Here is a 72089-nt window from a genome sequence, read left to right as displayed (position 1 = left end):
GTTGGGCCCAATAGATCTATCTTAGGATTCGCGTCAATTAGTAGACTAGTTTACTAATTCTTAGGTTACCAAGCAAAAAGGGGCATATTCGGCTTCAATCATTCAACCATAGAAAGTAGTTTCATGTACTTGTGTCTATTTTGTAAAACATTTATAAAGCTGCATGTATTCTCATCCCAAAAATATTAGATTTTAAAAGTGGGACTATAACTCATTTTCACAGATTTTTAATTTGTCGGGAAGTAAGGCTTGGCCACGGGTTGATTCACGAACCTATAACAAATATGTACATATGTATCAAAGTATGATCAAAATATAATTACAACATTTTTTATTACGTTTTAATGATTTGAGTTTGTTAAGTCAGCAGTCCTCGTTAGTAACCTACAACTAGTTGTCCACAATTAGATGTACAGAAATAAAGCAATATATATTATCTCGAATCAATCCACGACCTCGTGTATACAAGCCTCATGCTAGATCACAACTCAAATTATATATAATATTTTGGAATCAACCTCAACCCTGTATAGCTAACTCCAACATTACTGCATATAGAGTGTCTATGGTTGTTCCGAAATATATATATATAGATGGGTCGATATGATATGTCAAAACATTGTATTCGTGTCTATGGTATCCTAAGATTACATAATATATGTTATAATACATGTATAATACAATATAAGTTAGTTAAGTTAGGATTTGTATAGATTTGTTACAAATTTCACGTAGCTATAACAAGCAAAATTATCCAATCTTGTTTTACCCATAACTTCTTCGTTTTAAATCCGTTTTGAGTGATTCAAGTTGCTATGATTTCATATTGAACTTAAGTTTATGAATCTAGATAGAAAAAATATAAGTTTATAGTCAGAAATACAGATTACAAGTCGTTTTTGTAAAGGTAGTCATTTCAGTCGAAAGAACGACGTCTAGATGACCATTTTGGAAAACATACTTTCACTTTGAGTTTAACCATGATTTTTGGATATATTTTCATGTTCATAATAAAAATCATTTTCCCAGAAGAATAGCTTTTAAATTAAAGTTTATCATAGTTTTTAATTATCCAAACCAAAACAGCCCCCGATTTTACTACGACGGCGTATATCCGGTTTTACGGTGTTCTTCGTGTTTCCAGGTTTTAAATCATTAAGTTAGCATATCATATAGATATAGAACATGTGTTTAGTTGATTTTAAAAGTTAAGTTAGAAGGATTAACTTTGTTTGTGAACAATTTTAGAATATACTAAACTATGTTCTAGTGATTACAAGTTTAAATCTTCGAATAAGATAGTTATATATATGAATCGAATGATGTTATGAACATTATTACTACCTCAAGTTTAGTAGGTAAACTTACTAGAAGTGACAAGAAATAATCTAGCTTCAAAGGATCTTGGATGGCTTGAAAGTTCTTGAAGTAGGATCATGACACAAAAACAAGTTCAAGTAAGATTTTTACTAGAATTAAGATAGTTTATAGTTATAGAAATAGAATCAAAGTTTGAATATGAATATTACCTTGAATAAGAAATATAACCTACTATAAATAACAAAGGTTTCTTGATCTTAGATGATTACTTGGAATGGATTAGAAAGCTTTGAAGTAAACTAGTAAACTTGAAAGGATTTTTGAAGTGTTCTTGAAGTGTTCTTCCTATGATGATTAGTTACTGGAAAAATTCGTTAATAAGTGTGTGTAGGTGTTGAGAGAGAATTAGAAAGAGAATTGGAAGTGAAATGGAGTGGGTGGTGAGTGGTGAAGGGTGAGTGAGGTTAAAAGGAGTTCTTGTTTTGTTTCCTTGCTCATAAGTCATGCTAGTTATCAAATGATGGTTCCCACATGTTTTGGTGACTCACAAGGGCTGCTAAGAGCTGATCATTGGAGTGTATATACCAATAGTAAATATATCTAGAAGCTATGTATTGTACGAGTACGAATACGGGTGCATACGAGTAGAATTGTTGATGAAAACGAATGAGAGTGTAATTGTGACCAACTTTGATAAGTATGAGTGTTTTGATATGTGTCTTGAAGTCATCAAAAAGTGTATTAATACATCTTAATACACTACATGTATATACGTTTTAACTGAGTCGTTAAGTCATCGTTAGTCGTTACATGTAAGTGTTGTTTTTGAAACCTTTAAGATAACGATCTTATTTAATGTAGTTAACCCATTGTTTATTATATTTAGTGAGATGTTAATTTATCATATTATCATGATAACATGTTGTATGAATATATCTTAATACGATATATATATTAAAATGTCGTTACAACGATAATCGTTATATATATAAATCCATTTGAAATCCTTAAGTTAGTAGTCTTGTTTTACATATGTAGTTCATTGTTAACATACTTAATGATATAAATAATTATCATTTTATCATGTTAAATATAGTGTAACAATATCTTAATATGATACATATGTACTTGGTAAGACGTTGTCATAACGATAATCGTTATATATATCCTTTCGAGTTTCTTAATTCAATAGTCTCATTTTCTGTATATAACTCATTGTTAATATACCTAGTGACTTACCTATCATAAAATCATGTTAACTATATATATATGTCCATATATATATCAACATATAGTTTTTACAAGTTTTAACGTTCGTGAATCGCCGATCAACTTGGGTGGTCAATTGTCTACATGAAACTCATTTCAAATAATCAAGTCTTAACAAGTTTGATTGCCTAACATGTTGAAAACATTTAATCATGTAAATATACCAATTTCATTATATATATAAACATGGAAAAGTTCGGGTCACTACAGTTTTATTCCAGGAAGTTGAACTCTTATAATAGTTCCCCATCAGAATTCTATTCTCCATGCCTATCTATCTTTATCTTTTCAGTTAAATTATTGTATTATTATTTAATCTTATATTATCACCTCTTGTCACTAGGGTTAACTATATAGGCACTTTTGTCCCACATTACTGAGCAAACATACAAAAATACGAACCTGAGTTATATTTACCACTTACTCGTTAAAAGGAAGACAAGTAGGTGAGTTATAGCTAGGAAACCCCAGCTAAATATAAATGATAAAACCGTTACTCTCTTTTGGTAGCTAATTCTGACGTGTTGAGACCTAACAACATCGCCTAAATAAAACCGTCCGTTTTGGCCATATTAAGAGGGTAGTAAGTTTTTGGCGCCGTTGCCGGGGACTTATTTTCTGTCTGTAAAGGTAATCGTTGATTCTGTCAAAATATCTGAGACTCTTGAGTGGTGTCTAAGAAAGACAATTACACGGACTTGGTTGTTGGATTTTTCGAACAGTTTCCAATTATATTGGAACCAAAAGAATCCTGCCTCTCCGTTGTCAGCCTGGCCACTTGTTTCAAAGATAAATTGATAAGAACCACACATGCTTAACAAACAGGGAGTTTGTCGGTATAGGATTTAAATTCGCCATTATAGTAAACCTTTTTAAAATTATAAAAACAAAATATTAATTATGGTATTAATTTCTGTAGATTCTAGTTCAAACTTACCGACTACGAAGAAAGTGCGAAAGGCAGTTGCTCTCCCACTACTTCGGAAACTGGAGAAGTTTTCCTTTATAAAATCAAAACAAATCTAAACCCTGATGAATCTCATCAAGAATTAGTTCTTGATCCTTGTAGTCCAAGAAGCCGGATAATTTCATCTGACTTAGAGATTTCATTGCTTTTGGATAAGTTTTACTCAAATGAACCAGGATTCGACCCTCTTCAAGATCCAAAAAGGAGGCTCAGTCTTAACGAACTCCTGATTATGGAAGATGAAATACGAGAAGAATATCCAGCTATTTTCAATTATCCAGACTTGTTTGAATTTAATCCCAAAGAGAAACGACACATTGATAAAACAAAAGCTCCGTTTACTGGAAATCTGTTAAATCCTAGTAGAAGGTTAGACGTCTATAGAGAATTCATTAGGCACGTCTATTCCTTAGACTTCCCATTCTCAACATTTCAAATCAATCTGTTAAAAGAGCTGCGTTCTCAAGTTCGTTCTCTTCATAAACTGTTAAAAGAATGTGGGGATGATATTTTTGTCAAGTATCGGGATGCAGAAATTGATTTCAAATTCGATTTAGAGTCATTCATTAGTTTTCTCCCTCACTTCAGTGATAAAGAATTTTCTCCAATTCATATAAACCGTTGTGTCGCTGCAATGATTTCTGAATTAGAATTTTGGATTGAAAGCAGAAAACCTAACCCTATTTCAAAATATGGAAACCGAGATTTCTTTTACTTTGATCCAGCCTCATGTCTCATCAAAAGATTAATTGAAGTTTTTTCGAATTCAACCGAGGAAAGAATACATCAGAATTTCTTTGCAAAAAGAAAGGAAATATATTCTGAACTCGTACAAATCCTCACTATGTCAAAATTTCCATTTACAACTCCACAAAAAAAGATCATTCGGGAAATATCTGAAAACTTTAAATTTACTACAGGTAATCCTGACTGCACGAAAGATCTTTTATTTCAATACACAGTGTCAAAACTTCTTTTCAAACTTAATTATCGAGATACTGGACCTAGGGATGGAATTTCAAATAATAAAAAGGTTAGAAGGGCTTTGGTTAAACTTATGGACGATATCGGAGATTTACAAAAGCGCGAGCGCAAAATGTTAAGAGTGATTTTGAAATAATTTCAGTACACTCCGCTGATTTACTCTAGATGGTCAAAGAAGAATTAAACTTATCTTTCTTTCTGCGTCATTTCTGGAACTTAGTTGTGGAACCTGTGTAATTTGTGTTATAAAATATTTGAATTTTACTCCGTCCATTTGTCTTTTTCTTTTAAATTTTAGTTTAATCAATAAAAATAACCGGATTAAAATCCGAAGTAAAATATTATTCATCTTTTATTAATCTATTGAAAATTTTAAAATTTTAAAAATATAAAAATTCGCGAGTCGGGTCATGGAAATAAGACCTTGAGCCACACGGGCCCATCTTTTTCTTCTTCTTTTCTCCTCCTCCTCCTCTCCTTTTCCCTCTTTCTTTTTCTTTTCTCCTTCTTCTTCCTTTAAACCCTCGACCGACGGCTCTCCCTCACCACCACCAACCTCAAATCTTGATCAAATTTAACGATTCAAAGCTCAAATCCGACTCTCCCGTGCCTCCTAAACGCGTTTCCATCATCAATTTTGCGTAAAAGGTACTCTTTCACGGTTAAAATTCGAGTTTTTACTCGGAGTCAAATTTTTTACTTTTGAGAAAAATTGTGTTTTATGCCCAATTTTGAATTCCTTTATGCTTAGTTAGATAATGTGATTGATGTGTGTTAGTTTTTGATTGAAGCATTTTGGATATTTTTAGCTCTCGATTCGTTAGTTTAGGTTTTAGTCTAGAAATTGGTGAAATTTTTGGAAACTTGATGTTTTGCTAGCTTATTTAAGGTTAGTGAATCATTTAGAATGCTTAGAAACTAATTTTGGAACAATTTAGGCTTGTTTGCTTGAAAATTGATGTTTTGGTAAAAGTACACTTAATTAGGATTAGGGTTATTCCTATAGTTAAAACGTTTTTAAAACTTAGGATTGCCTTAAAAACTAGCCTAAATGAATATATCATTCACTTGCAAATGAAAATTTAGCCTAGTCTTTGACTTTTCTTATTTTGTACGTTTTAAGCGAAATGATTATTTTTCGGTAAAACAGGTCTTATGCCTTGACTTAGGAATGTTATAGCTAAAGTTTGATGATTAAAAATATTTAAGGTAATTAAATATGGTCATTAGAATCATTGTATGCTTAAAATCATCATATTTTAATCAAAATTGCTTATTACGACTAACTCGCTATAATTATTATTTTTAGCATTATTTGTTGCAATCACGGGTACGCTTTAAATTTTGCTTGAAAATAAGTTTGTAGTGAGATTAGATATTGTTTGCAGTAATTTTGGCTTTAATTGACTATAACAGGAATTTGGAAAATGTCATTTTTAAAGCCCTCATTTCAAAAAATTTTCAAAAAATATATGCATTTTTCAAATTCTAAGTGTTATTTTAAGTCTTATTATTTTGGAATATAACATATGTTACTTGACCTTTGCAGATGGCTAATTATTTATCGGAAGAGTATGAGTTGCCCCACTACCTCCTCGGGCCAGATAACCCAGCGAATAATGAACCGTTCATGAGGAATTGGATTAATCGACAAAAAGGGGCTAACAAATACATAAACTGGGTAATAATGGAACAATGTGGTTAGGCCGATGAGCTAAGACGAATTTTGAACTTTACAGCACATGGGAAAATCAACAGCGCATGGAAAAAGCTGTTTGAGATTCATGAAAAGGTGTATCAGGAGCCATACGTAGAATTCATGGCAACTTGGAGATTCGAGTCAAGTGTTAACCAGGATAGAGTACAACAGTCACGAGTGCATCCATTTCCGCCATCAGAATCAGATGTATCACCTAACTCTTGCGTAGTTCGCAAAGCATATAGAACTATACAAGAGGTCACACCTTAACCGGTCTGTATTCAAAAGGGGGTACACCACCCTGGACAACATAGATCATCAAGCTTTCTGGCGTAACTACACCTCCGATAATGAAGCATGGAGGTCAAGTAAAAAGGCTTCAAACTTCACCAATCCCGTTCACCACATTCTTCACCACCTCATCACCAAAACCCTTTACCCGAGAACCCAACATGGTGGTGTTGTCACCATTAATGATATGTGCTTAATGCACGCCATAATCCATAACCAAAATATGCAAGTTGCACACCTTCTAGCCCAGGCATTCACCAAGGAAAAGAAATGCCTCAAGAACAGTTGTGCCGGTTTTGGGAGCCGTTGTCACCAACCTCCTTCGGAGGATGCATGTTTTAGGGAGTGTTGAGAGATTTGGGTATATGAAAGGACCCGTTCATATACATTATAAACGATTCACAATAGTTGATTACATCGCGAGGTATTTGACCTATATATGATACATTTTACAAACATTGCATTCGTTTTTAAAAGACAAACTTTCTTTACAACGAAAGTTGACGGCATGCACACCATTTCATAATACATCCAACTATAATTGGCTTAATAATAATCTTGATGAACTCAATGACTCGAATGCAACGTCCTTCAAAATATGCCATGAATGACTCCAACTAATATCCTTAAAATGAGCTAATGCACAGCGGAAGATTTCGTTAATACCTGAGAATAAACATGCTTTAAAGTGTCAACCAAAAGGTTGGTGAGTTCATAGGTTTATCATAACAATCATTTCAATATATTAATAGACCACAAGATTTCCGTTTATAAATATATGTACACTCGCAAGTGTATAAAAGTATTCTATAAGTTGTAGGCACCCGGTAACAAGCCTTAACGTTCATGTTTTACCCTCTAAAGTACACCAGATCAGGTGTGTTTAAAATAACCTCGAAGTACTAAAGCATCCCATAGTCAGGATGGGGTTTGTCAGGCCCAATAGATCTATCTTTAGGATTCGCGCCTACTGTACATAGACAAGTAGTTTAATGTTACCAAGCTAAGGGTATATTTCTGGTTTAAACCCACATAGAATTAGTTTTTGTACTTGTGCCTATTTCGTAAAACATTTATAAAACAGCGCATGTATTCTCAGCCCAAAAATATATATAAAAAGGGAGTAATGAAACTCACAATACTGTATTTCGTAGTAAAAATACATATAACGTCATTTAACAAGTGCAAGGTTGGCCTCGGATTCACGAACGTATCAATATTGGGATTCAATATTGTAGGAAAGTACGTAGATGCAACGGAGATGATAAACACTAGATTGACCTCACGAGCATACCCATGAACCATACCCATCACCTCCATAGCTATAACCCATAATTTTCTTAGCTTCGACTCATTCAAAAAAACTATTTTGAAATCACTCGGACAGCACTCCGTCGTAATATTTTATGTATACTAATAATATCTTGAAATAATACAGAGCAAATATATATATATATATATATATATATATATATATATATATATATATATATATATATATATATATATATATATATATATATATAAATTGATTGAGAGAGTTTAGAGAAATATATTTTTAAGTTTCTATGAAATAATGAAACATATTGAATTCTATTTATAATAGATTTTTGAATTATTAAAGTGAATTATTAAAGTATGAATTATTAAAGTATGAATTATTAAAGTGAATTATTAAAGTATGAATTATTAAAGTGAATTATTAAAGTATGAATTATTAAAGTAAATTATTAAAGTATGAATTATTAAAGTGAATTATTAAAGTATGAATTATTAAAGTTAAAGTAAAGTAAAAGTAAAGTAAAGGTAAAGTTAAAGTATAGTAAAAGTATAAAAACTATGTATGTATAATACGCGTATAAATATATATAATATTAATTTAAATCGTTATATATATTTAATGAAATAAAATATAAATATCGTTATATTTATTATACTGGTTAAGTAATGAGTTGTCAAAAGTGATTCTAGATATTTATAAAAGTTATATACGTTTTAATAATAAAGTTCTTTTTAAACTGAAAACGTCTTTGTACGTTTGAAAATATATTAATAGAATATTATGGAAACCAATTCTCCACTAACTTTTGTCTAACTTTCGTAAATGACACTTTTTGTTTTTATTTATAAATAGCTTTACAAATTATTTTGAATATCGTTAAGAGGAATAGATTTTATCAAATCATAGTGGACCTATCAATAGAGACTTGTAATCATAATTCAATGTTTCTGATAATTCAATCATTTAATATATTATTTTTTTAAATTTCGTCGAAAATCATATTGAAACAAATACGTTCGTGTAAAGTATTATACGTTTAATACTTTATTAATATTCTCAAGTTATAATATATATATATATATATATATATATATATATATATATATATATATATATATATATATATATATATATATATATATACATATACATATCTATTTATATATAACGGTTCGTGAATCGTCGGAATTTGGTCGAGGTTATAATGAATGTATGAACACAGTTTAAAATTCTTGAGATTTAACTTAACAAACTTTGCTTATCGTGTCGGAATAATATAAAGATTAAAGTTTAAATTTGATCGGAAATTTTCAGGTCGTCACAGTACCTACCCGTTAAAGAAATTTCGTCCCCGAAATTTGATAGAGGTCGTTATGACTAACAATGAGAATATTATTATAACGATTATAGAGTTTTATCATGTTCAAGAAGAATGGATAAAATAATTCGATTACTCGAAGCGTGTGAGTGAAGTTATCGTAAATGAATGAAAAAAGATAATAGTGATTCGTCGTATCTTTTGACGTCATCACGATTGATCTCCGAAAAGAAAATCTTTGTAATCTATATTGGATTTGATTATTCGGCGATTAAGGAAATTATGATCCTCTTCGAATTAATGCGATAATCCATTTTGATTTCTCTGTCGGATATTTCACTATAAATCCACCTCATTTGTTTTCTTACAACTTACACCTTCTCAACTCATATTTTAAAGTATTTGTCAATATGCTTCATCCAGTGCTGATTCTTGATATACTCCTCACTTTCATATCTGTCGCTCTTCTTTTTCATCTGCCTCCGGAAGAATCTATTTACTTCTACTATACTCTTGGTTTTATAGTATTTTTAGTTCTCCCGTGTCTTTATATTGCTATATGCATTGATATATACGGTTTGTGATCTCTGGGTTGTTGTTGAGTTTTATATCTTCCCTTATATTTCAAAGTCCTTGCTTATTCTATAATCATTGTCATCCACAGTTAATGCTCTCTTCTATTTGCTATGATTTATACTCCCATTTCTAGTTCGGAGCTTTGTCCTTTCGTTTCTTCTTCTTGCGATTAACCACCGCTTGTAATGGTCCAGAATTCACAGATATAAATTTCGGAATGAACATTGTTAATGTTCTAGGAAGAAAATTATAATGATACGATCTTGACTTGTCAAATTACCAGAATACCTTGGAAAAGGCCGAATCATCAAGAAATATTTTCTTGATATTTAGAGATCAAAGAGAATACAAGAGTCGTGTAACATAGCACATGATGTCGTTATGATCTGTGAATCAGCATGTTCCATTTAGAAAATCAACATGAATTACTGTAATATAATCACGTTGATCAAGTGTCATTATATTATACTAACTCATGCTTCAGCTCCCAACACTTCTTCAAGAATATTCCTATTTTAAACTCGAATGTTTCAGAATTTAGAAACTAAAATAGTTTCTTTTATGATATAATACAGATAGCGCGAAGAGGTAAATGATTTCAGATAAGAATAATTATTAAAATATCTTCAGAAGTATGGATGATATTTATAATGAAAGATATGATGATATCTTAGAATGTCTAATATCAGAGGATGATGAAGGATATTATCCGCAGAGGTTTAGAGTCAGGAGCAAGGTATTTGTTAATGACTTCAGCAAGTACTGAATCATTTGGATTCTTTGAAGGCAGGTTCAACCTTTGTGATTTGTCCACAGCCTCCTTCATACTTTGCTCAATCCGTTTTCCAGTCCAAAGCTTCTCTTTTTCTGAGCTTTGCCAATATACTATCCTTTATCATCCAACTTTTTACTGTTAAGGTCGTTTACAGTTTTTGCTGCTTCATCAGCATTTTTCAAAATTTCGAGAACTGGTTCGCAGTTTAGGGTTTTTTTCAGAAATTTCCCATTCAAAGAATGTAAGTGTTGGAGGTAGACGTTGTGTGTATATGTAATTGTTGATGTAGACATGCTGCGAGGTTTCAAAATACTGATTGCTGATTCTCAATAATTGGTATGACAATTCTTGTTATAAGGTACGAATGAGTATATGATAGGGTTTCGATAATTATAATGATTTTTTTTTTTTGGAAAGTCAAAGATCAGTGAAGTTGTTGGTAAGTTTATTGCTAATGTGGTGAATATAAACGATTCCTCGGTAACGTTGGCGAAAGGGCAACGTATCTATCGAGGTTATAATAAGACTGTTTTGATTGAGAAGTCGAAGTTGACTTGCTGGAGCTGTGACAAACTGTCTATTTTGAAACGGAATTGAAAAGTTATTTTAGCTAGTAAATGCCAAAGGGTCTAACACGGATACGTGTCGAACTATGACTTGGGTTTTGAGAGTTTTTCAGGTGTATAACTGTGGGTAACATGTGGTTGGATCATCATCTCGATTGTTCCTTAGTTGAAGTGTCTTCAGGAATTTTGAAGGGTTTGAGCACATAATGTAATCGATAATACATATGATGTTCTAACACAGTTTTGAAGTCAAAGTATAGCTTTGAAAGATATAGGAATCTAAGAGTGATGATACTGGTTATATTTCGAATTGAATTATGCGATTTCAAAATCAGAATATGTAATTGAATTTGAATGAGTATGATTGTTTTGATTTATATGAAAGAATGGATATTGTTGTGAAAGTAGGGAGTATAGTTGATGATTGCTGAATCAGTTTCGAAAAATGTAATATATTAATTGTGAATTTATATATCTCTCGGGTATTACCTACCCGTTAAAAAAAACTTTCACAATTAATATTTTGTACAAAAGAAGTTTATTACAGTCTTTATGAAAATATATATGTATATTTTCTTTAGATGTAATATAGATTTAATGAGTTAATATTAAATTAAACTCATTTGTTTTATGGTTGGAACTAGAATTGAGTAATCCCTAAAACTTTATAAATTGCATAAGTATTTCTTCAATAATATTGAAATTATGAATCATTACTTTGTTATTTGTTGGTTTTCGTGAAATTCTTATGAACTTCGCAAGGTACGAATGATGTTATTTGAAAAGTTTCGAGTACATCGATGATGAAAGTGTAAATTCAAACATATATTCGAATAATACACTTGATTTATTATGAATTGGATTTTTATTGAATTGAGACAGAGATTGTAATAAACGATGGTTAAGTTGCGGATGAAGGACGTATATCATTGCATATTTGTAATATGAATTAACTGAGTAGTTAAGATTCACACATATTAGCTTAGTACGGAAAGATTTATTATGGTTTAAAAATTTATACATATAAAATATACATATAAATCTTTCGATTGGAAATGAGTTAATACTTCATAAATCATTGATACAATATATTTGTTGTTGATTCGTAATGATATCCACAATGATTCTTGAACTGACAGAGTTTGTGATGTTACAGGTGCTGTTGATTCTGACGATACTGACGGCACTGACTGTGTTGATGATGCTACGGTCCTGTTGATGCTGTTGGTAAAACAATTCTAGCTTGTAAATCGTACACCATTTTCGATCAAAGTTTCTACTCTACCATCTCTGTTCACTCATCCGATTTACGGTCAGAATTAAATAATCTCTAAGATTTTGGAGATTACATAACTGCCGCAGAGATATCTCTTCAATGAAGTTTATGAATTAATACTTCATCGTTTGTTGTTGTTGATATTCCTGGATATTTACAGGGCGTATGACGTTGATGTTTGAGATACAGATTGTGATGTTGCGGTGTGGGATGTAGATGTTGTTGTTGGTGGTGGTGATGGTACTGTTTATGCTGCTGGTGCTGCTGCTGGTGTTTGTAACCTTTGCACCATATTCTCCAAAGCCACTACCCGAGCGCGAAGCTCGTTGACTTCTTCTATTACACCGGGGTGATTGTCGGTACGGACGAGCGGATAAATAAAATCTAGAATTTGGTGTAGTATGTAATCATGACGAGATACTCTAGAAATAAGAGAGAAAATGGTGTTTCGGATAGGTTCGCCGGTAAGTGCTTCAGGTTCTTCGCCAAGAGGGCAATGTGGTGGATGGAAGGGATCACCTTCTTCTTGTCTCCAATGATTAAGGAGGCTACGAACCCATCCCCAATTCATCCAGAATAGATGATGACTAATTGGTTGATCCATTCCGGTCACACTGCTTTCGGAACTTGAGTGGGATTCCATTTCGGAATCCGAAGGACTTGAACTAATGACGAATTCCATTTCGTACGACTGAATAAAGAATTTTTTGATATGAAATGATTTTCCGGCTATCGGGTGGTATTCTAATTATATAGAGCAAAAGGTTTCGTAGATTACGGAGGAATTTACGAAATATGTCAGGCAAAGTTTACAGTAACAGATACGCTAAGATATGAATTAGCAGATACGCTAAGATATGAATTTTGTCTATACACTATTCATGCAATCAATGCAATAAGATGTATCTAGACTAAGAATGATAAGCAGTTAATTTCCGACAAGAATGACGAGCAAAACTTTTGAAATGCAGACACGGTCAAAGTCCAGACTCACTAATGCATCCTAACGACTATCAGTTAGCCACACTAATGCAGACCTGGTTCGCTAAGACCACCGCTCTGATACCAACTGAAAGGACCCGTTCATATACATTATAAACGATTCACAATAGTTGATTACATCGCGAGGTATTTGACCTCTATATGATACATTTTACAAACATTGCATTCGTTTTTAAAAGACAAACTTTCTTTACAACGAAAGTTGACGGCATGCACACCATTTCATAATACATCCAACTATAATTGGCTTAATAATAATCTTGATGAACTCAATGACTCGAATGCAACGTCTTTCAAAATATGCCATGAATGACTCCAAGTAATATCCTTAAAATGAGCTAATGCACAGCGGAAGATTTCTTTAATACCTGAGAATAAACATGCTTTAAAGTCTCAACCAAAAGGTTGGTGAGTTCATAGGTTTATCATAACAATCATTTCAATATATTAATAGACCACAAGATTTCCGTTTATAAATATATGTACACTCGCAAGTGTATAAAAGTATTCTATAAGTTGTAGGCACCCGGTAACAAGCCTTAACGTTCATGTTTTACCCTCTGAAGTACACCAGATCAGGTGTGTTTAAAATAACCTCGAAGTACTAAAGCATCCCATAGTCAGGATGGGGTTTGTCAGGCCCAATAGATCTATCTTTAGGATTCGCGCCTACTGTACATAGACAAGTAGTTTAATGTTACCAAGCTAAGGGTATATTTCTGGTTTAAACCCACATAGAATTAGTTTTTGTACTTGTGCCTATTTCGTAAAACATTTATAAAACAGCGCATGTATTCTCAGCCCAAAAATATATATAAAAAGGGAGTAATGAAACTCACAATACTGTATTTCATAGTAAAAATACATATAACGTCATTTAACATGTGCAAGGTTGGCCTCGGATTCACGAACGTATCAATATTGAGATTCAATATTGTAGGAAAGTACGTAGACGCAACGGAGATGATAAACACTAGATTGACCTCACGAGCATACCCATGAACCATACCCATCACCTCCATAGCTATAACCCATAATTTTCTTAGCTTCGACTCATTCAAAAAAACTATTTTGAAATCACTCGGACAGCACTCCGTCGTAATATTTTATGTATACTAATAATATCTTGAAATAATACAGAGCAAATATATATATATATATATATATATATATATATATATATATATATATATATATATATATATATATATATATATATATATATATATATATATATATATATATATAAATTGATTGAGAGAGTTTAGAGAAATATATTTTCAAGTTTCTATGAAATAATGAAACATATTGAATTCTATTTATAATAGATTTTTGAATTATTAAAGTGAATTATTAAAGTATGAATTATTAAAGTAAATTATTAAAGTATGAATTATTAAAGTGAATTATTAAAGTATGAATTATTAAAGTGAATTATTAAAGTATGAATTATTAAAGTAAATTATTAAAGTATGAATTATTAAAGTGAATTATTAAAGTATGAATTATTAAAGTTAAAGTAAAGTAAAAGTAAAGTAAAGGTAAAGTTAAAGTATAGTAAAAGTATAAAAACTATGTATGTATAATACGCGTATAAATATATATAATATTAATTTAAATCGTTATATATATTTAATGAAATAAAATATAAATATCGTTATATTTATTATACTGGTTAAGTAATGAGTTGTCAAAAGTGATTCTAGATATTTATAAAAGTTATATACGTTTTAATAATAAAGTTCTTTTTAAACTGAAAACGTCTTTGTACGTTTGAAAATATATTAATAGAATATTATGGAAACCAATTCTCCACTAACTTTTGTCTAACTTTCGTAAATGACACTTTTTGTTTTTATTTATAAATAGCTTTACAAATTATTTTGAATATCGTTAAGAGGAATAGATTTTCTCAAATCATAGTGGACCTATCAACAGAGACTTGTAATCATAATTCAATGTTTCTGATAATTCAATCATTTAATATATTATTTTTTTAAATTTTGTCGAAAATCATATTGAAACAAATACGTTCGTGTAAAGTATTATACGTTTAATACTTTATTAATATTCTCAAGTTATAATATATATATATATATATATATATATATATATATATATATATATACATATACATATCTATTTATATATAACGGTTCGTGAATCGTCGGAATTTGGTCGAGGTTATAATGAATGTATGAACACAGTTTAAAATTCTTGAGATTTAACTTAACAAACTTTGCTTATCGTGTCGGAATAATATAAAGATTAAAGTTTAAATTTGATCGGAAATTTCCGGGTCGTCACAGTATAGGACAGCAACCGATTCGGAAGAGATAGGGTATAAGCTACTTAACACTTCGGAGTATATTCAGATTGTGGATGAACAGTTAATAGTTAAAGCTAATCCGGCAATACCTGACTCAGAGGACCAGACAGTGCCAGGGGTAAGAGTTATGGGATTTAGACCTGATAGGAGGACGAGAGATGGTCAGAGACGGCGAGGTTCTCATGAACTACGGGATGAGGATGATCCCACCACACAGGGTCCGCCCACTAACACCCGACGACACTCATCAGTAGGAGAGAGGAATCGACCGCGCTTTCCACCATACCATTATCATATGGGAGACCTGCCCGGACGTGAGAGTTGGTTTACTCAGCACGCTATCTTGCAGAACCTGGATCACTTCACACATCACGCATTCAGACATCTTAATGTCCCGCCATATCCTCATGAGTATCTAGAGGTGCAAGCCCGAGCTACCAGTATTCAGGACCCCCATCTCCACCTCGGCATCATTACACGCAGCATACAGTCATCCCATCTCCTCCAAGGGAATAGAGCACAGGGGCCGCGGATTCTATCAACAGCCTATTTGACACATCCCACATGAGCACTCACAGAGATACATCCACCGACGCTCAAGCTTTCACATGGGATCAGGCTGCAAGCCGGTATATGACTAAGGGAGTCACGCAGGTTATAGATGGTATGTGTATAAACCCACATTTGGGTAGAGATCTACAGGAAGGGCAGGGTAGGCGTACAGGGCCTATGATACACCAGAGCACCTCATCGCTCACAGGACTGATCGCACAATCAGATGAGATCCAGTTCAGGATATCCTCAGGAATGAACACAACAGAATTGGCATAACAATTCACTACAGACGAGGAAATGACTGATGAGGGACAGTCCGCTTTGAGGAACCCGGCGAGGCCATGCACGAGTGTATCTTACTCTCTTCCGTACCATCCAGCCCAGCCATAACTTTCCTTATCTCTGAACTATTTTGATGATTACTTATGATACTTTATTGCATTATTAAACAATGTTTGTACGCCCGATCTCGGGCATAACTACTTTACGTTTTTAAGTCTGTATGATATTTAGAATAAAATTGCATGAACAAAACATCACAAACAAATGACGATCGAGATCATACGAGGTGGAAGCACGACTTGGAGCAAGGACGCACTGAACGAGGATGACGCCGGCACGAGAATTGAAGAAACCATAATTGACACACCATCCGACTGCACACCTTGCAACCATAGGGGAGTACTACGTCTTCACCACTTTTTCAAAAGAATATACGCAAACTACTATACCACTTTAAAAACTAAGTGTGGGATTGGCAACCCCATCAACATAAACTTTTAATAACAAAACACCTCTTTCAAAACCTAAAGTGTGGGATACGCCGTATCCTTAACATTGAGGACAATATTATTTTAAAATGTGGGATAGCAAATGTTGCACATAATGATTCTTATAAAACCCTCAAGTGATTTTAAACTAAATTTTTCAAAAAAATTTAAAACTTTCTGAACTATAAAACACTAAGGATTATAAAATTCTATAAAAGATCAAAAAGTTTTTGCTACAAAATAGACAAAAGAGTAAAACAAGGTTAAAAACTTTTTGCGAAAATTAAACCAAATTTTCCAAAAGAGCATTGCATAACGAAAGGCGCGATTCGACCCATTATAATTGTTGTGAGGCACCCCCAAATAAGGCTTTATAAGCACTCATTTTTAGTGCTTCACTCTACTTCCGTTGAGCGCGCCGATGTTAACATCTCGGATTCAAAACTTGCTCTTGATCTACATTTCGGAATCACACATTTTGACAAGGATGACTAAGTTAGAACCTCGTCTAATTGTGAAGACAAAAACATTCCCCATTACACACCTTCGTTTCCATCTCCACTCCACAATTCCATCCACCACTACCTATCCATTCCGTTTAATGATACGCATAATGATCCATCTCAAAAACAGGCAAGCATCTCGGCAAACACCCTACACGGCACCACAAGCCCTGGAATACGGACCCTTTCCCGACATCCATCCGATGACATCTCAGCAACTTTACCACGCCGAGCGAATGGCTAGACTGAGAGCACGGATGACATACACATAACCGGCATCATGCAGCCAGTCATGATTACTATAACCGTGAAGAAACACTTGGAATAAATATAAACCAAAACCTCCCCGGCTAGACTGAGAGCACCATGATGCCTTAACCGGAACTGACACGCCGCTGTTACCGTCACCACTTCTCGGTTCTTTATTCCAAACCGGCATAAAGATACCCTCCGGAAACAAGCACGCCATCCCGGAGAAAGTGCATTGTCCCGGAATAGACACTTCATCCGGGAACGAGTACTTGACAATGGAACAAGCATGAAAGCAAGTTGCATACCATGTCAGCCCACGAATCTAGGAAAGTTTGTTAGGATCTACTTGATTATTCCTATGAAAAGGACATGTGCCACGTCACCCCTCGAGATTGGTAAAGTTCGTTACAACCATGAAAGGGACATGTGCCACGTCATCATTCCCTCCTAACATCTACAAATACATGAACAAGATCGTTTATTACACAACGCTGGATGCATTAATGTTACTCTGCCCAAATCAATTACGATAGCATTACTCCAGTCGTTAGCTTAATTCTGATCAGCGCTCCGATCATCATCGAAGCCAATTCTCACTCTAAGATATTAACTTATTCGATTCCGATCGAATAAGGTTAATTCAATCGATTGTTTTACGCCCTTGGAATCCAGATTCCAAATCGGGGTTTGCACAATTATTGGAGTTAAAACATTCGACTTACTCTTTTTCCCAAATCAAGCACTCAAACCCGAAATCTAAACCACATTTTAACAATTTTGGTTTGATCAAATGGCGCCACCTAAAGTACGAACAACACAGTGAAACCAAGTAGCGAAACGGCAAGCAAGAAAGGAACGAATGACGACGTTCAACCACCTGTGAACAAAGGAAGCTCACCACTGGTGGAGCCACCTCAACCTCAAAAATAATCAATCGCTCACATACACTCTGGTGACGCGTCGAGAGACGAGATGAATGTCTCCGACGACGACGAGGACACACACGAGGGATCACCACTCGATGGAGATAGGTTGAAGCTCGGCACTCTTGGTCTTATAACTGGTGGTTCAAGCGGCATCGTATCGTCTCACAATGACACCGACATGATCACCAAAATGATCTCAGCCGACGTCGAGAAACAAGTGATTGAAAAGCTAAAGTCCATGATGAACGATAACAGTCTAGCAGAGAAGCAACAATCGCAAACTCTAGACGTTCTGAAAACCAGCCCAATGTTAAACATCTTTGTGGGAAGTGAGGGTGTCACCAAAGCTGCCGCGAACGCATGGCTGACCGAGCTCCTCGTGCAGGCTGCGCCGCCGGCATACAAACACTCCCTGTCGCAACCCGCCATCCAGGGGACTGCACTTAAAAATCTGTTCACCCTAATCACCGGTAACAAAGCAAAGCGACCGGTTGAGATGTCAGCTACTAGCCAGAAGCTGTGCGAACGGATCGCTAGCAGCATACTCCCTGCTAACATCGTCATACCGGTCACTTTGGGGGTGTACAATGGCACTACTGACCCGGACGATTTCCTGCAAATCTTTGAGGGCACCATGAAAACCCAACATTGGAGTGATGAGGTAGCATGTCATCTCTTTCCGACTGTACTACAGTCGGCTGCCAGGGAGTGGTCCGCAAATTACCACCTAACGGAATCATATGCTTCGCAGACTTGCGGGAAAAGTTTCTCATGCAATATTAGAACCTTCGCCGACACACGTATACACACCCGTATGCTCACGAAATCCCAATGTACCGGGGTGAGAAAATTGAAAGCTTCATCACGAGGTACATGCTGGAATGTCAAAAAATCCCAGGACTCCCGGAAACACAACAGATTTCTGGTTTAATAACGTTCCTGGACAAAGATGCACACCCGTTGCTTGTCTCTGAACTGCGATGGAACATCCCGGGTAAATTTGCAGATGTCGTGATCGTAGCAAGGCAGTATCAACACTCGGGGAGGGAGAGACAGGCTGGGTATCATCGGGAAGAGAGGAAAAGAGAAGAGGAGAGGAGAAGCGACAGAAGGCACCGCCACGACAGTAGCAAACACAGAAATCCATAACAAAAATCACAACAGCCACGGGAAAATCCATGATAGCCATTGGCATGACAAGAGCAACCGGAAACCTTATGATAAGGGGTCACTAATCGACAGCCTCTCCAAAACCCAAGGGAGATATTGTTAACGGAACCCGTGAAGGCAAAGTTTACCCCTCCGGCACCACTGGAAAAACGGGACGGTCAAAAGTCAGACAAGTATTGTTAGTTCCATGAAGACAATGGCCATGACACCGATGAATGCAAGGCGCTGATACACGAAATCATCGCCAAAATTAAAGCAGGTGAACTCAATCACTTTTTGTCCGGATAGAAATTCAAAAATGCTGATCCCAACAAAACGTTCAGTTGGCAGAAGAAGGACGGTAAGAAATGTGAGAAGGCGAAAGATTAAGTTATCATCAACATGATCAACGTCGAGAAAGACGCGTTTGTCCCGCAGAGCTCCTGGAAAGATGCCGCCATCACATTCCCGGGAATACCGCCACGATACTCTCAGGATGAACCGGTAGTCATTACCGGCCTGATAGATGGATTCATGGTGAGCGAAATGTACACCGACACGGGAAGCGAAGTCGAAGTCTTGTATGCTCATTGCCTTTCCCGGCTTCCAAAGTGTGTCGGAAGGAAGATGAGACAATCTAATGCCGTCATCTATGGATTCTCTGGTTCCAATGAAGAACCCATAGGTAAACTAAAGGCAACGGTTATGGTGGGTATTTAACCCTACCTATGTAGTGAAGTCGTCAACTTTTATGTCGTCAAATCTGTAACTGCCACGAATGTGATACTTGGAAGACAGTTCTTCAGGAAGTTTGGTGCAATAGCCTCTACCGCTCAGGGTATACTCAAACTCCCAACCCGGCGAGGTGTGGTAATGGTTCAATCCACCCGACACCCTTTCCCCGAGAACAAGTGCATTCGAGATAGGCAATATGCCGAATCATGGAAGACCCCACACGTCATGGAGGAAAAACGCGTTTCTGTTCTCAAAAGGCTAACCTTCTTTTCCCCGTCGGCACACCCTGGTAGCAAAAATTCAGTCATGGTTAATGAGGCAGATAAGGTAGTCACCGGCTGGCATCACCCATCAGGATCGGAGAAATCAATTAAGGGTGTGCGCGAAAAGGCTGAACCCCTTAATCCGACACTCAAGCGTTCAAGGACTGAAAGTTATGAAAGATCCAATAGTGACATGATAGCGGTTAAAGAAAACGAAAGTGGCTGAGATTTAGATAGATACCGTGATTGAAACTGATCACTTCAACTCATGGTTATCTTGATGTTTGTCTTTTTTCTTTTAATAAAGAACTGATGTATGTTCTTCCTTTTTAGGAACTAATAAAAGCTTTTTACCGTTTACAATAATTTTGTCATTATGTTATTTACAACGATGTTCAAATAATTTTAAATAGCTAGCGGCAGACGGATTCTAGCATCCACATAAGTCCCATGTACGTTATCTTGTACCCCCATAAGAGGTGATTGTCTAGCCCTCGTCTGTACAAGTTTATACTGATAAACATCCAATGAGTATATGGCATAACCACGCGTGACTGCACGGTGTACACGCCAAAACTAACATAATTGTAGTCTAGACCTACATACGAAGATATGAACTAGTTCAATAAGAAAGCATGACAATTACATAAACATTCGCATGGTTACACAACCACAACGGGGCAACCGTTACAAAAATTGTCATCCAAGATACATGCCTCGGATACAATACAAATGCCCAACAAAACAACGAACTTATATTCTAACAATTGGTTGACCGCCGTACTCCCCTCGGCATACAAATCCTTATATTATTTAAATCAGATATTCACCGCTTCCTGCGCCATACGAACCTCCTGAAAGGCATTCACCTTAACCTTATCGACCATCTCTGGATTAAGAACAAATTCAGATCCGAGATAATGCCTCCATACAAGCTGAAACGTATCAGACGCGCCGGTAGCGCCAAAACACTTCAAGAAAAAACTAAATGGCCCCGACGACGAGACCATACACCTTTTTCAGGAAGTGATAATGCTCCAAATGAACATATATTTAGTCGCAATATCATCCCAATATGTAACGTTTTTAGTTGTAATTATTCTATTTTTAAGTTGTAATCGTTTAAATAAATAAATGTGAAGACGAAGCACGAAGATTAAAGAATTGAAGAAAAAGTGCCACTAAAGCCTGAAAAGTGCCACTAAAGCCATAGTGCACTCAAAAGTGCCACTAAAAGTGAGTTAAAGACTTGCGCGAATTTTGGGAGTTAAGGAAAATAATTTTTTGTGCAAATTATAAATTGCGAAACATAAAGTACAAGATATTAAAGCGTACGAAAAGACGTTCAAAAATCGGGAACCGAGACATAAACCGAGCATCAACGCGCGAGTCAACGGAGCTAAAATTACAAGTCAACTATGCACAAGAATATAATATAATATATATAATTATATAAAATTATATATATTATATTATATATTATATAAATCGAGCAGCCCACATTTTAAATGAAGGATGGGTGCATGCCAGCCTGGCCATGCGATCGCATGGAAATAACAAAGGAAAGCCATGCTATCGCATGGCTCTCAAAGTATGGTCAGGTCTATAAATTGGCCAGAATTTCAATGAATGAAAAACACACCTTCACATACTTCTTTCTCTCAATATATATATATATATATATATATATATATATATATATATATATATATATATATATATATATATATATATATATATATATATATATATATATATATATATATAATTTTAATTTTAATTATAATTATAATTAAGATTAATAATAAGTTATGGTTTAGTTGAGTTATTGTAAGAAATGTTTTACGGGTTTTAAAGTAGGAACTCTGTCCGTGTAACGCTACGCGATTAATAATTACTGTAAGCTATGTTGTTCCTTTTTAAATTAATGTCTCGTAACTAAGTTATTATTATGCTTATTTAAGCCGAAGTAATCGTGATGTTGGACTAAATATTAAGACGGGGTTATTAGATTTTGTACCATAATTAGGGTTTGGACAAAAGATCGACACTTGTGGACATTGGATTATGGACTATTAATAGATGGGGGGTATTGTCTAATCGAATGATAACTCATTGGAATCTGTTGAACCTATCTTCAAATTAGTTAATCTAATAATTATTAAATGATTATGGATGTCCTATTTAGTGATGTTTATACGACATCTTTTACAATCATTTAATTAATTATTCGGGTTGGGTAATTTATTATTCATTCTGGTCAAGTGGGTAAATTAATATTCATATCTCATTAAAACAGGGGTGGATTACATAAAAGGGTAATTGGTGTAATTGTTAACAAAGTGTTAAAACCTTGGATTACACGCAGTCGATAACCTAGTGTAATTATTAACAAAGTATTAAAACCTTGTTACAGTTTGAATCCCTAATTAGTTGGAATATTTGACTTCGAAAATAAGGTTAATTTGACGAGCATTTTATAATTATGACCGATGGACTATTATGGGCAAAAACCAAATATGTATCAAATAAACCAGGACAAAGGACAATTAACCCAGAGTAATAAATTAAAATCAAAATGGCAAACATCATGGTTACGGAAGTTTAAATAAACATAATTGTGTTATTTTATATCTCATCATACTTTTATTTACTGTTATTTTATTTATTGTCATTTTATTTCTTATCGCAATTTTATTTATCGTCATTTATTTATCGTTATTTATTTTACGCACTTTAATTATTGTCAATTAACCTTACGCTTTATTAAAAATCGACAGACCGGTCATTAAACGGTAAACCCCCCTTTTATAATATTACTACCTATATATAATTATATATATTTTATAAAAATATAGTTCTATAAAAATATAGTATGTAATCACTAGCTCTCTATGGAATGAATCGGACTTACTAAAAACTACACTACTCTACGATTAGGTACACTGCCTATAAGTGTTGTAGCGAGGTTTAGGTATATCCCATAAATAAATAATTAAAACTTGTGTAATTTGTATCGTATTTCGTATTAAAATTATTAGTATTTCGTACCCCTCCGCTTCAATCATCAAGTTTTTGGCGCCGCTGTCGGGGACTCGGCGAAACGCTATATTGTTAATCTATATTTGTAAAAATATAATTATATATAATTTTGAGAAAAAAATATAAAAATATAAAAATATAAAAAAATATATTTGTTTAAGAGTTTGTTCAAAATATATAAAATTATCACGTATTTGTATTTTTATTTTAAGTTTTTAAAATATAAGTTTATTTTTATAAATTTTCTATATATTATTTTATAAAACTTAAAAAACAAATAAACATAAAAATTCCTACTGGGCCGAATTAAGTTCGAAGCCCAAAAAAATTATTAATTAAAATCGTGACTGGGCCGAACTGTTTTAGCCCCATACCGAACCCATTGCTATTAATCTCCGCAGTCGCGGAGCTACTCAGGAACAGAACACCGCATTCGCGGAGCCGTCTCTGACAGGTAATCTAGTACACATTAATTACATAATTAGGGTTTTAATTTTTAATTATTATTATTTAAAACCTAATTAGGGTTTATATTTAATATTTAGTTTTAGTTTTTAGTTAAGTTTGTATTTTAAGTTTTAGTTATTATTATTTAAATATTTATATTAATACTTTTATATAAATAATATAAAAACAATATTTTTATAAAATTGTAATTTTATCATTTTTTGTTTCTTTTTATAAATTATATATTTTAAACATTTAATTCGTAATTTGTATATTTATCGTTCGTAATTAGTTCTAAGTTTAGTTTTTGCCATAGTTATTTTATATTTCTAGATTTTTAGGCTTTGCCGTAAAATACCTTAAGTGCTTTTTCTTTAGATTAAGATTTAGACGCTTTAGAATTTTGTGACGCCGTTTTAAATTTTAGTGTCTTCTAAGTAATTGCCGATTTTCCTTTTAGAATTACATTTTTAGTACCTTTAGATTTAAGATTTTAGTCGCTACTTTTTAGTTTTAAGTTTTTAGACGCTAAGCTTTTAGACGTAAAATTTTAGTTTCTAAGTTATAGATTGTTTTTCGACTTTTATTTTTCGACTTTTTGTTTTTCGACGCTCTTTTTCTTTCTTATTTCTACGCTCTAGTTTTTAGGACATAGATTTTTATTTCAAAATTTTGACGAAAAATTATTGTAAGAATTTAAATTAATATATATCCAAATTTTCTGGTTCGAAGTAATAGTTGGATTTGTTAGTGGCGAGTTGTGGATTTTCCGATTTAAAAGATCCTGGCTACCTGCTGCATCTATTGACTATTCGAAACGTGGGCAAAATCAGAAAAGTCTATTAATTTGATAACTTTAATAATTTTTATATTTATTACTAATAGGATATTTAGTGAATGCACCGAGCAAAACGTTCACCACCTTTCTTACGTTCACCACCTGTAACCAGATCAAGACATCTAGCCAATATTATCGCCGTTGATTTTTCTTTAGAATCATCATCTAGTCAAACAAGTACTCCAATTCAAATTTCCGATAATCCATTTTTTGAACCCGACTTCACAATTGAGGACCCGAAGGATATTCAAGGACAATTCAGAGATCCTGAACCACTAATCATTCCTCCTGAACCACAAATTATACAACCAGAGGTTGTCGTGGAAGAAACCATTAAATCAGAATCCGTTAGTGATTCAGATTCAACAAATTCAATCATGGAAAATCTAGAACCCCTAAGTATGGAGGATCGAATGAGAGCCACACGCACTGGCCAAGGTCACGCCATTATTCAGCCAGATGTTAATGCGCCACATTATAAAATCAAAGGACAAATCCTACACATGGTAACTAATCAATGCCAATATAGTGGTACGCCAAAAGAAGATCCAAACGAACATCTTCGAACCTTTAATAGGATTTGTACTCTATTTAAAATTAGAGAAGTTGAGGATGAACAGATCTATCTCATGTTGTTTCCCTGGACTTTAAAGGGAGAAGCCAAAGATTGGTTAGAATCGTTACCTGAAGGAGCGATTGACACATGAGATGTGTTAGTTGAGAAATTTATTAAAAGATTCTTTCCGGCATCTAAAGCCGTAAAACTTCAAGGAGAAATTGTTACGTTCACGCAAAAGCCAAATTAAACATTATATGAGGCATGGACAAGATTCGGGAAGTTGTTGAGAGGATGTCCTCAGCACGGTTTAAACACTTATCAAATAGTACAAATATTCTACCAAGGTGTCGACGTTGCTACACGAAAAGACATCGACACAGCAGCTGGTGGTTCCATTATGAAGAAAACCGCAACTGAAGCTTACAAAATCATTGATAACACAGCCTCCCACTCGCATGAGTGGCATCAGGAAAAAGATATCTTTCGTTCATCTAAAGCGGCTAGAGCCGATTCTAGCCATGACTTTGATTCTGTTTCCGCAAAAATAGATGCTTTCGAAAGACGAATGGAAAAGATGACTAAAGATATTCACGCAATACGAATCTGTTGTGAGCAATGCGGTGGACCACACTTAACGAAAGATTGTCACATTGAACAAACGATGGAACAATGAGAGAATGTTTCCTACATGAACCTAAGACCGGGAAATAATTATTAAAATAATTATCAACCGCCAAGGCCAAACTTTAATCGAAATCAAAACATTCTTTACAATCCAAATGGACCCAACAATAACTCGTACAACCCACAAGGTCTGAATAACCAACCAACTCAAAATAGCACTTTCAATCAACAAAGACCTGGCTTGTATAAACCACCACAACAAACCGAAGAGAAAAAGCCAAATCTGGAAGAAATGATGGCAAAGCTAATGGAATCTCAAACAAAATTTATTACATTTCAAACCCAAACGAATGAGAGGTTTGATCAGTCATTAAGAACTCAACAAGCTTCCATTTTGAATCTAGAAAAACACGTAGGTACTCTTGCTAGCATGATGAGTGAGAGGGAACAAGTAAATCTACCGAGTAATACTGAAGTTAATCCTCGGAATGAAAACGTTAACATGGTGTCAACAAATTCTGAAAAACCAACACCAGAAGATAGGAAGGTTTTAGATGTGAGTAACAATGAAGAAGTTACAACACCACCACCACCCGAGTATGTAAAGCCAGAGGTGGCACCGTACAGACCACCCATCCCATTTCCAAGAAAAGGAGTTGAGTATGAGCAAGTAATAGGTAATAAAGTGTGTGATACCTTTGGAAAGAAGAAGAAGAATAAGAAAGCGCAAGAAACAAAAACCGTAAAGGTAAACCCAGTGAAGACAGTTCCACCAAAGCTTCCACCCAGGTTGGGTGATCCGGGTTAATTTATTGTTCCTTGTCTACTCAGTGATTGTGTCATGTATGATGCACTAGCAGATTTAGGTGCGAGTGTGAGTATTATGCCTCTTTCATTATATAAGAAATTAGGAGTAGGTGAGTTAAGTCCAACGAAAATGAGTGTTCGACTCCTTGATCAAGCCATTAAGCACCCAGTTGGAATTGCTGACAACCTACCCGTTCAAGTAGGTAATTTAACCTTTCTAGTCGAATTTATTGTCATTGACATAGAAGAGGACTCAAACATTCCTCTAATTTTAGGTCGACCATTCTTAGTGTCCACCGGGGTGTTATTTGATGTAAGAGAGGGTAGAATGACACTTAGTAATGGTGAAAAATCGATCACCTTTGTGATTCGAAAATCTAAATCTCCACTAATCGAAACCGTTGAACCAACAAAAACGATCGATAAGAACCATATTGTTTTACCAACTCCAACGGTAGTGCTTAACAATAATAAAACGCCTAAGTGTGGGGAAGATGAAGTAACACCTAATGATGACTTGATAACAAACAACCCCGTTGTTGATGCGAAATTAAATGACCCCGTTATTAACAGTTCAATGAAGAAACTTATTAAACGGATTCGCGATGCTAGAACCAAGGGGAACTTTAAGTTATATAAACGGTTAGTATCCAATCTATCACCTAAAAAAAAGGCAAAACTAGTTGAATTTGTGGATATTACACAGGAATCTGACCAATGGCTTAAAGCAAAAGTCACAGATATGCAAGTTGATTATGGTCCAAGAGAAATTGACGATGAAGTTAATCACAATTTCGACACCACAGCTACCTAAGTGTGGGGAGATTCAAATGTTCTAAAAAGAAAATGCTGTCTAGAGTTAGTTGTTCTGTTCTCGTGTAGTTCCGAGAATGGAATTAAATTGGTCTTTTCCACTAGCAGACACTAAAGAACTAGTTTTCTCCCCCCTTTCTGAATTTTTGTTTTGTAGGCTTTGTATGAAATTAATATGCTTTTTAAATTTAAGTTTTGTGTGACTTTAAAAATAAAATTTACTTTATTTCATTAAGTTTAAAAAATAATTTCTAAAATTTGTCGTGAGTTAAACATTAGGTCGTAGAACCGAAATTGCTTTACCCAATGATGGGGCGAAAAATTTTTGTTATCATTATTTTAATATTATTGATCTAAAGTATGCAAAAAAAAAAAAACCAAAAATTTTTGCTTTTAAAACAATCGCATTAAAACGAAAATTTTAAAATTTTGTCGAGGGACGCACTAGGTAAATGTATCGAAACTACCTCTACCTAAATAAAAAGGAAAACAAAATTTATCAATTATTTGTTTTATTAAGTTAAGGTTTTTATAAAAAAAAAATATATTCAGGTTTTTATTAAGTTAAAGTTTTTATCAATTTATCAAAGCTTTTGTCGTCAACCTTTCTATTGACTTTTCTTTGTAAGTTAAACTCTCCCTTTTCAAATATGTATTATACTTAAGTTATAATATAAAAAAAAGGTTTTTTTTTAAATTAACAAGATATCATTTTAAAATGGTTTTTTTAATATTTATAAAATTATTTTAAAAAGTTTTTTTTTAATAATAACTTAAGTATAATACATAATTGATAAAGGTTGACTGGCATTTGAAATGTCCCGTTCTTATTGATTAAAAACGTTCCATATTAATTGATTTCGTTGCGAGGTTTTGACCTCTATATGTGACATTTTTCAAAGACTGCATTCATTTTAAAACAAACCATAATCTTTATTTCATCAATAAAGGTTTAAAAAGCTTTACATAGATTATCAAATAATGATAATCTAAAATATCATGTTTACACACGACCATTACATAATGGTTTACAATAAAAATATGTTACAACAAAATAAGTTTCTTGAATGCAGTTTTTACACAATATCATACAAGCATGGACTCCAAATCTCGTCTTTATTTAAGTATGCGACAGCGGAAGGTCTTAATAATCACCTGAGAATAAACATGCTTAAAATGTCAACAAAAATGTTGGTGAGTTATAGGTTTAACCTATATATATCAAATCATAATAATAGACCACAAGATTTCATATTTCAATACACATCCCATTCATAGAGATAAAAATCATTCATATGGTGAACACCTGGTAACCGACATTAACAAGATGCATATATAAGAATATCCCCATCATTTCGGGACACCCTTCGGATATGATATAAATTTCGAAGTACTAAAGCATCCGGTACTTTGGATGGGGTTTGTTAGGCCCAATAGATCTATCTTTAGGATTCGTGTCAATTAGAGTGTCTGTTCCCTAATTCTTAGATTACCAGACTTAATAAAAAGGGGTATATTTGATTTCGATAATTCAACCATAGAATGTAGTTTCACGTACTTGTGTCTATTTTGTAAATCATTTATAAAACATGCATGTATTCTCATCCCAAAAATATTAGATTTTAAAAGTGGGACTATAACTCACTTTCACAGATTTTTACTTCGTCGGGAAGTAAGACTTGGTCACTGGTTGATTCACGAACCTATAACAATATATACATATATATCAAAGTATGTTCAAAATATATTTACAACACTTTTAATATATTTTGATGTTTTAAGTTTATTAAGTCAGTTGTCCTCGTTAGTAACGTACAACTAGTTGTCCACAGTTAGATGTACATAAATAAATCGATAAATATTATCTTGAATCAATCCACGACCCAGTGTATACGTATCTCAGTATTGATCACAACTCAAACTATATATATTTTGGAATCAACCTCAACCCTGTATAGCTAACTCCAACATTCACATATAGAGTGTCTATGGTTGTTCCGAAATATATATAGATGTGTCGACATGATAGGTCAAAACATTGTATACGTGTCTATGATATCTCAAGATTACATAATATACAATACAACTTGATTAAGTTATGGTTGGAATAGATTTGTTACCAATTTTCACGTAGCTAAAATGAGAAAAATTATCCAATCTTGTTTTACCCATAACTTCTTCATTTTAAATCCGTTTTGATTGAATCAAATTGCTATGGTTTCATATTGAACACTATTTTATGAATCTAAGTAGAAAAAGTATAGGTTTATAGTCATAAAAATAAGTTACAAGTCGTTTTTGTAAAGGTAGTCATTTCAGTCGAAAGAACGACGTCTAGATAACCATTTTAGAAAACATACTTCCACTTTGAGTTTAACCATAATTTTTGGATATAGTTTCATGTTCATAATAAAAATCATTTTCCCAGAATAACAACTTTTAAATCAAAGTTTATCATAGTTTTTAATTAACTAACCCAAAACAGCCCGCGGTGTTACTACGACGGCGTAAATCCGGTTTTACGGTGTTTTTCGTGTTTCCAGGTTTTAAATCATTAAGTTAGCATATCATATAGATATAGAACATGTGTTTAGTTGATTTTAAAAGTCAAGTTAGAAGGATTAACTTTTATTTGCGAACAAGTTTAGAATTAACTAAACTATGTTCTAGTGATTACAAGTTTAAATCTTCGAATAAGATAGCTTTATATGTATGAATCGAATGATGTTATGAACATCATTACTACCTTAAGTTCCTTGGATAAACCTACTGGAAAATAGAAAAATGGATCTAGCTTCAACGGATCCTTGGATGGCTCGAAGTTCTTGAAGCAGAATCATGACACAAAAACAAGTTCAAGTAAGATCATCACTTGAAATAAGATTGTTATAGTTATAGAAATTGAACTAAAGTTTGAATATGATTATTACCTTGTATTAGAATGATAACCTACTGTAAGAAACAAAGATTTCTTGAGGTTGGATGATCACCTTACAAGATTGGAAGTGAGCTAGCAAACTTGAAAGTATTCTTGATTTTATGTAACTAGAACTTGTAGAATTTATGAAGAACACTTAGAACTTGAAGATAGAACTTGAGAGAGATCAATTAGATGAAGAAAATTGAAGAATGAAAGTGTTTGTAGGTGTTTTTGGTCGTTGGTGTATGGATTAGATATAAAGGATATGTAATTTTGTTTTCATGTAAATAAGTCATGAATGATTACTCATATTTTTGTAATTTTATGAGATATTTCATGCTAGTTGTGTAGTGACCCGAACTTTTCCATGTTTATATATATTAATTGAGATTGATGTTTACATGATTAAATGTTTCCAACATGTTAAGCAATCAAACTTGTTAAGACTTGATTAATTGAAATAGGTTTCATATAGACAATTGACCACCCAAGTTGACCGGTGATTCACGAACGTTAAAACTTGTAAAAAAAAACTATATGATGACATATATATAGTTATATATATAGTTAACATGATATTATGATAAGTAAACATATCATTAATTATATTAACAATGAACTACATATGTAAAAACAAGACTACTAACTTAATGATTTTGAAACGAGACATATATGTAACGTTTATCGTTGTAACGACATTTAATGTATATATATCATATTAAGAGATATTCGTACATCATAATATCATGATAATATAATAATTTAAAATCTCTTTTGATATTATAAACATTGGGTTAACAACATTTAACAAGATCGTTAACCTAAAGGTTTCAAAACAACACTTACATGTAACGACTAACGATGACTTAACGACTCAGTTAAAATGTATATACATGTAGTGTTTTAATATGTATTTATACACTTTTGAAAGACTTCAATACACTTATCAAAATACTTCTACTTAACAAAAATGCTTACAATTACATTCTCGTTCAGTTTCATCAACAATTCTACTCGTATGCACCCGTATTCGTACTCGTACAATACACAGCTTTTAGATGTATGTACTATTGGTATATACACTCCAATGATCAGCTCTTAGCAACCCATGTGAGTCACCTAACACATGTGGGAACCATCATTTGGCAACTAGCATGAAATATCTCATAAGATTACAAAAATATGAGTAATCATTCATGACTTATTTACATGAAAACAAAATTACATATCCTTTATATCTAATCCATACACCAACGACCAAAAACACCTACAAACACTTTCATTCTTCAATTTTCTTCATCTAATTGAACTCTCTCAAGTTCTATCTTCAAGTTCTAAGTGTTCTTCATAAATTCCAAAAGTTCTAGTTTCATAAAATCAAGAATACTTTCAAGTTTGCTAGCTCACTTCCAATCTTGTAAGGTGATCATCCAACCTCAAGAAATCTTTGTTTCTTACAGTAGGTTATCATTCTAATACAAGGTAATAATCATATTCAAACTTTGGTTCAATTTCTATAACTATAACAATCTTATTTCAAGTGATGATCTTACTTGAACTTGTTTTCGTGTCATGATTTTGCTTCAAGAACTTTGAGCCATCCAAGGATCCATTGAAGCTAGATCCATTTTTCTCTTTTCCAGTAGGTTCATCCAAGGAACTTAAGGTAGTAATGATGTTCATAACATCATTCGATTCATACATATAAAGCTATCTTATTCGAAGGTTTAAACTTGTAATCACTAGAACATAGTTTAGTTAATTCTAAACTTGTTCGCAAACAAAAGTTAATCCTTCTAACTTGACTTTTAAAATCAACTAAACACATGTTCTATATCTATATGATATGCTAACTTAATGATTTAAAACCTGGAAACACGAAAAACACCGTAAAACCGGATTTACGCCGTCGTAGTAACACCGCGGGCTGTTTTGGGTTAGTTAATTAAAAACTATGATAAACTTTGATTTAAAAGTTGTTATTCTGAGAAAATGATTTTTATTATGAACATGAAACTATATCCAAAAATTATGGTTAAACTCAAAGTGGAAGTATGTTTTCTAAAATGGTCATCTAGACGTCGTTCTTTCGACTGAAATGACTACCTTTACAAAAACGACTTGTAACTTATTTTTCCGACTAGAAACCTATACTTTTTTTTGTTTAGATTCATAAAATAGAGTTCAATATGAAACCATAGCAATTTGATTCACTCAAAACGGATTTAAAATGAAGAAGTTATGGGTAAAACAAGATTGGATAATTTTTCTCATTTTAGCTACGTGAAAATTGGTAACAAATCTATTCCAACCATAACTTAATCAACTTGTATTATATATTATGTAATCTTGAGATACCATAGACACGTATACAATGTTTCGACCTATCATGTCGACACATCTATATATATTTCGGAACAACCATAGACACTCTATATGTGAATGTTGGAGTTAGCTATACAGGGTTGAGGTTGATTCCAAAATATATATAGTTTGAGTTGTGATCAATACTGAGATACGTATACACTGGGTCGTGGATTGATTCAAGATAATATTTATCGATTTATTTCTGTACATCTAACTGTGAACAACTAGTTGTAGGTTACTAACGAGGACAGCTGACTTAATAAACTTAAAACATCAAAATATATTAAAAGTGTTGTAAATATATTTTGAACATACTTTGATATATATGTATATATTGTTATAGGTTCGTGAATCAACCAGTGGCCAAGTCTTACTTCCCGACGAAGTAAAAATCTGTGAAAGTGAGTTATAGTCCCACTTTTAAAATCTAATATTTTTGGGATGAGAATACATGCAGGTTTTATAAATGATTTACAAAATAGACACAAGTACGTGAAACTAAATTCTATGGTTGAATTATCGAAATCGAATATGCCCCTTTTTATTAAGTCTGGTAATCTAAGAATTAGGGAACAGACACCCTAATTGACGCGAATCCTAAAGATAGATCTATTGGGCCTAACAAACCCCATCCAAAGTACCGGATGCTTTAGTACTTCGAAATTTATATCATATCCGAAGGGTGTCCCGGAATGATGGGGATATTCTTATATATGCATCTTGTTATTGTCGGTTACCAGGTGTTCACCATATGAATGATTTTTATCTCTATGTATGGGATGTGTATTGAAATATGAAATCTTGTGGTCTATTGTTACGATTTGATATATATAGGTTAAACCTATAACTCACCAACATTTTTGTTGACGTTTTAAGCATGTTTATTCTCAGGTGATTATTAAGAGCTTCCGCTGTCGCATACTTAAATAAGGACAAGATTTGGAGTCCATGCTTGTATGATATTGTGTAAAAACTGCATTCAAGAAACTTATTTTGTTGTAACATATTTGTATTGTAAACCATTATGTAATGGTCGTGTGTAAACAGGATATTTTAGATTATCATTATTTGATAATCTACGTAAAGCTTTTTAAACCTTTATTAATGAAATAAAGGTTATGGTTTGTTTAAAAATGAATGCAGTCTTTGAAAAACGTCTCATATAGAGGTCAAAACCTCGCAACGAAATCAATTAATATGGAACGTTTTTAATCAATAAGAACGGGACATTTCAGTTGGTATCCGAGCGTTGGTCTTACAGAACCAGAAAATTTGCATTAGTGTGTCTTATCGAGTTTGTTAGGATGCATTAGTGAGTCTGGACTTCGACCGTGTTTTCTTTAAAAATGATTGCTTAACATTTTTGTTGGAAACTATATATTTTTAACATATGAATATTATGTGATATATTAATCTCTTAACGTGTTTGATATTATGTGATAGATGTCTACCTCTAGAACAAGTCCCATTGACTCACCTAATAATAATGAAGAGTCAAATGTAAATTGGAATGATTTGTGGACTGATTCACAAGTTCCCGAAGAGGAACCGGAAGAAGAGTCGGAACCGGAAGAAGAATCGGAACCGGAAGAAGAATCGGAACCGGATGAAGAAATAGAACCGGTGGGGGAAATAATAAAACGGTTAAGTAAAAGAAAATCCTCAACCAACCGACCAAAGTTAATTATGGTCAATGGTGTTTTCGCCAAGGAAGCAAAATATTGGGAGGATTACCAATTCTCCGATGAATCGGATTTCGACGAGAATTCCGATGATGTTATAGAAATTACCCCAACTGAATTTAAAAAGGCAAAAGAAAATAATAAGGGAAAGGGCATAAAAATAGAGAAATCTAATTCCAACCCCGATGAACTTTATATGTATCGTCAACCCCCGAAGTCCTTAAGTTGTAACAATGACCCGGGAACCTCTAAACCACCGGGTTTTTCTAAACCAATGTGGACAACGACGGCTCGTATTAGGGGAACATCATATATCCCTAGAAACTTGGCAAAACGAACCAAAACCGAAGAAGAAGAAACGAGCGAGTCGGAATAAGATAGTTGTATTCGTGTGGTGTAATATATGGAATATAGTGTTCTTATGCTTTATGATATATGTAAAAATTGCTTGTATTAATAAGTATTTTTTTTTATGAATCTAACTCTTGTCTATTTTACAGTTTAAAAACACAAAATGGATAGACAACCCAATATTTTAAGAGACCTACCCGGAGACATGATTGATGAAATCTTGTCTAGAGTCGGCCAGAATTCTTCGGCACAACTATTTAAGGCGAGATCAGTTTGTAAGACATTCGAAGAACGTTCCAAGAATGTCTTGGTTTATAAGAGACTTTCGTTTGAAAGATGGGGGATATCACATTGGGAAACCCATAAGTTACGATGTGTTTACTTTGACGCATATATTGCGGGGAACCCAAATGCTATTTTACGCAACGGGTTAAGAAATTATTTTGACTCAATATATCCGAATATTGGACTTCGTGATTTAGAAAAAGCGGCTAACATGCAACATAAAGAAGCTTGTTATGCTTAAGGATTAGTAATGTTCGCTTCTCACCAAAGTGAGAACAAGAACATCGGGCTACAACTATTAAACAAAACGTTTCCACAAGTGACGGAGTCGGTAATTGGGGTAAGAAATGAGGTTTTTAGATTATTACGGGACTGTTGGACATTACGTAACCCTCGTCCCTTTGATGACGTTACAACACGCTGTCTTATCAACGGCCATAACGGTTATGTTGCACAAGACCAAGGATGGGAAGTAGTCCTAGTAAAACCAGAATGCATGACTTGTTTCTGGACGTATGAATTACGTGTCTTTATTGCCTTTGCCGAACGACTTGTGTACTAGCTAGAATTTTCTTCACAACTATCTTGTATCAAAGTTATTGTGTGCTATATTTCATGCTTTATGTAAAATAAGCGGTATTGTAAGTTTGTAAAATATTGTATCAAAGTTTGAACGCGAAATATTATTACAATCAGTTTTTCATATAGAATTGTAGTAGTTGAATTGTATATTAGCTACTAAGTATGAACTTAACGGGTAGGTACTACCCGAATTTAAACTTATAAAACGCTAATATGAAGAAAAAGCTTTTATAAATGAGTTCATATTATGCTACGAAATACTATTAACTACTCTTAATATTCTGTATGATTAACTTGTTCCATTTAACTATTTTGAAGGAAATGGCACCGACTACTCGACACACCGTGAATATGAATGAAGAGGAATTCCGTACTTTTCTAGCTTCAAACATAGCCGCAGTACAGGCTGCGCTACATACCAACAATAACCTTGGATCTAGCAGTACAGGAAATCGTGTAGGATGCACCTACAAAGAATTCACTGCCTGCAAACCTTTGGAATTTGATGGAACCGAAGGACCGATCGGATTGAAACGGTGGACCGAGAAGGTTGAATCGGTGTTTGCCATAAGTAAGTGTACTGAAGAGGACAAAGTGAAGTACGCTACGCATACCTTCACAGGTTCTGCGTTAACATGGTGGAATACCTATCTAGAGCAAGTGGGACAAGATGATGCGTACGCACTACCGTGGTCAGCATTCAAGCACTTGATGAACGAGAAGTACCGTCCCAGAACCGAGGTCAATAAGCTCAAGACAGAACTTAGAGGGTTACGAACCCAAGGATTTGATATTACCATGTACGAAAGACGATTCACAGAATTGTGCCTATTGTGTCCGGGAGCATTCGAAGATGAGGAAGAGAAGATCGACGCGTTTGTGAAAGGATTACCGGAAAGAATCCAAGAAGATATAAGTTCACACGAGCCCGCCTCCATACAACAGGCATGTAGAATGGCTCACAAACTAGTGAACCAGATTGAAGAAAGAATTAAAGAACAGACTGCTGAAGAGGCCAATGTGAAGCAAGTCAAAAGAAAGTGGGAGGAAAACGGTGATAAGAATCACCAATACAACAACAACAGCAATTACAACAATAATCGCAACAATTATCCCAACAATCGCAACATCAATCGCAACTACAACAAACGGCCCAACAACAACAACAACAACAACAACAACAGCAACTACAACAATCATCCCAACAACAATAATAACCGCAACAACAACAACAATCAGAAGCAACTATGCCAAAGGTGTGAAAAGAATCACTCGGGGTTCTGCACCAAATTTTGCAACAAGTGTAAAAGAAATGGTCATAGCGCGGCGAAGTGTGAGGTCTACGGACCAGGGGTTAATAGAACGAAAGGAACAAATGGTGTCGGAACGAGTAATGGCGGAGCAAGTAGTGTCGGAGCAAGTTATGCCAATGTAGTTTGTTATAAATGTGGAAAACCAGGCCACATTATTAGAAATTGCCCGAACCAGGAGAACACGAATGGACAAGGCCGTGGAAGAGTTTTCAATATTAATGCGGTAGAGGCACAGGAAGACCCGGAGCTTGTTACGGGTACGTTTCTTATTGACAATAAATCTGCTTACGTTTTATTTGATTCGGGTGCGGATAGAAGCTATATGAGTAGAGATTTTTGTGCTAAATTAAGTTGTCCATTGACGCCTTTGGATAGTAAATTTTTACTCGAATTAGCAAATGGTAAATTAATTTCAGCAGATAATATATGTCGGAATCGAGAAATTAAACTGGTTAGCGAAACATTTAAGATTGATTTGATACCAGTAGAGTTAGGGAGTTTTGATGTGATAATCGGTATGGACTGGTTGAAAGAAGTGAAAGTGGAGATCGTTTGTTACAAAAATGCAATTCGCATTATACGAGAAAAAGGAAAACCCTTAATGGTGTACGGAGAAAAGGGCAACACGAAGCTACATCTTATTAGTAATTTGAAGGCACAAAAACTAATAAGAAAAGGTTGCTATGCTGTTCTAGCACACGTCGAGAAAGTACAAACTGAAGAAAAGAGCATCAATGATGTTCCCATTGCAAAAGAATTTCCCGATGTATTTCCGAAAGAATTACCGGGATTACCCCCACATCGATCCGTTGAATTTCAAATAGATCTTGTACCAGGAGCTGCACCAATAGCTCGTGCTCCTTACAGACTCGCACCCAGCGAGATGAAAGAACTGCAAAGCCTATTACAAGAACTTTTAGAGCGTGGTTTCATTCGACCACGCACATCACCGTGGGGAGCTCCTGTTTTGTTTGTCAAGAAGAAAGATGGTACATTCAGGTTGTGTATCGACTACCGAGAGTTGAACAAACTTACCATCAAGAACCGCTACCCACTACCGAGAATCGACGACTTATTTGATCAACTACAAGGCTCGTCTGTTTATTCAAAGATTGACTTACGTTCCGGGTATCATCAAATGCGGGTGAAAGAAGATGATATTCCAAAAACTGCTTTCAGAACACGTTACGGTCATTACGAGTTTATGGTCATGCCGTTTGGTTTAACTAATGCACCAGCTGTGTTCATGGACCTTATGAACCGAGTGTGTGGACCATACCTTGACAAGTTTGTCATTGTTTTCATTGATGACATACTTATTTACTCAAAGAATGACCAAGAACACGGTGAACATTTGAGAAAGGTGTTAGAAGTATTGAGGAAGGAAGAATTGTACGCTAAGTTTTCAAAGTGTGCATTTTGGTTGGAAGAAGTTCAATTCCTCGGTCACATAGTGAACAAAGAAGGTATTAAGGTGGATCCGGCAAAGATAGAAACTGTTGAAAAGTGGGAAACCCCGAAAACTCCGAAACACATACGCCAGTTTTTAGGACTAGCTGGTTACTACAGAAGGTTCATCCAAGACTTTTCCAGAATAGCAAAACCCTTGACTGCATTAACGCATAAAGGGAAGAAATTTGAATGGAATGATGAACAAGAGAAAGCGTTTCAGTTATTGAAGAAAAAGCTAACTACGGCACCTATATTGTCATTGCCTGAAGGGAATGATGATTTTGTGATTTATTGTGACGCATCAAAGCAAGGTCTCGGTTGTGTATTAATGCAACGAACGAAGGTGATTGCTTATGCGTCTAGACAATTGAAGATTCACGAACAAAATTATACGACGCATGATTTGGAATTAGGCGCGGTTGTTTTTGCATTAAAGACTTGGAGGCACTACTTATATGGGGTCAAAAGTATTATATATACCGACCACAAAAGTCTTCAACACATATTTAATCAGAAACAACTGAATATGAGGCAGCGTAGGTGGATTGAATTATTGAATGATTACGATTTTGAGATTCGTTACCACCCGGGGAAGGCAAATGTGGTAGCCGATGCCTTGAGCAGGAAGGATAGAGAACCCATTCGAGTAAAATCTATGAATATAATGATTCATAATAACATTACTACTCAAATAAAGGAGGCGCAACAAGGAGTTTTAAAAGAGGGAAATTTAAAGGATGAAATACCCAAAGGATCGGAGAAGCATCTTAATATTCGGGAAGACGGAACCCGGTATAGGGCTGAAAGGATTTGGGTACCAAAATTTGGAGATATGAGAGAAATGGTACTTAGAGAAGCTCATAAAACCAGATACTCAATACATCCTGGAACGGGGAAGATGTACAAGGATCTCAAGAAACATTTTTGGTGGCCGGGTATGAAAGCCGATGTTGCTAAATACGTAGGAGAATGTTTGACGTGTTCTAAGGTCAAAGCTGAGCATCAGAAACCATCAGGTCTACTTCAACAACCCGAAATCCCGGAATGGAAATGGGAAAACATTACCATGGATTTCATCACTAAATTGCCAAGGACTGCAAGTGGTTTTGATACTATTTGGGTAATAGTTGATCGTCTCACCAAATCAGCACACTTCCTACCAATAAGAGAAGATGACAAGATGGAGAAGTTAGCACGACTGTATTTGAAGGAAGTCGTCTCTAGACATGGAATACCAATCTCTATTATCTCTGATAGGGATGGCAGATTTATTTCAAGATTCTGGCAGACATTACAGCAAGCATTAGGAACTCGTCTAGACATGAGTACTGCCTATCATCTACAAACTGATGGGCAGAGCGAAAGGACGATAAAAACGCTTGAAGACATGCTACGAGCATGTGTTATTGATTTCGGAAACAGTTGGGATCGACATCTACCGTTAGCAGAATTTTCCTACAACAACAGCTACCATTCAAGCATTGAGATGGCGCCGTTTGAAGCACTTTATGGTAGAAAGTGCAGGTCTCCGATTTGTTGGAGTGAGGTGGGGGATAGACAGATTACGGGTCCGGAGATTATACAAGAAACTACCGAGAAGATCATCCAAATTCAACAACGGTTGAAAACCGCCCAAAGTCGACAAAAGAGCTACGCTGACATTAAAAGAAAAGATATAGAATTTGAAATTGGAGAGATGGTCATGCTTAAAGTTTCACCTTGGAAAGGCGTTGTTCGATTTGGTAAACGAGGGAAATTAAATCCAAGGTATATTGGACCATTCAAGATTATTGATCGTGTCGGACCAGTAGCTTACCGACTTGAGTTACCTCAACAACTCACGGCTGTACATAACACTTTCCACGTCTCGAATTTGAAGAAATGTTTTGCTAAAGAAGATCTCACTATTCCGTTAGATGAAATCCAAATCAACGAAAAACTCCAATTCATCGAAGAACCCGTCGAAATAATGGATCGTGAGGTTAAAAGACTTAAGCAAAACAAGATACCAATTGTTAAGGTTCGATGGAATGCTCGTAGAGGACCCGAGTTCACCTGGGAGCGTGAAGATCAGATGAAGAAGAAATACCCGCATCTATTTCCAGAAGATTCGTCAACACCTTCAACAGCTTAAAATTTCGGGACGAAATTTATTTAACGGGTAGGTACTGTAGTGACCCGAACTTTTCCATGTTTATATATATTAATTGAGATTGATGTTTACATGATTAAATGTTTCCAACATGTTAAGCAATCAAACTTGTTAAGACTTGATTAATTGAAATAGGTTTCATATAGACAATTGACCACCCAAGTTGACCGGTGATTCACGAACGTTAAAACTTGTAAAAAAAAAACTATATGATGACATATATATAGTTATATATATAGTTAACATGATATTATGATAAGTAAACATATCATTAATTATATTAACAATGAACTACATATGTAAAAACAAGACTACTAACTTAATGATTTTGAAACGAGACATATATGTAACGTTTATCGTTGTAACGACATTTAATGTATATATATCATATTAAGAGATATTCATACATCATAATATCATGATAATATAATAATTTAAAATCTCTTTTGATATTATAAACATTGGGTTAACAACATTTAACAAGATCGTTAACCTAAAGGTTTCAAAACAACACTTACATGTAACGACTAACGATGACTTAACGACTCAGTTAAAATGTATATACATGTAGTGTTTTAATATGTATTTATACACTTTTGAAAGACTTCAATACACTTATCAAAATACTTCTACTTAACAAAAATGCTTACAATTACATTCTCGTTCAGTTTCATCAACAATTCTACTCGTATGCACCCGTATTCGTACTCGTACAATACACAGCTTTTAGATGTATGTACTATTGGTATATACACTCCAATGATCAGCTCTTAGCAGCCCATGTGAGTCACCTAACACATGTGGGAACCATCATTTGGCAACTAGCATGAAATATCTCATAAGATTACAAAAATATGAGTAATCATTCATGACTTATTTACATGAAAACAAAATTACATATCCTTTATATCTAATCCATACACCAACGACCAAAAACACCTACAAACACTTTCATTCTTCAATTTTCTTCATCTAATTGAACTCTCTCAAGTTCTATCTTCAAGTTCTAAGTGTTCTTCATAAATTCCAAAAGTTCTAGTTTCATAAAATCAAGAATACTTTCAAGTTTGCTAGCTCACTTCCAATCTTGTAAGGTGATCATCCAACCTCAAGAAATCTTTGTTTCTTACAGTAGGTTATCATTCTAATACAAGGTAATAATCATATTCAAACTTTGGTTCAATTTCTATAACTATAACAATCTTATTTCAAGTGATGATCTTACTTGAACTTGTTTTCGTGTCATGATTTTGCTTCAAGAACTTTGAGCCATCCAAGGATCCATTGAAGCTAGATCCATTTTTCTCTTTTCCAGTAGGTTCATCCAAGGAACTTAAGGTAGTAATGATGTTCATAACATCATTCAATTCATACATATAAAGCTATCTTATTCGAAGGTTTAAACTTGTAATCACTAGAACATAGTTTAGTTAATTCTAAACTTGTTCGCAAACAAAAGTTAATCCTTCTAACTTGACTTTTAAAATCAACTAAACACATGTTCTATATCTATATGATATGCTAACTTAATGATTTAAAACCTGGAAACACGAAAAACACCGTAAAACCGGATTTACGCCGTCGTAGTAACACCGCGGGCTGTTTTGGGTTAGTTAATTAAAAACTATGATAAACTTTGATTTAAAAGTTGTTATTCTGAGAAAATGATTTTTATTATGAACATGAAACTATATCCAAAAATTATGGTTAAACTCAAAGTGGAAGTATGTTTTCTAAAATGGTCATCTAGACGTCGTTCTTTCGACTGAAATGACTACCTTTACAAAAACGACTTGTAACTTATTTTTCCGACTAGAAACCTATACTTTTTTTTGTTTAGATTCATAAAATAGAGTTCAATATGAAACCATAGCAATTTGATTCACTCAAAACGGATTTAAAATGAAGAAGTTATGGGTAAAACAAGATTGGATAATTTTTCTCATTTTAGCTACGTGAAAATTGGTAACAAATCTATTCCAACCATAACTTAATCAACTTGTATTATATATTATGTAATCTTGAGATACCATAGACACGTATACAATGTTTCGACCTATCATGTCGACACATCTATATATATTTCGGAACAACCATAGACACTCTATATGTGAATGTTGGAGTTAGCTATACAGGGTTGAGGTTGATTCCAAAATATATATAGTTTGAGTTGTGATCAATACTGAGATACGTATACACTGGGTCGTGGATTGATTCAAGATAATATTTATCGATTTATTTCTGTACATCTAACTGTGAACAACTAGTTGTAGGTTACTAACGAGGACATCTGACTTAATAAACTTAAAACATCAAAATATATTAAAAGTGTTGTAAATATATTTTGAACATACTTTGATATATATGTATATATTGTTATAGGTTCGTGAATCAACCAGTGGCCAAGTCTTACTTCCCGACGAAGTAAAAATCTGTGAAAGTGAGTTATAGTCCCACTTTTAAAATCTAATATTTTTGGGATGAGAATACATGCAGGTTTTATAAATGATTTACAAAATAGACACAAGTACGTGAAACTACATTCTATGGTTGAATTATCGAAATTGAATATGCCCCTTTTTATTAAGTCTGGTAATCTAAGAATTAGGGAACAGACACCCTAATTGACGCGAATCCTAAAGATAGATCTATTGGGCCTAACAAACCCCATCCAAAGTACCGGATGCTTTAGTACTTCGAAATTTATATCATATCCGAAGGGTGTCCCGGAATGATGGGGATATTCTTATATATGCATCTTGTTATTGTCGGTTACCAGGTGTTCACCATATGAATGATTTTTATCTCTATGTATGGGATGTGTATTGAAATATGAAATCTTGTGGTCTATTGTTACGATTTGATATATATAGGTTAAACCTATAACTCACCAACATTTTTGTTGACGTTTTAAGCATGTTTATTCTCAGGTTATTATTAAGAGCTTCCGCTGTCGCATACTTAAATAAGGACAAGATTTGGAGTCCATGCTTGTATGATATTGTGTAAAAACTGCATTCAAGAAACTTATTTTGTTGTAACATATTTGTATTGTAAACCATTATGTAATGGTCGTGTGTAAACAGGATATTTTAGATTATCATTATTTGATAATCTACGTAAAGCTTTTTAAACCTTTATTAATGAAATAAAGGTTATGGTTTGTTTAAAAATGAATGCAGTCTTTGAAAAACGTCTCATATAGAGGTCAAAACCTCGCAACGAAATCAATTAATATGGAACGTTTTTAATCAATAAGAACGGGACATTTCAAGTTGCCTAATGATGATTCCCACATGTGTTAGGTGACTCACATGGGCTGCTAAGAGCTGATCATTGGAGTGTATATACCAATAGTACATACATCTAAAAGCTGTGTATTGTACGAGTACGAATACGGGTGCATACGAGTAGAATTGTTGATGAAACTGAACGAGGATGTAATTGTAAGCATTTTTGTTAAGTAGAAGTATTTTGATAAGTGTATTGAAGTCTTTCAAAAGTGTATAAATACATATTAAAACACTACATGTATATACATTTTAACTTAGTCGTTAAGTCATCGTTAGTCGTTACATGTAAGTGTTCTTTTGAAACCTTTAGGTTAACGATCTTGTTAAATGTTGTTAACCCAATGTTTATAATATCAAATGAGATTTTAAATTATTATATTATCATGATATTATCATGTATGAATATCTCTTAATATGATATATATACATTAAATGTCTTTACAACGATAATCGTTACATATATGTCTCGTTTATAAATCATTAAGTTAGTAGTCTTGTTTTTACATATGTAGTTCATTGTTAATATACTTAATGATATGTTTACTTACCATAGTATCATGTTTACTATATATATATATATATATCCATATATATGTCATCATATAGTTTTTACAAGTTTTAACGTTCGTGAATCACCGGTCAACTTGGGTGGTCAATTGTCTATATGAAACATATTTCAATTAATCAAGTCTTAACAAGTTTGATTGCTTAACATGTTGGAAACATTTAATCATGTAAATATCAATCTCAATTAATATATATAAACATGGAAAAGTTCGGGTCACTACAGTACCTACCCGTTAAATAAATTTCGTCCCGAAATTTTAAGCAGTTGGAGGTGTTGACGTATCTTCTGGAAATAAATGCGAGTATTTCTTCTTCATCTGATCTTCACGCTCCTAGGTGAACTCGGGTCCTCTACGAGCATTCCATCGAACCTTAACAATCGGTATCTTGTTTTGTTTAAGTCTCTTAACCTCACGATCCATTATTTCGATGGGTTCTTCAATGAATTGAAGTTTTTCATTGATTTGGATTTCGTCCAACGGAATAGTGAGATCTTCTTTAGCAAAACATTTCTTCAAATTTGAGATGTGGAAAGTGTTATGTACAGCCGCGAGTTGTTGAGGTAGCTCCAGTTGGTAAGCTACTGGTCCGACACAATCTATAATCTTAAATGGTCCAATGTACCTTGGATTTAGTTTCCCCCATTTACCAAATCGAACAACGACTTTCCAAGGTGAAACCTTAAATATGACCATTTCTCTAATTTCAAACTCTATATCTTTTCTTTTACTGTCCGAGTAGCTCTTTTGTCGACTCTGAGCGGTTTTCAATCTTTGTTGAATTTGGATGATTTTCTCGGTAGTTTCTTGTATTATCTCCGGACCCGTAATCTGTCTATCCCCCACTTCACTCCAACAAATCGGAGACTTGCACTTTCTACCATAAAGTGCTTCAAACGGCGCCATCTCAATGCTGGAATGGTAGCTGTTGTTGTAGGAAAATTCTGCTAACGGTAGATGTCGATCCCAACTGTTTCCGAAATCAGTAACACAAGCTCGTAGCATGTCTTCAAGCGTTTGTATCGTCCTTTCGCTCTGCCCATCAGTTTGTGGATGATAGGTAGTACTCATGTCTAGACGAGTTCCCTATGCTTGCTGTAATGTCTGCCAGAATCTTGAAATAAATCTGCCATCCCTATCAGAGATAATAGAGATTGGTATTCCATGTCTGGAGACGACTTCCTTCAAATACAGTCGTGCTAACTTCTTCATCTTGTCATCTTCTCTTATTGGCAGGAAGTGTGCTGATTTGGTGAGACGATCAACTATTACCCAAATAGTATCAAAACCACTTGCAGTCCTTGGCAATTTAGTGATGAAATCCATGGTAATGCTTTCCCATTTCCATTCCGGGATTTCAAGTTGTTGTAGTAGACCTGATGGTTTCTGATGTTCAGCTTTGACCTTAGAACACGTCAAACATTCTCCTACATATTTAGCAATATCGGCTTTCATACCTGGCCACCAAAAATGTTTCTTAAGATCCTTGTACATCTTCCCCGTTCCAGGATGTATTGAGTATCTGGTTTTATGAGCTTCTCTAAGTACCATTTCTCTCATATCTCCAAATTTTGGTACTCAAATTCTTTCAACCCTATACCGGGTTCCGTCTTCCCGAATATTAAGATGCTTCTTCGATCCTTTGGGTATTTCATCCTTTAAATTTCCCTCTTTTAAAACTCCTTGTTGCGCCTCCTTTATTTGAGTAGTAAGGTTAGTGTGAATCATTATATTCATAGATTTTACTCGAATGGGTTCTCTGTCCTTTCTGCTCAAGGCGTTGGCTACCACATTTGCCTTCCCCGGGTGGTAACGAATCTCAAAGTTGTAATCATTCAACAATTCAATCCACCTACGCTGCCTCATATTCAGTTATTTCTGATTAAATATGTGTTGATGACTTTTGTGGTCGGTATATATAATACTTTTGACCCCATATAAGTAGTGCCTCCAAGTCTTTAATGCAAAAACAACCACGCCTAATTCCAAATCATGCGTCGTATATTTTTGCTCGTGAATCTTCAATTGTCTAGACGCATAAGCAATCACCTTCGTCCGTTGCATTAATACACAACCGAGACCTTGCTTTGATGCGTCACAATAAATCACAAAATCATCATTCCCTTCAGGCAATGACAATATAGGTGCCGTAGTTAGCTTTTTCTTCAATAATTGAAACGCCTTCTCTTATTCATGCTTCCATTCAAATTTCTTCCCTTTATGCGTTAATGCAGTCAAGGGTTTTGCTATTTTGGAGAAATCTTGGATGAATCTTCTATAGTAACCAGCCAATCCTAAAAATTGACGTATATGCTTCGGAGTTTTTGGGGTTTCCCACTTTTCAACGGTTTCGATCTTTGCCGGGTCCACCTGAATACCTTCTTTGTTCACTATGTGACCGAGGAATTGAACTTCTTCCAACCAAAATGCACACTTTGAAAACTTAGCGTACAGTTTTTCTTTCCTCAATACTTCTAGCACTTTTCTCAAATGTTCACCGTGTTCTTGGTCATTCTTTGAGTAAATAAGTATGTCATTAATGAAAACAATGACAAATTTATCAAGGTATGGTCCACACACTCGGTTCATAAGGTCCATGAACACAGCTGGTGCATTAGTTAAACCAAACGGCATGACCATAAACTCGTAATGACCGTAACGTGTTCTGAAAGCAGTCTTTGGAATATCATCTTCTTTCACCCGCATTTGATGATACCCGGAACATAAGTCAATCTTTGAATAAACAGACGAGCCTTGTAGTTGATCAAATAAGTCGTCGATTCTCGATAGTGGGTAGCGGTTCTTGATGGTAAGTTTGTTCAACTCTCGGTAGTCGATACACAACCTGAATGTACCATCTTTCTTCTTGATAAACAAAATAGGAGCTCCCCACGGTGATGTGCTTGGTCGAATGAAACCACATTCTAAAAGTTCTTGTAATTGGCTTTGCAGTTCTTTCATCTCGCTGGGTGCGAGTCTGTAAGGAGCACGAGCTATTGGTGCAGCTCCTGGTACAAGATCTATTTGAAATTCAACGGATCGATGTGGGGGTAATCCCAGTAATTCTTTCGAAAATACATCGGGAAATTCTTTTGCAATGGGAACATCATTGATGCTCTTTTCTTCAGTTTGTACTTTCTCGACATGTGCTAGAACAGCATAGCAATCTTTTCTTACTAGTTTTTGTGCCTTAAAATTACTAATAAGATGTAGCTTCGTGTTGCCCTTTTCTCCGTACACCATTAAGGGTTTTCCTTTTTCTCGTATAATGCGAATTACATTTTTGTAACAAATGATCTATGCTTTCACTTCTTTCAACCAGTCCATACCGATTATCACATCAAGACTCCCTAACTCTACTGGTATCAAATCAATCTTAAATGTTTCGCTAACCAGTTTAATTTCTCGATTCCGACATATATTATCTGCTGAAATTAATTTACCATTTGCTAATTCGAGTAAAAATTTACTATCCAAAGGCGTCAATGGACAACTTAATTTAGCATAAAAATCTCTACTCATATAGCTTCTATCTGCACCCGAATCAAATAAAACGTAAGCAGATTTATTGTCAATAAGAAACGTACCCGTAACAAGCTCCGGGTCTTCCTGTGCCTCTGCCGCATTAATATTGAAAACTCTTCCGCGGCCTTGTCCATTCGTGTTCTCCTGGTTCGGGCAATTTCTAATAATGTGCCCCGATTTTCCACATTTATAACAAACTACATTGGCATAACTTGCTCCGACACTACTTGCTCCGCCATTACTCGTTCCGACACCATTTGTTCCTTTCGTTCTATTAACCCCTGGTCCGTAGACCTCACACTTCACCGCACTATGACCATTTATTTTACACTTGTTGCAAAATTTGGTGCAGAACCCCGAGTGATACTTTTCACACCTTTGGCATAGCTGCTTCTGATTGTTGTTGTTGTTGCGGTTATTATTGTTGTTGGGATGATTGTTGTAGTTGCTGTTGTTATTGTTGTTGTTGTTGTTGGGCCGTTTGTTGTAGTTGCGATTGATGTTGCGATTGTTGGGATAATTGTTGCGATTATTGTTGTAATTGCTGTTGTTGTTGTATTGGTGATTCTTATCACCGTTTTCCTCCCACTTTCTTTTGACTTGCTTCACTTTGGCCTCTTCAGCAGTCTGTTCTTTAATTCTTTCTTCAATCTGGTTCAGTAGTTTGTGAGCCATTCTATATGCCTGTTGTATGGAGGCGGGCTCGTGTGAACTTATATCTTCTTGGATTCTTTCCGGTAATCCTTTCACAAACGTGTCGATCTTCTCTTCCTCATCTTCGAATGCTCCTGGACACAATAGGCACAATTCTGTGAATCATCTTTCGTACGTGGTAATATCAAATCCTTGGGTTCGTAACCCTCTAAGTTCTGTCTTGAGCTTATTGACCTCGGTTCTGGGACGGTACTTCTCGTTTATCAAGTGCTTGAATGCTGACCACGGTAGTGCGTACGCATCGTCTTGTCCCACTTGCTCTAGATAGGTATTCCACCATGTTAACGCAGAACCTGTGAAGGTATGCGTAGCGTACTTCACTTTGTCCTCTTCAATACACTTACTTATGGCAAACACCGATTCGACCTTCTCAGTACACCGTTTCAATCCGATCGGTCCTTCGGTTCCATCAAATTCCAAAGGTTTGCAGGCAGTGAATTCTTTGTAGGTGCATCCTACACGATTTCCTGTACTGCTAGATCCAAGGTTATTGTTGGTATGTAGCGCAGCCTGTACTGCGGCTATGTTTGAAGCTAGAAAAGTACGAAATTCCTCTTCATTCATATTCACGGTGTGTCGAGTAGTCGGTGCCATTTCCTTCAAAATAGTCAAATGGAACAAGTTAATCATACAGAATATTAAGAGTAGTTAATAGTATTTTGTAGCATAATATGAACTCATTTATAAAAGCTTTTTCTTCATATTAGCGTTTTATAAGTTTAAATTCGGGTAGTACCTACCCGTTAAGTTCATACTTAGTAGCTAATATACAATTCAACTACTACAATTCTATATGAAAAACTGATTATAATAATATTTCGCGTTCAAACTTTTACACAATATTTTACAAACTTACAATACCGCTTATTTTACATATAGCATGAAATATAGCACACAATAAATTTGATACAAGATGGTTGTGAAGATAGTTCTAGCTAGTACACAAGTCGTTCAGCAAAGGCAATAAAGACACGCAATTCATACGTCCAGAAACAAGTCATGCATTCTGGTTTTACTAGGATTACTTCCCATCCTTGGTCTTGTGGAACATAACCGTTATGGCCGTTGATAAGACAGTGTGTTGTAACGTCGTCAAAGGGACGAGGGTTACGTAATGTCCAACAGTCCCGTAACAATCTAAAAACCTCATTTCTTACCCCAATTACCGACTCCGTCACTTGTGGGAACGTTTTGTTTAATAGTTGTAGCCCGATGTTCTTGTTCTCACTTTGGTGAGAAGCGAACATTACTAATCCTTAAGCATAACATGCTTCTTTATGTTGCATGTTAGCCGCTTTTTCTAAATCACGAAGTCCAATATTCGGATATATTGAGTCAAAATAATTTCTTAACCCGTTGCGTAAAATAGCATTTGGGTTCCCCGCAATATATGCGTCAAAGTAAACACATCGTAACTTATGGGTTTCCCAATGTGATATCCCCCATCTTTCAAACGAAAGTCTCTTATAAACCAAGACATTCTTGGAACGTTCTTCGAATGTCTTACAAACTGATTTCGCCGTAAATAGTTGTGCCGAAGAATTCTGACCGACTCTAGACAAGATTTCATCAATCATGTCTCCGGGTAGGTCTCTTAAAATATTGGGTTGTCTATCCATTTTGTGTTTTTATACTATAAAATAGACAAGAGTTAGATTCATAAAAAAAAAAACTTATTAATACAAGCAATTTTTACATATATCATAAAGCATAAGCACACTATATTACATATATTACACCACACGAATACAACTATCTTATTCCGACTCGCTCGTTTCTTCTTCTTCGGTTTTGGTTCGTTTTGCCAAGTTTCTAGGGATATATGATGTTCCCCTAATACGAGCTGTCGTTTTCCACAACGGTTTAGAAAAACCTGGTGGTTTAGAGGTTCCCGGGTCATTGTTACAACTTAAGGGCTTCGGGGGTTGACGATACATATAAAGTTCATCGGGGTTGGAATTAGATTTCTCTATTTTTATGCCCTTTCCCTTATTATTTTCTTTTGCATTTTTAAATTCAGTTGGGGTAATTTCTATAACATCATCGGAATTCTCGTCGGAATCCGATTCATCGGAGAATTGGTAATCCTCCCAATATTTTGCTTCCTTGGCGGAAACACCATTGACCATAATTAACCTTGGTCGGTTGGTTGAGGATTTTATTTTACTTAACCGTTTTATTATTTCCCCCACCAGTTCTATTTCCTCCTCTGGTTCCTCCTCTTCCGGTTCTGATTCTTCTTCCGGTTCTTCTTCGGGAACTTGTGAATCAGTCCAATATATATTCGACTCTTCGTTATTATTAGGTGAGTCAATGGGATTTGTGCTAGAGGTAGACATCTATCACACAATATCAAACATGTTAAGAGATTAATATATCACATAATATATACATGTTAATAAGTTATAGTTTCCAACAAAAATGTTAAGCAATCATTTTTAAAGAAAACACGGTCGAAGTCCAGACTCACTAATGCATCCTAACAAACTCGATAAGACACACAAATGCAAATTTTCTGGTTCTCTAAGACCAACGCTCAGATACCAACTGAAATGCCCCGTTCTTATTGATTAAAAACGTTCCATATTAATTGATTTCGTTGCGAGGTTTTGACCTCTATATGAGACGTTTTTCAAAGACTGCATTCATTTTAAAACAAACCATAACCTTTATTACATCAATAAAATTTTAAAAAGCTTTACGTAGATTATCAAATAATGATAATCTAAAATATCCTGTTTACACACGACCATTACATAATGGTTTACAATAAAAATATGTTACAACAAAATAAGTTTCTTGAATGCAGTTTTTACACAATATCATACAAGCATGGACTCCAAATCTCGTCCTTATTTAAGTATGCGACAGCGGAAACTCTTAATAATCACCTTAGAATAAACATGCTTAAAACGTCAACAAAAATGTTGGTGAGTTATAGGTTTAACCTATATATATCAAATCATAATAATAGACCACAAGATTTCATATTTCAATACACATCCCATACATAGAGATAAAAATCATTCATATGGTGAACACCTGGTAACCGACATTAACAAGATGCATATATAAGAATATCCCCATCATTCCGGGACACCCTTCGGATATGATATAAATTTCGAAGTACTAAAGCATCTGGTGCTTTGGATGGGGTTTGTTAGGCCCAATAGATCTATCTTTAGGATTCGCGTCAATTTGGGTGTCTGTTCCCTAATTCTTAGATTACCAGACTTAATAAAAAGGGGCATATTCGATTTCGATAATTCAACCATAGAATGTAGTTTCACATACTTGTGTCTATTTTGTAAATCATTTATAAAACCTTCATGTATTCTCATCCCAAAAATATTAGATTTTAAAAGTGGGACTATAACTCACTTTCACAGATTTTTACTTTATCGGGAAGTAAGACTTGGCCACTGGTTGATTCACGAACCTATAACAATATATACATATATATCAAAGTATGTTCAAAATATATTTACAACGCTTTTAATATATTTTGATGTTTTAAGTTTATTAAGTCAGTTGTCCTCGTTAGTAACCTACAACTAGTTGTCCACAGTTAGATGTACAGAAATAAATCGATAAATGTTATCTTGAATCAATCCACGACCCAGTGTATACGTATCTCAGTATTGATCACAACTCAAACTATATATATTTTGGAATCAACCTCAACCCTGTATAGCTAACTCCAACATTCACATATAGAGTGTATATGGTTGTTCCGAAATATATATAGATGTGTCGACATGATAGGTCAAAACATTGTATACGTGTCTATGGTATCTCAAGATTACATAATATACAATACAAGTTGATTAAGTTATGGTTGGAATAGATTTGTTACCAATTTTCACGTAGCTAAAATGTGAAAAATTATCCAATCTTGTTTTACCCATAACTTCTTCATTTTAAATCCGTTTTGAGTGAATCAAATTGCTATGGTTTCATATTGAACTCTATTTTATGAATCTAAACAGAAAAAGTATAGGTTTATAGTCAGAAAAATAAGTTACAAGTCGTTTTTGTAAAGGTAGTCATTTCAGTCGAAAGAACGACGTCTAGATGACCATTTTAGAAAACATACTTCCACTTTGAGTTTAACCATAATTTTTGGATATAGTTTCATGTTCATAATAAAAATCATTTTCCCAGAATAACAACTTTTAAATCAAAGTTTATCATAGTTTTTAATTAACTAACCCAAAACAGCCCGCGGTGTTACTACGACGGCGTAAATCCGGTTTTACGGTGTTTTTCGTGTTTCCAGGTTTTAAATCATTAAGTTAGCATATCATATAGATATAGAACATGTGTTTAGTTGATTTTAAAAGTCAAGTTAGAAGGATTAACTTTTGTTTGCGAACAAGTTTAGAATTAACTAAACTATGTTCTAGTGATTACAAGTTTAAACCTTCCAATAAGATAGCTTTATATGTATGAATTGAATGATGTTATGAACATCATTACTACCTTAAGTTCCTTGGATAAACCTACTGGAAAAGAGAAAAATGGATCTAGCTTCAACGGATCCTTGGATGGCTCGAAGTTCTTGAAGCAGAATCATGACACGAAAACAAGTTCAAGTAAGATCATCACTTGAAATAAGATTGTTATAGTTATAGAAATTGAACCAAAGTTTGAATATGATTATTACCTTGTATTAGAATGATAACCTACTGTAAGAAACAAAGATTTCTTGAGGTTGGATGATCACCTTACAAGATTGGAAGTGAACTAGCAAACTTGAAAGTATTCTTGATTTTATGTAACTAGAACTTGTAGAATTTATGAAGAACACTTAGAACTTGAAGATAGAACTTGAGAGAGATCAATTAGATGAAGAAAATTGAAGAATGAAAGTGTTTGTAGGTGTTTTTGGTCGTTGATGTATGGATTAGATATAAAGGATATGTAATTTTGTTTTCATGTAAATAAGTCATGAATGATTACTCAAATTTTTGTAATTTTATGAGATATTTCATGCTAGTTGCCAAATGATGGTTCCCACATGTGTTAGGTAACTCACATGGGCTGCTAAGAGCTGATCATTGGAGTGTATATACCAATAGTACATACATCTAAAAGCTGTGTATTGTACGAGTACGAATACGGGTGCATACGAGTAGAATTGTTGATGAAACTGAACGACGATGTAATTGTAAGCATTTTTGTTAAGTAGAAGTATTTTGATAAGTGTATTGAAGTCTTTCAAAAGTGTATAAATACATATTAAAACACTACATGTATATACATTTTAACTGAGTCGTTAAGTCATCGTTAGTCGTTACATGTAAGTGTTGTTTTGAAACCTTTAGGTTAACGATCTTGTTAAATGTTGTTAACCTAATGTTTATAATATCAAATGAGATTTTAAATTATTATATTATCATGATATTATCATGTATGAATATCTCTTAATATGATATATATACATTAAATGTCTTTACAACGATAATCGTTACATATATGTCTCGTTTAAAAATCATTAAGTTAGTAGTCTTGTTTTTACATATGTAGTTCATTGTTAATATACTTAATGATATGTTTACTTATCATAGTATCATGTTAACTATATGTATATCCATATATATGTCATCATATAGTTTTTACAAGTTTTAACGTTCGTGAATCACCGGTCAACTTGGGTGGTCAATTGTCTATATGAAACATATTTCAATTAATCAAGTCTTAACAAGTTTGATTGCTTAACATGTTGGAAACATTTAATCATGTAAATATCAATCTCAATTAATATATATAAACATGGAAAAGTTCGGGTCACTACAGCATTAAGTTCAGCAAAAGCTATTAATTTTGACGACAAGACGCAAAATATCAAATGTGATATAATAACTGCAAGAATGAGCAAATGATGTGCACCTTTTATCATTCAAACAAACAATATGATTGCAAACTCGGTATTTTTAATCACTTTTCTACACTAATCACCCTCATGAATTTATAATTATAGTCTGATTTCATGCAAATTAGGGCATTGCAAGATTTCAAGTGTGGGAAAGGATTATAAATTCTCTCGGGTTTACACTTGGTTTAATTGCCAAATTTTGTGAAAATTTAAAAAAATTTCAACTAAATGAACTCAAAATCATGTTTATACATATTTATGAACGATAAAAAGTAGGTGTTAATACCAAAATTATCGTTACCTCGGAAAGGACATAGATTGAGAAACAACCTAAAATGCTTGAATTCATTTAAAATGAAAAAAAGGAGAATAAAAAGGCAAAGAAAGAAATAAATAAAAGTCAAGTGTGGGAAGAATGTACCAAATTATTCAATTAAAAACTATCTATCACATGTTTCTGTAAAGTTATTGCAGGTGCTTTTGTTTTGGACTAAATTAACTGTTTTACCCGGTTTATTGTAATACATTTGAACGAAAAGATGGATCTACACGATGAATCAATTCCATCATTAAAAGGAAGTAAAGTCTTTCGAAAAAGAAACGCGCTTCTTGATTTAGGTCAAAAAGTTGTCATCCAGACCAGTTGTAGAGTCTACGAAAAACCTTGAATAGTTTTCTCAAAAATCAGCTGGAAATCCACGGGCCTCAGCATCAAACAGGGTCGCCATGTGGTCAGACTTATCATATCCATGAGAGGATCTATCACGTAAAATAGGGAGGTCGCCGTGCAAATTAGCTTGATAAGACTAATGAATCAGACCTCCAGAAAGGATAATCTCCTTAAAGATTAAAAATCAGCTTTTAAGACTGATATTACTCAATCCTTGAGATTGACCTTAAACATTGAGTATTACAAACTCATGGAATTCGATGATATCTAAACTCGAGCTTGAACGAGAAAATATTTTGATCAAATTAAAACCGATTTGTTTTTTGAAAACCTATTTTCAATGTGTTCATTACTATTGAATGTAAAATCCTAAGAATTCATTGAACGTAAATTCATTAGGTCACCTGAACCAAATCGGGTGTCAACCGTAAGAACGGTGGTTGCATAGCATGGTCGAAGACAGGACCTTGTGCCAGACCGAAAAATTATAGGGTGATCTTTACTATTGCTCCTACAAAGGATAGTAATTGCATCCGACACGTTGTGGACCATGAACATCTGCATGTCATTAGACAATGCCTTAACAGTTGCTTGTTCATCGCTTTCCTTTACAACCGGACGATAGTTTACCGAAAGGTAATATACGAAGCAAGTATACTAGACGTGTGCTTTCCTAATAGAAGGTTAGCAAGTGGGTGACACAAAACCATGAGTTTTGAGCTAAAATTTTAAAATCTAAAACCCACAAAACCCACAAAAATATTTTGCAAACACCGGTGAAGGGTTATTCCGGAAAACTTGCCTAGGGTAAAATCTAGCATAAATTTTCAAAAGATCAAATATTTTCATAAAGATCCAATTTCCTTAAAGGATCTAAATTTTCATAGTCATGTGGGACTGTAAACCACATCGTTACTATCATTGTTCATACCGCTGTATTAAAATCACTGATGTATAAAGTGTGAGGAAAAAAAGTGATTCGAGTGAAGTGTGATTTTATTTCAAGTTCTGTATTGCTTGAGGACAAGCAACGTTCAAGTGTGGGGATATTTGATAGTGCTCCAAATGAACATATATTTAGTCGCAATATCATCCCAATATGTAAAGTTTTTAGTTATAATTATTCTATTTTTAAGTTGTAATCGTTTAAATAAATAAATGTGAAGACGAAGCACAAAGATTAAAGAATTGAAGAAAAAGTGCCACTAAAGCCTGAAAAGTGCCACTAAAGCCATAGTGCACTCAAAAGTGCCACTAAAAGTGAGTTAAAGACTTGCGCGGATTTTGGGAGTTAAGGAAAATAATTTTTTGTGCAAATTATAAATTGCGAAACATAAAGCACAAGATATTAAAGCGTACAAAAAGACGTTTGAAAATCCAGAACCGAGAAATAAACCGAGCATCAACGCGTGAGTCAACAGAGCTAAAATTACAAGTCAACTATGCACAAGAATATAATATAATATGTATATAATTGATGTGTGTAGCGTGGTGTACGAAATAGTTATATATTTTTAATGCGGAATGCTACAAATTATGACAAGTTTTAATTATTTATTTATCGAGTGGGATATACCAAAACCTTGCTACAACACTATAGGCAGTGTACCTAGTCGCGGAGTAGTATAGTTTTTAGTAAGTCCGGTTCGTTCCACAGGGAGACGGGCTTATGAAAAACTTATTTTTATATAAATATTTTTGTACAACGATATAAAAATATATATATAATAATATATAAAAGTGGGGTTTTACCGTTTAATGACCGGTTTGTCGATTTTAAAACTTTAGTCGCAGTTAAAACCTAATGTAAAATATTAAATAAATAAAAGACTTAATTTAAAACTTAAAGTAAATAACGATAATGAAATTGCGAATAATAAAAATGCGATAAAATAAACTTGCGATAATTAAAAAGTACGATAATTAAAAGTGCGATTAAATAACAATAAATAAAAGTGCGATAATTAGAAGTGCAATTAAATATAAAATAAAGGAAATTAAATATGAAATAAAAGAATTATGCTTATTTAAACTTCCGTAATCATGATGTTTGACGTGTTGATTTTAGTTTTATGCCCATGGGTTAATTGTCCTTTGTCCTGGATTATTTAATATGTCCGTCTGGTTTTTGTCCATAACAGTCCATCAGTCATAAATATAAAGTGCGAGTGTCCTCGTCAAATTATTATTATACCCGAAGTTAAATATTCCAACTAATTGGGGATTCGAATTGTAACAAGGTTTTAATACTTTGTTTAATGAATACACCAGGTTATCGACTGCGTGTAAACCAAGGTTTTACTACTTTGTTAACAATTACACCAATTACCCTTGAATGTAATTTCACCCCTGTTTTAATTATTCTAGTGGCTATTAATCCATTCCCGTGTCCGGTTAAATGAACGATTATTCGTACATATAAATACCCCGCCCATCGTGTCCGATCGAGTGTATATGGTAATTTATAGGGACGCCCAATTGTAAATCTTTATATTAACATTAACAAACTATCATTTAGTTAAACAAATATAAAGCCCATTAATAGCCCATAGTCTAATTTCCACAAGTGTCGTTCTTTTGTCCAAACCCCAATTATGGTACAAAGCCCAATAACCCCGTCTTTAATATTTAGTCCAACATCATGATTACTTTGGCTCAAATAAGCATAATAATAACTTAAGTACGAGACATTAATTTAAAAAGAAGAACATAGCTTACATTGATTATTTATCGCGTAGTGTTACACGGACAGAGCTCCGACTTTAAAACCCGTAAAATAACCTTTACATAACCCGAACTAATCTAATATAAAACTACACTATACTATATATATTATATATATTTATTTATTACAGAGTATTATTATTATTATGTGTGTGGTGTGTGTTAAAAATGAACGAAAACTGGCAAATTTATAGACCAGGCCTGATTCTGATCCTCATGCGACTCGCATGGGTTTATGCCTATTTGCCATGCGAGTCGCATGGCCATCAGAATCCAGCTCAATCATTTTTGTTTTCTTGTTCGTCGACATAATTTAAAATAAATATAAATATATAAATAATTAATATAATTATTTATATATTATATTTTATTCTTGTGCATAGTAGACTAGATATTTTTGGTCCGTTGCGTCGGGCGTTTCTTCTTGGCTCGGGTCCCGGTTCCGGATTTTCGAACGTCCTCTCGTACTATTTTATATCGTGTACTTTGTGTTTCGCAACTTGTACTTTTGTAATTTTGAGACGTTCCTCATCAATAAATTGAACCTTTTTAATTGTATCTTGTATATTTGAGCATTTTGGACCTTTGCGTCTTCAATTCTTCGTTTTCGCCTTTTGTCTTCGCACTTATTAAATATAAACGAATATTACTTGAATATGGAACAATTACAACTAAATAATTTACATATTGGGAGGATATTGCTACTAAATATATGTCCATTTGGAGCACTATCAAATATCCCCACACTTGAACGTTGCTTGTCCTCAAGCAATACATAACTTGAAATTATAATACATCACACGAATCACTTCTTTATTCTTCACACTTTGTACATCAGTGATTTTGATATGGCGGTATAAATAATGATAGTAACGATAGAACCATGGTTAAAGGTGGGTGTGTCATCCACAGTTGCCTCGGGTTTAGGTCAACGACACTGGCAATCAAATAGCCGATTTACTTTCGGTTTCCAAAGCAAAGTGCACATTTGAAAGGCGGTTTACAGTCCCACATGACTTATAAAAATGTAGATCCTTAAGGAAATTGGATCTTTATGAAAACATTTGATCTTTTGAAAATTCAAGCTAGATTTTATCCTAGACAAGTTTTCTGATTTAATCCATTCTTTGGTGTTGCAAAATATATTTGTGGATCAATATTTTGGCTTAAAACTTTTAGGTTCGTGTAATCCACTGCTATCCTGGTATCGGAAAGCACACATCCAGTTTACTTGTTCCGTATATTACCTTTCGGTAAACTACCGCCCGGTTGTAAAGGAAAGCGATGAACAAGAAACTGTTAAGGCAATGTCTTGTGACATGCAGATGATTATGGTCTTATTAACGTGTTGGATGCTAGAACTATCCTTGGTAGGAGCGATAGTAAAGATCATCCTATGATTTTTCGGTCTGGCACAAGGTCCTGTCTCCGACCATGCTATGCAACCACCGTTCTTACGGTTGACACCCGATTTGGTTCAGGTGACCTAATGAATTCCAGGTGAATTCCTAGGATTTAACGTTCAATGGTAATGAACGCATTGAAAATGGATTTTCAGAAAACAAATCGGTTTGTATTTTTGATCAAAATATTTTCTCGTTCAAGCTCGAGTCTAGATATCATTGAATTCCATGAGTTTGTAATTCTCAATCTTTAGGGTCAATCTCTAGGATTGAGTAATATCAGGCTTAAAAGCTGATTTTTAATCTTTAAAGGAGATTATCCTTTCTGGGGATCTGATTCATTAGTCTTATCAAGCTAATTTGCACGGTGCCCCCCCATTGTACGAGATAAATCCTTCTCATGGTTAGGATAAATCTGACCACTTGGCGACCCTGTTTGATGCTGAGGTCCGTGGATTTCCAGCCGATTTTAGTGATGACTTTTCTAGATTTTTCGTCAACCTACAGCTGGTCTGGACGACAACTTCATGACCTAAATCAAGAAGCGCGTGTCTTTTTCGGAAGACTTTACTTCCTTCTAATGATGGAATTGATTCATCGTGTAGATCCATCTCTCATTACAGTAAATCGGGTAAAACAGTTAATTTAGTTCAAAACAAAACACCTGCAATAACTTTACAGAAACATGTGATAGATAGTTCTTAATTGAATGACTTGGTATATTCTCCCCACACTTAGTTTCTTTCTTTGCCTTTTTATTCTCCTTTATTCCTTTTTAAATGAATTCAATCGTTTTAGGGTGTTTCTCAATTTATGTCCTTTTCGAGGTAACGATAATTTCGGTATTAACACCTAGTTTTCATCGTTCATAAATATATATAAACATGATTTTGACTTCATTTAATTGAAAATTTTTCAAATTTTCACAAAATTTGGCAAATAAACTAAGTGTAAACCCGAGAGAATTTATAACCCTTCCCCACACTTGAGATCATGCAATGCCCTCATTTGCATGAAATCAGACTATAATTATAAATTCACGAGGGTGATTAGTGTAGAAAAGTGATTAAGAATACCTAGTTTGTACTTACAAAGCTCGTCGAATGATAGATGGCGCGCCTCATCGTTCATTCCTTCTTGTATTATCACACATGTTTTTCTTCAAAAATGGTTGCTTTTCTGAACTGTTTGCTAATCTTTGAAAATGCATCTTTTACCCTAATTTATTATGCATGTTTATTAACGAGTTATGCACTAACCCGAACCCCTAATTTAACGTTAAGTGGGGTTAGACTTCCCCACACTTAGCTGACGACATGTGAAATCGGTGGAATAAGTTCCACGAATTAAAATAGTGAGCCAGTTATTTGCATCTCGGGTGGTGTATAATATATCAATGGGTTTAAAGTTTAGACTCACCCAATCGTCACTACTTAATTCTTTTTTAAGTGTAGCTTTTAGTAAATGGATATGTCTCTTTTCTGGTTCTTGGTCAAATGGATCGTTATACACTGACATACATATTCCTATAGGGTGGTCAATTCCTAACATTTCCTTCCGTTCATTCTCGGGATCAAAGTTTTCACCTCTATTACCCAATTGGGTGAAATCCGAGGTGTCATTATCTATTACAGCTCGTGGTTCATCTTCAGTAGATGACTCGTCTATTGAGAATATTGGGTTAGGAGGTTGTGGAATGGTGAAGTTAGGTTTGGCCTCGGGGGTAAAATTTTCAACGTTATCGTATTCCCAAGAGTACCAATTTGTCACCCTTACTTCTTCTTTATCCATTGATGGATCGATGATTTCGTCGGTAGAGGCTAATGTGTCAATATGTTGTGAAATTGGTAAGGCTGAATAAAAAGTATCATCGGGATAGTTGGTGATTTCGGAGCTCCCGAATTCATCAAAATTCGATGATTTGAGATTTTCTTGCACACGACTCCTCAGATCAACAGGTGTGTAATCTGATAGAGTTTCAGCTTGCCGGTTTACAAACTCTCTCATTTGTTCCTTTTGAGCATCAAGTTCTTCGAGTTTGATTTTCATATTGTCTAAAGAATTTTCGGACACGTAATTTTCCTCGTCTTCTGGTTGTTGAGTTTGGATATATTCTTGGGAATAATCCCAGTTTGAATTGCGTTCTTCATAATCGTTCCATTCAGGTTCTGTGGGTACGTAATTTTCCATAGGAACGTAATAATAACATTCCCATGTTGAGTGATAATCTCCACAGATTTCACAACCAGTTATTGTTTCCTCATTTGTGATCCAAGATTGACTGAACGAATTGTCATCAACACTCGGTTGAGAGTATTGATTTAATTGATTTTGGAGTTCAAAAAGAGTTTCCAAGGCCTTGTTTTCAAAATTTTCCATTTTATTGCGACGGCCAAATTTTAGCTACATTCACAAATGATCCTATTAGTTATAAAAATAGAAAAACTTATATAAGTTGTCCAATTAATAGACTTTTCTGATTTTTGCCCACGTTTCGAATAGCCAAAAGATGCAGCAGGTAGCCAGGACCCTTTAAATCGGAAGCCCACAACTAGCCACTAACAAATCCAACTATTACTACGAACCAGAAAAATGTCAACGTCCATTAACTTAACCGCTTAAATAATTTTTCTTTCCGTTTTGAGAATTAGATAAGAAATAGAGAAAATTCTAAGTCCTAAAAACTAGAATGTCGAGAAATAAGAAAGAAAAAGATTGCGCGTCGAAAAGTGTCGAAAAATAAAAATAAGAAAGAAAAACGTCGAAACTTAAAAGTCTAAAAACTAAATCTAAAAAGTTGCGCCTAAAGGTCTACAGGTAAATGCAATTCTAAAGGAAAAACGGCAATTTATTAGGCACTAAAATCTATAAACGGCGTCGCAAAATTCTAAAGCGCCTAAGTCTTAATCTAAAGAAAAAGCACTTAAGAGATTTTACGGCAAAGCCTAAGAATCTAGAAATATAAAATAATTATGGCAAAAAAAACTAGACTAAAAACTAACTACGAACGATAAAAATACAAATATTACGCTAAACGATTAAAAAGATACAAAATATAAAAATATATAAAAAGTTGTAAAAAGTATTTATTTTTATAAAAATATTATTTTTATATTTATTATTATAAAAGTATTAAGTTTATATAATATAAAACTAGTTAAAAGTAATAATAAATTAATTAAACTAAAAACATAATAATAATAATAATAATAAAAACTAGGGTTTATAATAATAATAATAAATAAATCCGCGTAATTAATGCAGTTTTAGGTCAATTTGTGGCCTGTCAGCTGTCCTCATGCGACTCGCATGGGGTTCAGTTGAAATATCATGCGACTCGCATGGTGTTCGGATCCAGGCCAAAAGTTGGGCTGCTACAGTACCTTGGCCCGATTACTTATTATTTTTTTTTTTTCTGTTTTTCTATTTTTTAAAATTTTCTGTTTTAAAATTTAATATAAAATATTTATATAGTTTAAATAAAAACTTATATTTTTATAAAACTAAAAATAGAAATATTTGATAGTATTGTAAATAAAAATCTTAAAAATATATATAAGTATATTTTTTTTTCTGTTTTAATTAAAATTTTTTTTTTTTTTTTTTTTTTTTTTTTAGATTTTATATTGTTTTTCTAAAAATGTAAATAAATATTTCGCCGACTCCCCGGCAGCGGCGCCAAAAACTTGATGTGTGTAGCGTGGTGTACGAAATAGTTATATATTTTTAATGCGGAATGCTACAAATTATGACAAGTTTTAATTATTTATTTATCGAGTGGGATATACCAAAACCTTGCTACAACACTATAGGCAGTGTACCTAGTCGCGGAGTAGTATAGTTTTTAGTAAGTCCGGTTCGTTCCACAGGGAGACGGGCTTATGAAAAACTTATTTTTATATAAATATTTTTGTACAACAATATAAAAATATATATATAATAATATATAAAAGTGGGGTTTTACCGTTTAATGACCGGTTTGTCGATTTTAAAACTTTAGTCGCAGTTAAAACCTAATGTAAAATATTAAATAAATAAAAGACTTAATTTAAAACTTAAAGTAAATAACGATAATGAAATTGCGAATAATAAAAATGCGATAAAATAAACTTGCGATAATTAAAAAGTACGATAATTAAAAGTGCGATTAAATAACAATAAATAAAAGTGCGATAATTAGAAGTGCAATTAAATATAAAATAAAGGAAATTAAATATGAAATAAAAGAATTATGCTTATTTAAACTTCCGTAATCATGATGTTTGACGTGTTGATTTTAGTTTTATGCCCATGGGTTAATTGTCCTTTGTCCTGGATTATTTAATATGTCCGTCTGGTTTTTGTCCATAACAGTCCATCAGTCATAAATATAAAGTGCGAGTGTCCTCGTCAAATTATTATTATACCCGAAGTTAAATATTCCAACTAATTGGGGATTCGAATTGTAACAAGGTTTTAATACTTTGTTTAATGAATACACCAGGTTATCGACTGCGTGTAAACCAAGGTTTTACTACTTTGTTAACAATTACACCAATTACCCTTGAATGTAATTTCACCCCTGTTTTAATTATTCTAGTGGCTATTAATCCATTCCCGTGTCCGGTTAAATGAACGATTATTCGTACATATAAATACCCCGCCCATCGTGTCCGATCGAGTGTATATGGTAATTTATAGGGACGCCCAATTGTAAATCTTTATATTAACATTAACAAACTATCATTTAGTTAAACAAATATAAAGCCCATTAATAGCCCATAGTCTAATTTCCACAAGTGTCGTTCTTTTGTCCAAACCCCAATTATGGTACAAAGCCCAATAACCCCGTCTTTAATATTTAGTCCAACATCATGATTACTTTGGCTCAAATAAGCATAATAATAACTTAAGTACGAGACATTAATTTAAAAAGAAGAACATAGCTTACATTGATTATTTATCGCGTAGTGTTACACGGACAGAGCTCCGACTTTAAAACCCGTAAAATAACCTTTACATAACCCGAACTAATCTAATATAAAACTACACTATACTATATATATTATATATATTTATTTATTACAGAGTATTATTATTATTATGTGTGTGGTGTGTGTTAAAAATGAACGAAAACTGGCAAATTTATAGACCAGGCCTGATTCTGATCCTCATGCGACTCGCATGGGTTTATGCCTATTTGCCATGCGAGTCGCATGGCCATCAGAATCCAGCTCAATCATTTTTGTTTTCTTGTTCGTCGACATAATTTAAAATAAATATAAATATATAAATAATTAATATAATTATTTATATATTATATTTTATTCTTGTGCATAGTAGACTAGATATTTTTGGTCCGTTGCGTCGGGCGTTTCTTCTTGGCTCGGGTCCCGGTTCCGGATTTTCGAACGTCCTCTCGTACTATTTTATATCGTGTACTTTGTGTTTCGCAACTTGTACTTTTGTAATTTTGAGACGTTCCTCATCAATAAATTGAACCTTTTTAATTGTATCTTGTATATTTGAGCATTTTGGACCTTTGCGTCTTCAATTCTTCGTTTTCGCCTTTTGTCTTCGCACTTATTAAATATAAACGAATATTACTTGAATATGGAACAATTACAACTAAATAATTTACATATTGGGAGGATATTGCTACTAAATATATGTCCATTTGGAGCACTATCAATAATTATATAAAATTATATATATTATTTTATATATTATATAAAACGAGCAGCCCACGTTTTAAATGAAGGATGGGTGCATGCCAGCCTGGCCATGCGATCGAATGGGAATAACAAAGGAAAGCCATGCGATCGCATGGCTCTCAAAGTATGGTCAGGCCTATAAATTGGCCAGAATTTCGACGAATGAAAAACACACCTTCACATACTTCTTTCTCTGTACATGTAATATATATATATATATATATATATATATATATATATATATATATATATATATATATATATATATATATATATATATATATATATAATTATAATTTTAATTATAAATAAGATTAATAATAAGTTATGGTTTAGTTGAGTTATTGTAAGAAATGTTTTACGTGTTTTAAAGTCGGAACTCTGTCCGTGTAACGCTACGCGATTAATAATCACGGTAAGCTATGTTCTTCCTTTTTAAATTAATGTCTCGTAACTAAGTTATTATTATGCTTATTTGAGCCGAAGTAATCGTGATGTTGGACTAAATTAGGGTTTGAACTAAAGACCGACACTTGTGGACATTGGACTATGGACTATTAATAGATGGGGGTATTGTCAAATCGAATGATAACTCATTAGAATCTGTCGAACCTATCTTCAAATTAGTTAATCTAATAATTATTAAATGATTATGGATGTCCTATTTAGTGACGTTTATACGACATCTTTTACAACCATTTAATTAATTATTCGTGTTGGATAATTGATTATTCATTCTGATCAAGTGGGTAAATTAATATTCATATCTCATTAAACCAGGGGTGGATTACATACAAGGGTAATTGGTGTAATTGTTAACAAAGTATTAAAACCTTGGATTACACGCAGTCGATAACCTGGTGTAATTATTAACAAAGTATTAAAACCTTGTTACAGTTTGAATCCCTAATTAGTTGAAATATTTGACTTCGGGAATAAGGTTAATTTGAAGAGCATTTTATAATTATGACCGATGGACTATTATGGGTAAAAACCAGATAGGTATGAAATAAACCAGGACAAAGGACAATTAACCCAGAGTAATAAATTAAAATCAAAACGTCAAACATCATGGTTACGGAAGTTTAAATAAGCATAATTGTGTTATTTTATATCTCATCGTACTTTAATTTACTGTTATTTTTTTATTGCCATTTTATTTCTTATCGCAATTTTATTTATCGTCATTTATTTATCATTTTTTATTTTACGCACTTTAATTATCGTCATTTATCTTTACGCTTTATTAAAAATCGACAAACCGGTCATTAAACGGTAAACCCCCCTTTTATAATATTACTACCTATATATAATTATATATATTTTGTAAAAATATAGTTCTATAAAAATATAGTACGTAATCACTAGCTCCCTGTGGAACGAATCGGACTTACTAAAAACTACACTACTCTACGATTAGGTACACTGCCTATAAGTTTTGTAGCAAGGTTTAGATATATCCCATAAATAAATAATTAAAATTTGTGTAATTTGTATCATATTTCGTATTAAAAATAATAGTATTTCGTACCCCTCCGCTTCAATCATCAGGAAGACGGAAGCTCAGACCCCAACCGGTCAGGCTCTCCAAAAGCAGCCTTCAACGTCACTTACAGATCCCGAGCAGTAGACTCCTCAGTCATGACAGGCTGCTTTCCATGGTTAAAACTGAGCAGAAAAGAAGTGGTACAAGCTGCAGGAGCTCGGACCCAAGCAGCTCATGGCTTATCAACAGATAGGGCGGAAACAAATCCCAACATATCTGGGGAAACCCTTTAGAGTCGATATCTTTGTGGACATCATAGTTGACATCAAACTCAGAGAACGACTGGACAAACTCGTCTCTCCCGCAAAAAAATGAAAATCAAGGGAATTCAAGGATAACTCCACAGTTACGGTTAAAAAAAAAAAATTTCAAGACAGAATATGTCAGTACGAAGACAATGACAAAAATAAAAACAGTTCATCAAGCGTATGTGCCACCAATATCCTGTATAGAAGTTTATTTCAAGACAGAAGACAAACGCAGTTTATTTCATTACTAAGCACGAAAGCCACATGTATAAAAGCTGAAAACCCTAACAACCTATGGTTTCAGCACAAAAATATCAAATCTTATACAAACAAAAGGGAACCCTCGTATATGATCTGTCAAATCTCACCCCCAAAAAGAAGTGAAAATGGGCACGTATGTTGAAAGAAATCAAAAGCTCTCAACGAGCAATCACCAACATGGCCCGGCTGGTATTGGGAAGATCGCAAGATAAACGAATGTTCGACAGTCCCACGGGTCATAATTCAAGTTCCGAAATCAATCGGAAGCACAAGAAATAACTTTCGTTCATAAGGGATGTGCATAGAACATCGTTATCCGAGCACAAACGAATCATATTCCTCAAGTGCGGAAGATCCAACAACCCGAAGACCAATCGGATGACATAAGATACATTGAACGACCATCGGCATTCGGTACTTTCCAATCTATCAGCAGCTGAAGGCGGAATACGTTCGAAAAAATTCAAAGATTCGAAAAAAATCTTCAGATCCAAATCGAAGGCTGAAACAAAATAAAACATCAATAAGAAAGCCGCACAAAAAGAGAAGACAGAAAAAGGAAAAACACAAACACTTACCAATACTGTGAGCAATATGCCTCAGCGAATAACGGTAGCCCCATCTTTCGAGCAACAACAACAACAACATCAATGATTAACCAAGCAAAGGGGTTATTCATAACATCGAAAGGCAATTTTCGAAGGCTGAGAATTTATAAAGTGAAGCAGTGTTGAAACACAAATGTAGAATAGTTGGAAGTAAAAAAGTGAAAAACTCAGGTGAAAAACGAAGCTATTTATAGCCACAAAGTAAACAAGAAGCAATGATGAAAGTGGCATACAGTTATCTCTTGGAAAATGTTTTAAGATATCAATAAACGGAACGTAATCACTGAAAACGACACAGTTGCAAAGAAAAATGTCTTTTCAGGAGACATACGCATTTAATGCACGTCCACTCAAGCGCTTGGCACAATTTCCTATGTTTGGCGACAGTAACCGTTCCGGCTACCACCACCAAACTGGGGGGACTTAATGATACGCATAATGATCCGTCTCAAAAACAGGCAAGCATCTCGGCAAAGACCCTACCCGGCACCGCACGTCCCTGAATACGGACCCTTTCCCGACATCCATTCGACGACATCTCAGCAACTTTACTACACCGGGCGAATGGCTAGACTGAGAGCTCGGATGACATACACATAACCGGCATCATGCAGCCAGTCATGATTACTATAACCGTGAAGAAACACTTGGAATAAATAGAAACTAAAACCTCCCTGGATAGACTGAGAGCAGCATGATGCCTTAACCGGAACCGACACGCCGCTGTTACCGTCACCACTTCTCGGTTCGGTATTCCAAACCGGCATAAAGATACCCTCCGGGAACAAGCACGCCGTCCTGGAGAAAGTGCATTATCCCGGAATAGACACTTCATCCTGGAACGAGTACTTGACAATGGAACAAGCATGCAAGCAAGTTGCATGCCACGTTAGCCCATGAATCTAGAAAAGTTTGTTAGGATCTGCTTAATTATTCCCATGAAAAGGACAGATGCCACGTCACCCCTCGGGATTGGCAAAGTTTGTTACAACCATGAAAGGGACATGTGCCGCGTCATCATTCCCTCCTAACATCTATAAAAACATGAACAAGATTAGTTATTACGCAACGCTGGATGCATTAATGTTACTCTGCCCAAATCAATTGCGATAGCATTACTCCAGTCGTTAGCTTAATTCTGATCAGCGCTCCTATCATCATCGGAGCCAATTCTCACTCTAAGATATTAACTTATTTGATTCCGATCGAATAAGGTTAATTCAATTAATTGTTTTCCGCCCTTGGAATCTAGATTCCAAATCGGTGTTTGCACAAATATTGGAGTTAAAACATTCGACTTACTCTTTTTTCGCAAATCAAGCACTCGAACCCGAAATCTAAACCACATTTTAACGATTTTGGTTTGATCACCGTTCGCTTCATATGTAAAGAAATAAATCCCGACAAAATCATTCCTTCCGGGAAATCCTCTATAAAACCGCATTAGAAAATGCGAGCATCCAAGCCAACTATCAAGATGACCACCAATAAAAGGAGACCTCAAAGAGAAAAGCAAAAGATGTTTGCAAAAAAAAAAAATTAAATAAATAAAAAAAATAAAAACAAATTGTTGAATAAAGGTTCTGAAGAAAGGAGCAGAACCAGGAAAGATTCGAGAAAAGAACTCCTGGCAGTCAAAAAGAAGGATGTTCACCTTGAAATTCCTGACAAAAAGCTGAAAGGATCACCGAGATTCGATCTTTCAAAGAAACTCCTATCTATCAAAACCTTCGCACCACAGAAACCTCCAAATCACCATCTCTTCACGATACAAGCTGAGTCCATAACTAAAAGTTCTCTCAAATAAGTGATGGAAGTTTGAGTCTTGATCAAGCCTATGATGAAGAATCTGAGCATGTCTGGCTAAGAGCGATTTCATTTCTTAGAACTATAGGACACATTAAACACTTTAGTTAATTGAGTAACCCGTGTGAGATAGCCTCAGTTATGTAACCTCCTTTCATGATTGCGGAAAAGGGTTTGAGAATAACAAAAAGAATAAAACTGAGTTTTCGCTCCTCCGTCTTGCAAAACAAAGACCACTTGATCACTACGAATAAAAGTCTTCAGTGTTTAAAGCTCGAAAGTTTGCTTGAGGATAAGCAAAGTCTAAGTGTGGGATATTTGACAACGGCTAAAAAGTCATGTTTTTACCTCCGATATTGAGTCCTAAAAGCATAAAGTTTGAAACTTTGTCGGTAAAATAATTGATTTTTCGGTTAAATTTGCAGATAAAGTAATTACGAAGATGATGCAAAAAGAATCAAGAGAAACGGAGCTAAAACGAAGATTCTAGAGCAAAAACGGTGAAAGACAAGAAATCAAGTTACGAACCAAGCAAGCCAAACAGCCTGCCAAACGGCTTGCCTAGCACATAAATGGCCTGCCACATGGCCAGGTTAAACGACCCCTGCAAACAGGTTGGTCTGGCAAACGACCCCTGTAAACGTCCTGCCAAACGGCCTGCCAGCCATTTGCAGAGAAATTTCAAGTCTATTCAAGGGCTTTTTGTCATCCAATTTCAAAACACCTCTCCTCACTCTCTCACTACAATACACTTTCTCTCACTAGAGCTTTCAAGCCCTTCTCCCCTCCGAGCGGGAAATTAAATACTCGGAGGCGAACGCCGAAGATTGTAATAGGAGCGGTCTAGAGGATGTCATCACTTGTAATGGTCCAGATCTCGTCTGTAAACGGTGAACGCTTTCCTTAATTTAATAAAGTTATCTTATTATCTTAAAGTTGCTTTCATCTTGCATGCCTATCTATCTATTACAAATGTTTATTATATGTTGAATAATTAATCTGAAACTTATCCTACTGTTATGCTGAAACCTTGACGGTTTAGAAGTTTAATTTACGGATCACCCTTTTCGCTTATTCACATGGCTATAACCTAGTATTAGGACCTGATCAACCCTAGGATATAAGGTAAGTAGTTATGTGTGCTTAACGTCACAATAGGGATATAGTACCTACGTATGGATAACCATTTATTCGTCAAAGAAGAGCTGTCCATTTAGGTTGTGATTAGAGTAGGCATTATAGAATTCAGTGAACACTGGCTTTCTCAAAAGCATGATTCGCGTCAGAAGCAATGTTCTAGAGATGTTGTAAGATGATCCAGGGTTGAGTAAGTGATCGCAAAGGTGAGATTTCTAATATAATTAACACTACCTTAGAATATCTAAGATTGCACATCTGTTAATGTTAAGGTATAGCGTAGTATTAATTGGTGGAATATTGCTTTAGTTAGACCAACTGGGATTAAGAAAAGCTGAGACTTTCTTTTAGGGATATACCACTTTGTTCATGTACCTAGGATTCTATCCATAAGGTCATTTAAACCCTCTAAGCTTAACGTTGGGAGTAGGGATATCCGTCTTGGCCAGAATCTTCAAAGCCTAAATTCTTAGTGACAAATCAGTTAGGTTCACAGCCCAGTTGATTGACGTTTAGTGTTTATTCCAGGAAGTTGAACTCTTGTAATAGTTCCCCATCAGAATTCTATTCTCCATGCCTATCTATCTTTATATTTTCAGTTAAATTACCGTATTATTAGTTAATCTTAATATATCACCTCTTGTCACTAGGGTTAACTATATAGGCACTTTTGTCCCACATTACTGAGCAAACATACAAAAATACGAACCTGAGTTATATTTACCACTTACTCGTTAAAAGAAAGACAAGTAGGTGAGTTATATCTAGGAAACCCCAGCTAAATATAACTGATAAAACCGTTACTCTCTTTTGGTAGCTAATTCTGACGTGTTGCTGAAATGTCCCGTTCTTATTGATTAAAAACGTTCCATATTAATTGATTTCGTTGCGAGGTTTTGACCTCTATATGAGACGTTTTTCAAAGACTGCATTCATTTTAAAACAAACCATAACCTTTATTTCATCAATAAAGGTT

This window comes from Rutidosis leptorrhynchoides, chromosome 11, assembly GCF_046630445.1.
Source record: "Rutidosis leptorrhynchoides isolate AG116_Rl617_1_P2 chromosome 11, CSIRO_AGI_Rlap_v1, whole genome shotgun sequence".
NCBI lineage: Eukaryota > Viridiplantae > Streptophyta > Magnoliopsida > Asterales > Asteraceae > Rutidosis > Rutidosis leptorrhynchoides.
Note: the sequence above shows the minus strand (reverse complement) of the source record.